Source organism: Apteryx mantelli, chromosome 1, assembly GCF_036417845.1.
Source record: "Apteryx mantelli isolate bAptMan1 chromosome 1, bAptMan1.hap1, whole genome shotgun sequence".
NCBI classification, from domain to species: Eukaryota; Metazoa; Chordata; class Aves; order Apterygiformes; family Apterygidae; genus Apteryx; species Apteryx mantelli.
In genome coordinates this window covers 32,069,343-32,141,431 of record NC_089978.1, presented here as the reverse complement: position 1 = coordinate 32,141,431, position 72,089 = coordinate 32,069,343, and positions in this window count along the sequence as shown.

Here is a 72,089-nt window from a genome sequence, read left to right as displayed (position 1 = left end):
TGACTCTCTGTAGATCTCGGAGACAATGGGCTAACGAACAATAGAAAATTAGCTCTTAATAGTGAGGAACATAAGCTCCTTTCAGTCAGGACTTTATCTTCTTATGTATTTGCAAATCATTCTTCATCCCCATGTTATTAGGCCCCTGAATTTGCAGCCTTCCTCACAGTGTGCAAGATTTGCTCATAGAAATAGATCTGTTGACTTTAAGAGGGCTGCATATCCTGAAGTGGTAAAATTTGTTGTAAAATAGGTATGAATGTTATTTACTGCGACTGCTAAACACGTACAAATAAATTATGTATTTTAACTGCAATAAATAAATAAGTACTAGAATTCCTTCCATTTTCTTAAATAGTATGTTGCGCTGATGCATAATAAATAATAAACAGTAAACCTGATATTTATTGCTACTACTTATTACTATGAGTTTTATGTTTGGTTCTGTTATTAGTAAGTATTTTGTTTTCAGTGAAAATTCTTCAAATGTAAAAACATGACTAAAATGCAGTAAGCTGCAAGCAAAACAACCGCATTTGAAAGAATGCAAAAAGTACTTTGGCAAATTGTTATCTTTATAGTGGTATCTTTGCTCTATATATTTACACAAATACACAGAAAGATATTACATATTAATTACACAGGAAAATCTTACTCATCTCTGTAGAAAAACAGTATAGAGATTTTACATGTGGCTCAGCTCTAGGATGAGGTGATATTTGTGTGTCTGTGTTGTTTTCAAGATGCAGTTTATCTAACACTGGAAAAGGGTATGGTTTGGCTGACTAAACTCTGGAGTGATGCTGAATGATAAAAGTGCTAAGGGGAATTTTTGGGTCGCCTGAAAGACAACGTAAAAGACTCTGTAGGTGTAAAAAAACCCAAAAAGACTCTTTTTGGTAGTTGTATAAAAGCTTACTGACATTTTATGACACAGAGCAGTCCCTCCCTCCCCCAATACCTTTGACTCCCCTTGCACAATGTAGCTGCCTTAAAAATGTAAGCTTGCTCACACACAGGTGTTACTTTGGCACTGGGGCTCATCTTGCCTCTCTTTGAGAGTTTTGTTGGACATTTTGTGGCCTGAACTCCAGCAGGCTGTAGCACACAGGGGCACAAATGGTGAGAAGGGCAGGCTCACAAAACCGGCAGCTAATCTGGGATGTGCACCACTAGTTATCTGCAAAACGCTAGGCGCAGCAGACATCGGAGAGCTGAGGCAAACTCTGCCCCAGTTTCAAATCCTCGGGAGCGAGAGCTCTGCCCAGCTCCCCATGAGGTGACCCCTGCCTTGCCACGCAGGCACTGCCCCAGGCCAAAGGCCGGCTCCTGTGGCTGCAGGAACGTGCTGAGTCTGGCAGTGTCTGGGAAAAGACCTGCCAAAGACGGACAGCCTGAATCAAGAAAGCCCCAGTAGACAGCAGCGTGGCGTGGTAAAAAGGATCAGTGGGCTGATGGGGATGCTTGTGAGAGCAGCTCTCTGCAAGACAGATTTGCATCAGGAGGAGCGCATTTGTCACAATGGTGGTGGATGGGTCTGGATGGTGATGGACAGTCTTCTCCATTCCTTGCTCCTCCAAGAGGGCTGGCTCTTCTCAGCAGGCTCATTTGAAAGAGAGAAGTGGAACTGTGGAGTATGTTGACACAGTCATTAATGCAGAAGTTTGAGCTCACTCTCAGGCCTGGGAATGCCTTTCAGCCCACCCGACCCCAGCTGTCCTCCAGAGGTCTCCAAGAAGTGTGGCCAGGCTTTGGCTTCCCTCCTCGTTCTGCCTGGGTGCACCTGGAGATGCTGCAGCTCAGGCTTTGTAGCAAACAAGGGTCACACACAGAAGCATGCTCTGGGCAGGATTCATCCCATCCAACCTGTGGGCCCAGTTGGTGGGGAGAAGGACATGTTCTTGAAAGTAGGTCTGGATCTTCAACAGGCTAAGCTATCCTCTGCAAGAGCCTTTTGCTTTTGCCTGGAGAAGGAACCTGGCATGAGTAGAGCTCTCTAATCTTACTTCCCCAAAGTCACCTGGGAGGAAATGCCTGCTTTGACCCAACTACAACCCCCCTGCACGAAAGGTGGTAGGTCTTGGTGGGTCATGTACGTGAATCCTTGGGTCTGTTCCTCCTCTTGCACGTGGCCTCAGCTCACGGGACTTCAGCCCTTTCCCATCTCTAGCTACCACTGTTTAGGGCCTTGCTTCTGGGGTAATGGATTAATCTTTGTGCCCACCAGGCTGGGGAGTGCAAAGGGACCTTTACCTCTTTGGTGCAAGGCCTGGGTTTCCTGCCCTCTGATGCTGGATCTTCCTGTCAGTTAAGACATTACTGTTGCTGCTCTTTGTGGAGTCCCAGGTCTGTCTTGATGATTATCCCAAGAAAGCTTGGCTGCTTTCCCTGCAGTCCCAGCCCTGTCTACATGGCAATCCCAGCCCTAAATACTGTTGGAAAAGTAGCTGGGCTCTAGCACAGTCTTCTGATCTGAAAAGCCTGAAAAGTCAGCAGTCCTCTTTCCACCCTCCCAGGCTCTTAGAAAGCACTGCAGAAACCAAACAAGAGCATGATTATTATTGAGTCTCAGGATTTCTTTAGCAAAGCTTATAATTTAGGGGACCTGATCTGTGAATTCTGAAAGACTGGGAATGGCATTATTATAAGTTCAAGGCAAATTGTATGCATCACAAAGTCAGAGAAGGAGGTCTTAAGCAGGGGCCAAAATTAAGAGTTTTTAGACAGGAGTAGACAGCAAGGGAGAATTCCTGGGGCTGAATTTTGGTTTCCTAACACTGCAGCCCCACCTGCTAATCTAGCTCAAAATTTGTCCTGAAGTCAAACAAACCATCCTGGATGCAGCAGGCTTAATATTTTTTCTTCTTACTTTTAAATCCTGTTGAACCAGGGAGGCTGCCTGCCAGGGATGGGTGGCAAAACTCTCAGATATTGATTTTCAGTCTGCCAGTCTTTAAAGTAAAAACATTTCTTTCTTGTCATCAAGCACTATATCGCTGCCCACAGTGGCTTATAAGGTATTTTTGCACATCATCACAGTGAAGACAATGAAACATCCTGTGAAGTAACTGCGTTAGCAAAACACCACAAGACACAATTGTGAAAAACACAGTTCTCTGTTCCTTTTTTACACAGACATTTGGTTAGAAGTGCAGACACACTGGATCTGAAATCACTTTCTCATGTGATTTGGCTTCTTTTTAAGCCTCGAACCATTTAAAGCTCCAGTCCTCTCCCTCAAACTCTGTTGAAGCTTGATGTGGGAGAACGTAGGCTTTCTCCTACTGCTTTCAGTCACTATCTGACATATTCTGAATGTGCCTTGACGTGTCCGTTGCTTTTAGTATTGCTGGCTAACATGAAGCACTTGATTTCTTCCTTCCTACTGGCACACATAATTCACATTTCAGTAGAGAAATATTGATGTATTTATCAGGGAGATTACATGGGAGATCACTGTGGCAACCTCCAGAGACCAGGATGAGGTTCCCAGCTCTCTCATTAAGTCACTGTTTGTTACTGGCTTAGTCATTCAGTTTTCCTATAGCTTTATACTGCTATAGATTCCCTAATCTTGAATACTAAAGATTATATTAATACACCTTTACACTGCGAGCAGAAGGCTTGCTCCTGCAGTTGCTACTTTGAAATCCACGGAAATTTTACTTATTTTCCTAACTTCTTTAGTGCCTGTCTTCAGTGTGCTTTGGGACATGGCACTGTTGGAGGTGTAACCTTAGGAACAGGACTTGGAATTGGGATCCTGTGGCCTGGAGAAACGAGATGTCATTTTTTGCAAATGCAGAACGTGAGATGCATCGTGCCTATCCTGGGTTGGGAAAAGACTTTCCACCAATGTACAAATCCCCCCTGGGCTTTCAGGCACACGTAGCATTCTTTGTTATTCTCTGTCCTAAGTCCATGTCTAGCCTTGCTATATTTAAAGTTTATTGCATCTCCCTAAAACCTGGCTGAACTCTGTTGGTGGGTGAAATGATTCCTTTAATGTTTCCTAAGTTTATGGCTGCAACAACATTGCTTTAATATCTTTTGGGATGGTTAATGCTCTATGAAGAGAACGATCTCCCAGCAGTTCAGAGTAGGTATTGACCAGACACGTTGCTCACTCATGTAGGCCTTTGCTGGGGTATCAGTATGAAAACAGGAAACGACGTGGGAAATGTTAATAAAACTTGACAACAACAGCTCAAAAGGTGTTTGATCCACCATTTAAGTGTACATGACTATTACAGGATGAGGAAACAGGAAATATGCTGAGGGGGAGGAGATGAGAACAGAGAACTGTAAAAAGAATGAGAAGACTGAACTTGAAAAATTCCAAGTCACCCTTTCTGAAGTCAGTTGGCATGCACCAGGCATTATTCACAGCACGCAGTTCCTCACTTAGGTGTTAACGCATGTAAACCGCAAGGAGCTGGAATTGAGATCCATCAGTAATAAATTCCATCTTGGCACTAAATATGAGACCAAGTTAATGCCAAAAAGAAAAACCCCAAATGAAAAAAAAAAGTTATTTCCAGGCAAGGGTTTTAAAATTTTCAAAACCAGATCAGCTCTCTGTGGTTCACAGTTCTTCCAAATCTGCATTTGCCCAGAGCCAAGAATAAGTGAAATGCCATAGTGCTACCTCTTCTATTCAGAAAGAATATTATCATTTCATGATCACTTTCTATCTTTGTTTCTTCTCAGATCTGCCACACCCCACCCCACATTCTTTCATAACTGAGTCAGAAAAAAAATCCCCTCTTTTTCCTGATGTATTTTAATGCAATGGGTTCTTTGCATTCTTATCATTTTGGTTTGCATAATTAGTTTGCTAGTAACCCATTCTGAATAAAGTCTAACAAATTTGTTAATTTTAAAGAACTATTCAGAGGAAAAAAAAAGATGTTGATTTGGAAATAATAACAGCAAAACACTTCCCCTATGTCACCTTTTATTAATAGCAATCAAAGCATTTTAAACACTTGAAGTCATGATTTACAGTTTATAGACAAGGAAACTGGGCTGCAAAGTTGGGAATGTTCAATAAAGATCACATAGTAAACTAACTGTGGAGTTCAAATCTGCTGGTCTCCAGCCTCATTCCCTCTCCGCTGAATGATACCTTTTACCATGACAAATATACTGGAATAAGCCATTTTCTAATATGCAGGACACTCATTATCTTCCTTATAATATCCTTTGGACCTTTAAAAATGGGGAGCAGTAGGTCAACACTTCCTTCTAGCCATCGGTCTACATGAACCACTAAAGCTTAGGGTCTCTGAGGGAGGGGGCAGAAAGGAGAAGCCTGTGTGTTGGGAGGGCACAGAAAGAGGGACCGTCCTGAGAGCCAGGAATGACTACCAAAAGCAAAGGCTGTCTTGGCCTTCTTCAAGTCATGGGAAGCAAGGGAGGTGGCTAAGTGTCTTCTAGTATTCAGAGGCTTGGGTAGGATTCATCTACCCTAGCTTCAGTGTTCATCTCACTGATGAATACACAGCTAAGACAAGTCAGCTATATCACTCTGGAGTGATATATCAGTTTCTCAACATCGACTACAAAGGGTAGCAACCTCAGATTTTGACATCTAGCTTCTGAATTTCCTCTTCCTCACCATTATCAGTTTAAAATAATTCTTTGCCTATTGCTAGTTTGGTGGGCACACAGGAGGGCTCTGGCACAAGCTGGCTGTCTTTAATCTTCAACATGGATGGCTGTTACTTCAGAAAAGTAAGTAGGAGGATGTGGTGGTCTTTGGATGGAAGATTGCAGTGGTGACATGGTAGGGCCAAGATGCCTGAAGAGTGGGACTCGCTCCTCCAGTACCTGTGTGGCCTTGTTTTTCCCCTTCCTACAGATATGTGACGGGCATCGTTCACCCAGAGCTTCCTGGCTGCTGACTCCTGGTGGGGAGAAGGTTTGGCTTCTTCTGGTGCTTTTCCTCAGTTGTTGCCACTTGGGAGCTCAGACAAGACTTGTGACCATTCGGCTTGGACAGGACTGCCTGCATGTTTCCTTCCACATGATTTTCATCTTTTGGCTCTATGGGAAGTGAATGATACATGGCCTCGTTCAAGCAGGTGACCCCACAAATAGCATGTGCTGTGCTGTGTTGTTTCGTGAATCCAACTGCTTCTGGTGGCAGCATGCTGCTTATCGATGCAGCTGTGACAGCTGATAAATAAAAATTTAACCAAGCCATACACTGAACTGCAAAACTTCCTAAATACTATGAGGTGCTTGTTTGCTGCTTTTTAAAATAATTTCAGAGGAGGCTGAGAGAAATGCAGTGTAATAACCCTTGATAGCTACATTATGCTAAGCACAAGTTTGTTCCATCAAGTGAGTGTGTGAAGTGTGTATATCCATATCCATATACATGTGATTGTACCTGTTCTTAATCTGATGTTAAAGACTTGCCCTATTTAAAGTGAAGCAAAAGCCTATTGTTTTCAGTATTTAAATGCAAGGAGCTAAACCTGTCCGTCTCCTAAGTCTATGATATCATTGCCTGGTGTCCCAAGAACTTCCTCCAAAATACTTTCATGTCCTCCTATGTTAGACAAAATTACAAATTGCCAAGTTTATTCATAACTGGAGTGAAATATCACCTGAACATTGGCCTGTCATGCTAGGGACAGCTGGTGACAAGTTCCCTTTTCTTCTTTACTCAAAGGCAGGAAAGATAACACACAGACAGCTAGGGAACAGGCTTTTTATAAAGGGTGATTTGTCTATGGTGCAGTCTTACTGTGTGTGTTTAACTCTTCTTTGGGTAATGATATTGAGAGCAAAGTAATCAATCTCATGGCTGGCATAATACCATGATGCTTTTCTGCAAGACTGACTATAAGCATGAGAGCACTTCAATTACACTTTCTTTTGGGAGGCAAAAAAAGTGAAGTCTAGTTTCACTAGAGAGTCATCTTTTACCCCCATGGTCCAGTTTGTTAGCTTCCAATTTGCTCCACCATTTTAGGTTCTTTTGCTGACCAAAGATTTCTTTCATTCGCTTTGAACCTGGGTAGCTAAAGGCTGGTATTTGCGATGATTGCCTTGGGGAAAACAGTGGGAGTGGAGAAATGTGCCTAACACTATGTGTCCTCATGGGCTTTTAGTGTGAAGTCTTGTTTGTTGAGGCCAGAAAAGAAAAGGTTAAGTCTGAGGTGGGTTACATGTCAGTGGTGTGGCCGAAGCAGTTGTCTGGTGCTGGTAGCAGGAGGAAAAAGTTGATATGGAGAGCATAAAAAGGGACGAAGCGTGGAGAAGAAAAAGCTGAGGAAGTTTAAAGCATCAGGCATTACTGGCAGGTTGACCTGGGGCCACCATTTGGGAATGAGCTTTCTGAAGACAGCAAAATGTTTCAGTGCATCTGGTTTTGTGTGTGATGACTCCTGACAAGACTTAACAGGGGTGAGCTCCTGAGGAGCGCTGCATATCCCTGTCTCTCTCTAAATGTGGTGGCCTCCGGGAGGGCTCCTCACTTTATGGAGAGCATAACCCTCTCCTGTGCAGGGGCATAACATGAGGTGATCACCCCCTCACACCCTCAGGGCCTTCTTCTGGCTCTGGTCCTGCAATAAATCTAACACAAGCCAAGGAGCTCAGGGCAAGGGCTGCACCAGAGCCCTTTGTGTTTAAGCACTCGTATGGGCTGGCAACCCCCCCCACTCTCTTGCCCTCTCCAGGGACCTTCACATGAGGGTATAAAGGACCAAGAGAACTAGGGGCTGTGCTGTGAGGTGGTTTCTTGGTGTTATTTGAGCCTCTCTAACAAACAAGAGGAGTTCTGGATCTGGTGAACACCAAGGGGCAATGGTGGCAAGGCAGATCCAGGGGAGCAGGAGTCAATGCCTCAGGCACAAACTCCTCCCTGGCCACCATGGCAGGTGCCGTCTGTGCCCCCTGTCTGATGGTGATTGTGTCACTTGTGCTTCACATTCCAGATTTGTTTATTTCCCCCCCCCTTTCAGTGCTGCCTCTGCATTGCTGTAATTAAGTGGAGTAGGGAAATGCCACAATGACCCAAGAACATGACACATGCGGCATCCAGGGTGAAGTAATTTTTTCCAGTTGTCCCTTGTCCTCCTTTTTTGTCTTGGTGCTTTCCCAGCAGTATTCTCCTCTTTGAAACTCTTTGTCTCCTATTTTCAGATACAAAACTATTGTGGAGGGCAGCAGTCTCAGGAGTGTCGTGTGCTGCTTTCCTTGTGGACAGAGGGCCTGACTATCTTAGATTAATGATTAAAAAACAAACGAAACCAAACCCCACCAAACAAAACCCTGAAAAACTCTTAATTTTAACGGGATTTTTCTGAATGGGAGCAATAATGAATGTTTATCTAGAGGAACCTTGTCTGAACGCTTTCCTCTTTCTGTTCATCTGTTTACTAGAAAATGAGATTTGCGGTGGACATGAAGGAAGCCCAGACTATTCTGGTTGAGTTAAAGGCAGGGGGTACAAAATGGTTCAGTAGATGAGCAGTTGGCAGAGACAGCCCAAAAAGTCTGGAGCACCTGAACAACCTGCAAGGCCTTGCTTCAAGGAACAAAGACTAGGAGTGCAAAAGGCATCTCGTGCATACAACCAGGCTCAGTAAAAGAGATGGCAGTGGAATATAATTTTAAAAAGTGTGGCAAGGCCTTACAGGCAAAAAAAATCGCATGGCATAATAAAATGTGCGACCCACTGACTAATAGAAGGCTTGACCTTGGCAATTGCCTTTCATGCCAAAAAGACCAGAGTGCACAAGTCCTTTTGCAATGGGTGCTTGGCTGTGCTGGCTTGGTGCAAACTGACAGGGATGAGGAGTGGAGCTGGTGAGGTGCCACAGGGAGCAGAGATCCTATGTTAAGCCAATGCGCCCCCTGTGCTTCCTTGCTGATGTTCAAATGTAGAGTTCAAAAAGGGGCAAGCTGAGGATAGACCTGGAAAAAACCCAGTTTAAGAGTGACATTCTTCAAGTTAGAGATACCAACCAGTGCAATTTTCTCAAAGGCTTTACTCCTGCAAGCTGCTGGTCACCACCATCTCTTCAGGTCCCTATGTCTGCATCTACTGAAAAGATGATTTTTTCCTTCCTTTCAGAGCTGCTATCCCCTGGGGTGGCAGCATGTCACCTTGTTGGAGTGATAGAGCTGGTGGCCCAGTGTTAAACAACAGCTCTTTGTGCCTTATAGGAATGAGCCCATGGAGCCTCTTAACAGCTACATCTCCTTTAGGCAGACCTGGTGCCTCCTGAGCTTATATATTGACCTTTCTCTGTGACACCAACAGACGGGCAAATAGGGGAATAAAACCTGCTGGCTTCAGTCATTTAAAGTGCTGACAAAGTCCCTTGTAAGGAAGCTTTGTGGCTATAGGGGTGAGAAGTTGCTCAGAGACAGATGTCCACCTAGCAAAATAAATAGGCACTCAATGGCCCAGCAGAAGATGGGGCTCAAGGAGTGCACCGGTTCTGTGTAGGGCACTGCTTGGGGAGAACTGCCTGGGAAAAAGAAGGAAATATTTGTGAGATGGAGTTTCACTACTAAACCTTCTCAGGAGCTCCAGGAGATTCCTCTGTTGCCACATGTCCTTCTGAACCATGTGTTTTAACCAGAGGAGCCATAAATGAACCACACAGTGGCCCTAGGCTTTATAATCAAACCCAAATGCTATGAGCCATTTCTGGTAACTGGGTTCCAGGAACTTGAGCAGCCTGAGACCACAGAGAATACTTGGTAAACAGGAGGCGAAGACAAGGCCCTGGGAGATGCAACCATCCTGACTAAGATCCAAGATCTCCATCTCCAAGATGCTCTGAGAGGCCCCGTAGGTCCTGCCGCCAGCTGCCGTGCGGAGATAGGAAAGAAAACCCTGGTGACAGTCCTCTGAAGGCTTTATGTTACAGACAAACACAGAAATGCCACCGAGGTGAGTATTAGACCTCATTCCACTCAGCAAAAAATTCCAGCTGTTGACACTTCTGGAAAATGACAAACGAATATTACAGGCAACAGAGAATGTTCTGGAATAACAGTGAAGACAGTGTCATTGTAGGGACATAATAAAGGAATTTCCTGGGTGTTTATTCAGACAAACTACTAACATTGCTAGCTAAGAATTGCAGATGCCTTTTACAAAGTCGCCTTTGAGTATTAAATACAGTTCAGGAGCGTTGTTTGTACAGTGTAAAAATTGGTGAAGAAGATTTGTTTTAAGGAGTTATTTCTCTGCAACTATATTAACCTCTCAAAAAAAATGCAAGAGGTAAATACTTCCACTATCTACTACTAGAATAAAGGCACTTAAAAATGTTTGGTTTGATGCTTATAAACAAAGCAAGTTTTGATGCAAGTTTTACATTGGCAATTGAATTGTGAAATATTCTTACGAGATAGAAAGCGCTAATGGGATCAAGAATTGTACATTTTGTCCTTTTCTAAAACAAAACAATGTTTCCTTTTGTTTCCTGGAGTAAAGCACTATTTTAAACTGTTACGGGGGTTTGGTTGTTTCTGTATGAGAAGTAATTTGCATCTCTGAATAAGGAGTACAGGTCTTGGGGGCAAGTTGCTGAAATGTCATCAATGTCTGTGTAAAAACTTGTAGATTGGCAAAGCTGGCAATTGACTGATAAAATTCCTTGAACTGGTGTCATGCCTGAGGACACTGCCAACATGTGGCATAAATTCTGCTGAAAACTAAGCAATCCTGTGAGACTGTGGCATTTTCGAACGCTTTCCAGAGAATATACATTCAGTTTGCCTGACTGAGGTGGTGTCAGGCCCTTCCCAGACACTGCATCTCTCCCAAACGAGGGACAGGACCTGGTTATTAAAGTTCAGTAATTTTTCCACTGAGGTGTGATATAAGAACCCATCCGATACATCCTGGTCTGCTCCTGACCATTTTTTCTGAAGCTGTGGTTTTCTCATGCTATTAAGTACAAATCAATGTAAAAAGCATTTTTTACCAGATACACTGTGCCAGTGTATCTTGCAAACATGCATGCACACACAAACATGCACATAGTCAATGGTGTAAGGACACATAAAACCAGTAGTAGATTCACCCGTTTGGTGTTTTGGGCATTCAACTCTACAAGGAAACTCTAGGGAGATTAGCCCACTAATTTTAGTATGCAAGTTAGGCTTTCAAAGTGGGAACAAAACCTCCATTTTTCTGTAACCAGTTCAGGACCAGGAAAGCTTCGAGCACCTGGACCCACCGCAGCATAACTCAGCCAGCCAGCAATCTTCTCTAATGCTTGCAGGTGTCTGTTGCAGGATATCTGTACAATGTTAGCTTCACGGTTTATTAGCTTGGGAATATGTAGTTTGTCCTGATATGCTCTATTTTATCTGTAGTTTTATCGTTCAGGTTCCTGTGCAACACCCTCGGCAGCAATTCTGGAAGAAAAAGCAGTGTTGAAATAGTAAATGAAAACGTGGGAAACTTGCCTTTTTTGATGTGTATGGGAAATGGGTGAAGTCAGTATTGAATGGTAAAGTGGATAAACTATACTTACTCCGTGTATACTGTACCACTGAACATGGTGTCACAGCGTGAGTGGAAGTGATGAAGGGACTGGATCTCCGGGGGGAATGAAGACTGGAAAAAACTTGGGGCCAGACGCCAAGTCTGCCCCAGCACCAGCACATCTTTGTGTAGTTCACAAAACAGTGTGAATAACATCTGCCACAGAGTTTAATCTCACACCCTCTCCCCAAGGGGAGAAGTGTGTGCAGTGGAGTGTGCTGTTTTGCTGGGGGAGGAGGGTAGTTGTTAATGGTGGATGTGGTACGTGTATTTGTCTTAGAAAGAGCCAAGAAATGGGCTTTGCCTGTGCAGATGGGGGTGATGTGACTAGTGACAGTGCCCAGATCCTGGGAAAACACCGCCAGTGTGGTGGGAAAGTTGGGACTCATTCACACGCAGCCTTCATCCTTGTCCTAGAGACTGACACACTGTTGGAATGCAGCTGCAAACCCTGCTCTTCATCCCAGAGCTTTTGGTGCCTCTTCAGAAAAGAGAGCCCAGGCTATGGATAACACAGTCAGGACTGAAACCCATAAGTTGCTTCTGTGTTCTGCCGACATTTCCTAAATGCTGACATTTTCATTTCCAGGTGTATAGCATTGTTGGGAGGCAATGAAGGCAAAACACCCCACATTGGGTTATCTGTAGCTAGGAAGTGACAAAACGGAAATGGTAGGAAGTATTGTTTATAGAGGCTGCTAAGTAAGTGATAACCTTCAGTGTGGACTCCAAGACAGCACGTAACACAAGGCTTGAATTTGATCAATTGTACAGATGTGCCTTTACCTAACAGGGACTCTTCTATGGCTGCGAACTCTTCCAGATGCTTTCCTTTGCTCTCACATATGTTTTTTCTTCTTGCTTGTTCCCACCAGGCCAGCTGTTCTTCACCCAGGAACTGTTCTTGCTCCAACCCTGGGCCATCTTGGTAGACACAGGCTAGTGAAATGTGCCTTGTGCTCCTCAGAATGTGCCCCTTCTCCTCAACCAATGGTCAGGCCCCTACTGCAGCCTCCAATGTTGCTGAGGCCATTGTCTGCCTGAGACATTGTCTGCCCAAGGCCATTGTCTGCCTGAGGCAGTCCCTCTGATGACGATTTGATGCTATTCCCAGCACTGAACTGTCCCTGTGGAGAAGGTGCAACTCGCTTAGTTCAAGGCATGTCCCCAGTATAGAACTTCTTACGTGGTCTGAGAAGTGGGACATGGACAGATATATTCCACTCAGATCTGTACAAAAATTGGTGAATCCCACCACATCCTCCCTGCCTTATCTGTATGCAACTTCTCTGCTCCTAGATCCTTGATAGAATATTTTACCTTTTCTCCTTGTAAAAAGGTAAAATAAAGTCATTTTTTTGGGCTCATATGACTTAAATGCAGTTATTTTTCAAGTTTTCTGCTTGTAATCAAAGGGGAATTTTGCTGTGTAACCATCTCCTATGAAATAGTGGCTGGGCATTTGGTTGTCATATGGCTGTGCTGTATAATTATAGAACATGTTATGGTTTGATGGATGAAGTCATTAAGAGCATAGTAATTAGTACCAGCCTGCTACTTTGAACTGCTGCGTGGTGTCACATATTCCTTACAGTGAATTACATCTGTGCGCACACTGAATACAGCTTTCTAACCATCTGATGCCTCGGGCTTACATATTGTTATGCTGTATCCATCCAGAACATTTTTCATTCATTTTTAAAAATACACACACATCAAAACAGACAGCAGTCTGTAGCTTCCTACCTCCTAGAAACTGCACTTTTTTTGGGTGGGAGGAAAAGGAAAAATTTAAAAGGAGATTTTTAGAGGCCTGACATGACATTTGACATAGGCTTGGCATGGGAAAGGGAGTCTTGCGGCAGAAAGGTAAAACGCTCAGCTGCCCTGGGTAGGATCCCAAGCTGGATGTAATCCTGGTCTTGTGCCTGTTGACTCTACAGGGTGTGTTTGCAGAGCGATGAACTGCCTGCAGCCTCTTACCCTTGAGTTGAGCAGCGTGCTGGGACCTCAGTGATGGTCTATATGGAAATCCCAACTGAGTGACGGAGGTTTTCACTGGGAGTGCTGGATGAGCACAGGAATATGGAGAGGAAGGGAAAAGCAGTCTTGCAATAGGGGGAAGGCTGATGGCCCTCCTGGGTTGTTCCCTGGTGGCCATGTCTTCACTGTGTGGAGGGTCCCCTTGCAGCCTGTCCCAAACAGCCACCCATTTCCTACCCCAGCCCCCTAGAGGTCATCCGGGAACGTCTTCCCTGGGAACAAATCTGATTCCCTCCATCCTCTGCCCTCCCAGAGACGACCTTAGAAACAGAAGCCTGTGCTGCCAGACACTGCATCTTGAAGAGCTCCACTATTGCACTGCATTACACAGGGCAGATGTGTCCATGGATGCAGCTCCAAAAGGGTTGTTTTTTTTTTTCCCTTCTCCACCTGTACCTTATTCCCCTCTAGAGAACATCGGCAGGTGTGAAAAATCAAAATGTGAGTATTTTCAGCTGCAAAGGACAAATCTGGTTTCCAGAAAAGCATATTGGTGCCTCATGTGAGTTATGGTACTGCTGAAAATATCGTGCTGGGGCTATGACACCTCTGTTCTCCACCAGGAGTAGGACACCCACCCCTGCTACACCACAGCTCCTGGGGTGCCTCAGCATCTTCCTGCATAGGGAACCACCCTACACCAGGGAAGAGGTAGTCTGAAAGAGGGTAGCCCTGCTCAAAGAGGACAGTACTCAAACCACACTGAGTTTGAGTTGGGTTTGGACCAAAATCATTAAAATGCTTTGTGTTCAAGGAATTTCTTTTTTTTTTAATGAAAAGTTGAAATTTTGTCTGGAAAAAAAAATCCCATTTAGAGGAAAAATAGAACTGAACAACCACAATTAAAATTTCCATTTCCTGCTGAAAAAACATCCTGCAAAGTTGCACTTAATCCTGCATATAATAAGTCTTTCCTGCTAGGAAAAAAAGGATAAATGAAAGGAAAAGATGGCTTGCACAAAATGCACTGGGGAGTCAGTCCTAGACTTTCATCCTCTGATTCATCTTTGCAAGGGGCAAAGCTGCTTGCTTTAAAAATTGCTGCTATTGCTTGAGTCAGTTTTAAAGCTCATTTGTGGGGGTGGCAGGAGAAGAAATGGCCTTTGTAAAGTGGCAGTTGTTTTGCCTGTCGCCCCTTTTCTCAGTTCAGCGAGCTATTTCTTCTGCTTCTTCATTCCTTTTGAATGTGGTATCGCTCCGCAGACAGCACTGAACTGTGCTGTACATATAACAGTGCCCTTGAGTCCTATCTGCCCTGTGCTCATTTCGTTATCTTCTGCCAAACTATCTGGTTGCTAGTTGCCATAGGAAGCTTTTAGAGGATAAATAACCTGCTAATACACACTGTTCCCCCACATGCAAACACTCGCAAACAGAAAGTCTCCGATTTTCTCCTTTTCAAACTTTCTTCCCAAACACGCCAGGATATCTGATGAAATTTGTTCTCATCTCCACTACTGCTCCTGAGCTGGGGAGGCCCTGCAGAGGTTCTTGCCTGAGCTGAGTGGACCTAGTGCTCCTGGTAGATCGAGGTGAATTTTTGGAGAGGCTTTTTCAAGTCTGATTCAGTTTTGTGGGCTGAGGGATAAGGCAGCATTGTGGGTCTGTTTTGTAATATGGCGTGGGATGATAAAGAGATACCTTGTGCATGAGATAGGCCCGTGCAACTGGAACTTTTCCATGTCACAGGACAAGAGCTTCAGAGCAGTGCTCAGCTGCTCTCAGATGTGGGATTCATCTTGAGCAGATGCAGTGTCTAGATCTGAGCTCCCTTTACAGCCTGCAGGGTGAAACTGGTGCTTCCAGGTCACAGCACATCTCATCCTGCAGTAGGTTTCTAAGGTGGGATTTTAATAGTGTCTCAGCTCCTTGTCTTGGGCAAAAAAAATGCTTTCTCCTTAGGAGCAAGTGACTTCCCATGACTAAAGGTTGTCATCCCCAGAGTCTCCTTTCACCACCAAGCTGGAGGATTGGCATATTAAAAGTAATGAACCAAGGCGCCTGGTTTAAGAGTAAGTGAATTCACATGCTTTCCTCTGGGTGCAGGTTAAGATGTGACAACATACACCGTTTTTCTGAGGTGATTGGTTGCACCACCCTGGCAATCTCCACTTCAGATATTTTTGCTACAGTCTGCCTTCATTCCTGCTTCAGTTTCTACTGAGTATTTTCCACCCATCTGCAATGCAATGCAGTGCTCATGCTAGGTATTAAACACTAGATATTGTCTGCCCTAGCAGAGCCATGTAAGAAGCGAGCTGGAGCATTTCCTACATGTCTCCCAGTGGTGTGAGCTAGGATAGCAGGCTGCTTTGAAGCCCTTGCACAGAAGATCATCATTTGCTTTTTGAAATATGGTTGTAGCCCATTACAGTCTGTCCCACTCTGTCCATTATTAGATACAGAATGAGAGGGGAGTATTAAGGAGAAGTTATACATATTAAGGAGAAGTTATACACTAGCTTTTCTTTTTATCTGCTTGTGTTGCTGTTTTAGAGATTGCTGAAGTGGTCTTAAGAAGAACCTGAACAGGGCAGGAGCGTGTGCATGATTTCCTGATCCAGATTCAACATCTTGGTCTACTCAATATGAATCCTCAAAGTGGAACAGTATATAGGTTTGAGTGACGTTTGTTTTCTTTTTCCAAACTGTGGCCAGTGAACTGATGCCATCGCAGATATCGGCTTTAGGATGTTGTCTGTGGATCAGCAAAGATGATCTGTGGCAGGTGTGGAAAAGGCAGAGCTGCCTCTAGGATGGCTCTGGCTTTTTTAGTGCTTAGTGGAGGGCTCCTAGCCTGCGTCCTTGCTCCACACCTGACACCCACCAGTACTCCCTTTGTGGAGCTTCTGGCCCTACACACCTACTCTGCTGGATCTGTTATCAGACACAACTTTATGGCTGTGACTTATATAGCTTGTGGCTTAAACCATATGGTCATTCTTTTATGTAGTATTTCTGCTTGCTTATTTTTCATTTTCCCACACCCACTCCATTTATTGTTGGCTGCTTTCCCAGCACCTTTCCTCCAGAGAAGGAGTTACATAAATAGATCTCTGTAGGCTTTAGAAGGCAGATGCTGATGGATAGATCTTCCCAGATAGACTGCAGAGCACGTAAAAAGCACGTCACCTGCATACCTTCATACATGCAAGTCTTTAACCACAAGCCCAGGCAGCTAAGGAGCTTGACCTAGAAGACAGCGCTGTTGTGCTGACAGTGACAACGTGGGGCCAGTGACAAACTCCGTGTTTCAGCTGCTGCATCTTATTAAATGGTGTCCTGCTTTGAGTGATTAGTCTGTCTGCAATCACTGAGAATGAATGTAAGGCTCAGGGGGAATTAGGAATAATTGAGGAAATTAAAATCTGCATAATGTTTGCATTTTCCTCTTCATATGCCTTTTATAATGATTTAATATTTATGTACCCAGTATCTGAAAACATGTGGTTGATTTGTTTTCTTCACTTAATTTGCTACTGAAACATTTAATTACATTTAAGACTGAACACATTAATATTTTTGCTTTGTATGGTTCAGTAAAACTTAGTAGTTGCACTGAAGTGGTCCTGTCTTGTTTCCTCACAGACCCAGCACTCCCCTTGGTTTTAAGACAACCTGTGCTAGGAACTGTTACTCTACCACTATTTCCGCAGAGTTAGCAGTTTGTCTTTAGTGAGGCTTATTTATACTTAAATGTGTTTTAATCAGAGTTAATAAAACTAAAATCAAGGTAAGGGTCCCTCTAGAGGAAAACTGTGAAAAAATTATCTCTGCAATTGAACTCCTGGGGAAATAGGCACATTATCTAAGATGGGGAATGTCACCAGTAGTTTGAGGGAGAATTTGGGGCTCAGGCTGTGGGGTATGCAGAGACAAGTAGGAAGAGGAAGAAATGAAAAATTGGGTCATTGCATTAGAAGTTGGAGGGCTGCACAAGTTATGGCTCGGTATCTCTGCCTGTGCAGTGCCAGCCAACCTGGGGGGGAACGGCGAGAGCTGCCTGCCACCAAGCAGCTCCACATCAGGAAGGGAGGACTGAGCAGTGTAAAAGGAGGGTGTAGCAGCTATGGGGCTTGTGTAAATAGGCAAGATAAGCTAATATGGCTGGTGGGTAATGGTTTTGGCTTGTACATGCTGAAGGTTCCTGATGAGGCTGCTGATGGCCCCAGGTGCGATCAGGATCCACTGGATCTTGGTGGGACGGCACTGCACCAGCAGCAGCAGAATCTGCCCACCTTGGCCTCCAGACCCATGCAGAGACCACCGCTGAGCCAGTCTGCCGACTGGTGAGCTGTGCCCTCGGCCCTGCAGCTTGGAGGAGGGAGCCAGCTTATCTCCGAGCAAATATCAGTACAGCTGTGGAAGGCTAATAACAAGAAATGACCCTTAATCAGATCCCAGACGTGGATGTTTCCAAATTGGAAGAGGTCTGTGTCTGGCCTGGGCCTGAACTATCTAGCTCAAGCTGCTTTCTGCAAAACGCAGGGCACTGGCTTCGCTGGTATGACTGCAAGGACACATGGGAAAGAGCCGTGAGCAACTGGAGTCTGGTAACCACCACTGACCTCCCAAAGGCATGGGGGGCAGACAGAAAGTTCAGATGTCTCAGGAGAGTGGAGAAAGCTACCCCAAGCTAGACCAAAGCGTTGTACCCCTCTCCACTTCCCCTTCCCTGAGTCCAGTGAATTAAGCACTGTATTTCTGGTACTGCTAGTCAAAGTGTCATTAACACCTCCCACAATGGGACCAGAGCTGAGGGTCTGGTGATAACAGGATGATGCTGTTGAGGGTGAAACAGAACCCCAGACTTCAGCTATAAATTGCCCTAGTTCACCTTTGAACTGCTGAATATTGAACAAAAAAAAGAGTCCGAAGTGTCTATACAATGTGCTCATCAAGGAAGTGGAATATTTCACCTCCTTGGGAGGAAAGCTGCATCAGCATAAAGCTTCTCTCTTTGCTTCAAAGTAGATTTTTGAGTATGCAAGGAGCCAGGTGTGCATCCTTCCTGCCTGCCTTCATGGTGCAGTTTGGAGATGTTCCATATTCATTAGCTTTTGGCTGAGGGAATGGCTCCATGTGTGAAGAGGAAAATTCCCCAAGGAATCTACTGTGTAAACCACTGTCTGGGAGATAAGACTGGACCTCAAAGAAGAAATTGATCTTCTCAGACCATATTATGTCTACATGTCTGAGAGCGAGCGAGCACTGAGACCAGAAAAAACAGCGTGCAGGAGGTTTTCATCAAACGGAGAATCCCGTGGACAGATAGAGCGAGTTGGCTAACAAGATAAAGGCGCAGGAATACAAGGAACTGGAGAAACACAGTAACAGAGGATGGAAGGCATGAAGCTTGAGTAGGGTGCTGAGATTGAGGGGATTTCTGGTACATGCTGGATCCACAGTGCTAGACTTCCTGAGAGAATACTCCCAGACAACACCCACTGAGTGGAAAAAATGTGGGTTGGGTGCTGGCATTCCACACACGAAAATGTGTTATGTGCCAGAAAAATGTACGCTTGAAGGGACTGATTAGAACTTTAATGGGACCTCTCACATGCACAGATTTTTCTAAAATTGCTAAAATTACTCTAACAGGTTGTAGACGTCTTCTACTTTGAAGTCTGTTCCTTTTGAATGTTAAAGTGGTATAAATTTCAATGTAGGGAAGACGAAGCTTGTGTACCACTAGTCTTTAAACAGTTAATCTTGGAAAGTGTTTTATTGTGACTTACTAAACTGTTTCTCTTTAGGGTTCATCTTTCCAATACTTTCTATGTATTAAAATTGCTTTGCTTCATCCACTGTGGGATCACATCTTTTGTTTCTCAAAACCTATCTGTTGTGCTGAGTTATAAAAGCACTCACCCTTCTCAATAACTCACTTCTCACAAACAAATCCACCTTTCAAAATCAGTGGTCCATGAAACTCACCCCGAAATTGTAAAAGTTAGATTGTAGCATTTTTTTCTCCCTTCTTTTAAGCTGGCTACTGTATTAAAATATATTGGTTTTATACTGGCAGAACTGTGCTGCTTCCAGGCTGTGACCTCAGCGACACTTGTATAAAGCCATTGACTTTGCTAGGGTTTCATTAGCTTGTCTGAATTTGCTTCAGTCTCTTATTGGTTTTGGCTCTATAGGACGAAGGATGTAAAGAAGTGTGTCACCTTCCATTAGTAGCCTAAAGAGGCTCCAAGGACACTCACGGAGAAGATCTGCTGGCTAAGAAGGTGCTACATTGCTGAGAAGAATCTCAACTTAATTTATTATCTCTTGACCTGCTCTGTTTTCTAACTGCAGAAAATGGTTGTTTCAAAGCCCGACATGTAGCACACACTTTTTGGTTAGGAGAGAAACCTGGACCTACGTCAGAGAAAGGGAAAAGTGTGGGTGGAAAGAAAAATCTTTGTATTATATTCAGAAAGATAATCTATTTTCTTACTGTGTCTCTTTTTCTCCTGCGGTCTTGTCACCACAAGTCATCAGGAAGCTGCTCTCAGGATTTGAATTTTGCCACTGGCCAAAAAACAGTGACACAAGGGGGAGAGGAAACAGCTCTTTTTTCCTTCTCCATAACTCACCTGATGTTCAGAGAGGAACAAACCAGGAATGAGCTCAGTTTTCATGGAGCTGGACATAACTCCACGTCAGTGGAAAGAACTGCGCTATCTTATAGCAGAAGAGCCCCTGGGAGCCCTCACGGTAATGGGGGCCTGGAAGGAAAGCTTGAGTCACTCGGTCCTGTCTCCTTCTGCTGTCGTCGCCATGTCATGCAGACCTTTCACACACCGATCACGTTCCGTCGTAAAAGCAGATAGTGTTTTTGCCCCTGTTACTTGTATTATATGGCTGTTCGAAAGCTTCAGCTCTGACCGTAGTGAGAGCTATGTTCCACTATGTTAATACTGGAGAGGGCTTTTTTAAAAGGAAAATTCCCATATGGTGAGGCTCTCTTAACTAGATGGCAACAATCATAGGATTTATGACCTATTGGGCAACACCGCACATATAAGCAGGGCAGGTGATGTGTGCACACCACAACGTCCAAGGCAATCAGGAAAGCAGGGTTAAGTTACATTTTATGGATGGCGTGGATGGGATTGTGCCCTTCAAACTAGTTTCAGGCTTGAAGATGTGGAATTTTGAGCTAAGTTACTGAGGCATGACTAAGTTTTGGTCACAGTAGAAATGTTCCACTGTTTTGTGACCACATCAGAGGAAAACGGAGCTCTGAAGTCCCTGGTGGATTGGATTCCAAATGTGAATGCAACCACCTAACAGAGATTGAATGCTCTGATTTAAAGTACTTTTTTAATGCTATCCCAAGCATCAGTGTGAATGAGACCCTAATTGCAACACTCTGGTTCCAGACATATTTTGTTGTTCCTGAAGGCTCTATTTTTATACAAATATGTGAGTGAAGATTGGAAAATGAACTGCTCTGCTTTGTTCTACTGATGTGTTTGTAGTTTGACAGGTATGACACGTGATGTGTACCTTGTTTCTGTCTTTGTTCTAGGGGCTAAAAAGCACAATTAAATCTGTCCAAATTATTGTATTTAAGGCACGTTAATTTGATGAGAAGTTAATTGCTGTAGGAAATTTTGCAATGTAATGAAGAGCATAGAGCTGAACATGAAAAATAAGGTGGTGTCCCAAAAGGACCTGGAAAGGTGATGTGCTGAGATGGTTCCCTCCAGTATAAATGCTGCGTTACCACTGTTAAAGGGAACTGCTGTGGCATACTGTACACTGAAACAAAACTGTTTACTTAGATATAGGTTGCACTGGAATCAGTATTAAAACTGAGTGCTGGAAAGGGATAGGATAGACTGAGATAACAGTAGTAACATAATTTCCTGCACTGGCAGCAAGTGAACCAAAAACTTAAGATTTGTTCTGAGTAACATTCACTATTAACTTACCCCAGAAATAACAAGAGAATTCCTTCATCACCAGAGAATAGGCACAGTGCATCATTAACCATGATGTCAGCCAAAAACCCCAGCTCAGTTATATAGCCTGATATTTAAAACAAATGGGTAACAGACTGAAACTCCCTGTTTTCCTTGTCAAAAAGAGCAAATTATTTACTCCTTAGGTAGTTTTAAACTGTAAGCAGATATGCCACAATGCAAGAAGGATTTACAAAGAAAACAGAGTGCACTGTATTTAGATCAGTGGCTGTACTAACCACTGGTATAAAAACTGGTGTCGCACCCACTTGCCAGAGAGGATGCCTCAGAATTACATCTTGGAAACATATCCTGTTTAAGGATCTCAGTGTGCTTGCTTGTTCTTGACTTTTTCCTCATTTAGCTTTTGTTACTCTTCCTCTTGGTGTGTGCTACTCCCCTGATGATGGTAATGAGGCAAGGCGGAGGTCATGCTTCTACCAGGAGTATGTGTGATGTTAGGAAACAGAGCTAGCTTGTGGGTTTATTTTCCACTGCATGGTGATATATGGATATTCAGTGCACTAGACAAGGGCCGCCTGCAGCCTGATCCTTAGGGGAACAAAGTCTAATCTCCTTAGTGATGGAGGAAGGCTTTAGGGTAATGAGGAGTCCCTTCTATTTCTTGCCCTTGCAAGAATAATGTTTTACTGAACAACTTGTGGTCTCTTTTGCTCTTCCTCTGGTATACAGGCCCAGAGACACATAAACGCACAATGCAACCCCACATTAGTGGCATCCTTTTCAGGTGCCTCAAGTTCTCCCTCTCCAACCTGTGAGAGACTGAGCTGCTAGGGTTGTGTGCCCGCCCTCTGTGTTAAGACACAGTGTGGCCCCAGGACACAGAGCACCTTGCGTGGCATGGGCGCACTGCAGTGCTACTGCCCGGGCTCTCCCCTGCCCTGTGTCCTGTGTGCCAGGGGCTATCAGGCTCTGATTAGCATACGGGGCTGGGAAGAGAAAGGTATGTGGCACTGCCCGGAGGTCCATGTGATATATAGTCTGTGTGGGGAGTTGGGGGGGAAATCCATGGAGTCTGCTTTATGGGCAGCTAGGGGGCCTGGACAGATGAGTCCATGGTGAGCTCTTCTTTGTAGACCTCAGCTTTGGTGTCTTTCTCCCTTTCCCATAGGTCTCCTGCTGCTCCACCTGTTCACTTCATGACCAAGGAGTCGGGAGGGTGCTACTGGCAGCATCCTTACTGCTCTATAAAAAACCTCAATCACATATCAACTTCAGCTAAATTCTTCTCTCACAGTAATAATATCCTGTTTTTATTCGTACTGGTGGTCCACTTATACCAGTGCCTGTGCCCTGAAGTTGGCCACCCTTGCTCTTTGTTTGCTGTGGTCAGGGTAAAGAGCCGGGTGGTTTCTGCTGCCTGAGCCAAGCTGAGGGGCTGGAGTGGGGCAGCAGAGGCCGGTGGCCAAAAGGGCATCACTGTCTCAGGGCCTGAACGCACTCGTGATCACACACGTCTGCTGCTGCTCTGAGGGCTCCAGTTCGCCCAGGTCTGGGGCCTGCTGGGACTGGTGAGCACTGCTGTCTTTGCAGGAGCACAATGCTGGAGGAGGTCAGTCCTCCCGAAATGGCCTGTAGGGACCTTGGAAGAGAGGTACCTGAAAAAGCCAGCAAAGGGGCTGACTGGAGGCCTCAAAGTTAGCACCACAGGCTCACACCCATCTAGGGCATGGAGACAAACACTTAAATTTGCACACGGGCAACCAAGCAGCCTAGTGAGAAAGAGGCTACATTTGCCTGGTGCAACAGGTTGCTTACAAGGAATTATTTTCTTGCTCTTGCTTCACCAGGGCACCCATGGAAGCAGTTCCTGCTGAACAGGGTAGAGGCACACACACACACACTGCTCATTGAACAGTAAAATGTGCATTTTTTCTGTTTCTCTTTCTTTTTTTCCAGACGATTATTCTAGTTCTCTCCCCTGTCTGCATCTTCTCTGCTTTGCTCTCCACATCTCCTCTGAACCACCTCCACCTTTCACCATCCTTAATGGTTGGAAAAGGATGAGATGATTTTTGGGCTTCCCACCTCCCTGGGGCTTCGACAGGTCCTCGCCGGTGCATGGGGCAGTCATGGTGCCTGTCATCTGTGACTGCAGAGATGTGCCTCTCAGATTTTTTTCTCTTTCCTGAAAGGGCAGGATACTGGGTGATGGACTTTCATTTTCCCAGTACGTGAGCGATGATACACAAGGCAGAGAGTAGGCTATTTCACAGGAGATTGCTTCATGTCTATCTTTGAACTCTATAACACACACACACAAAAATCCTTTAAAAAAGGAATAAGGAATGATTTACTGTAGGGAGATAGCAGGAGTGGGTGAACATTTTTCTGGTGTTGAAAAATGTATAGACAGAGACTTTTGAATGGGATGAGTTAGTGATGTAAGGACTTACTGAACCTGAGAGCCCAGCATGATACACTTTTTGAAAAAAAGAGAATTTTCAGCCTTTCTGAAAGTCAGGCCTTTTAAAACGCTTCACATTTTGACATGGAAAATTGAGTAATTCGGAAACACTAGTTGCAACAGATTGTGTTGGTTATTGTCCCCCCACCCTCCAGTTCTGCAGAATTTCTATTTTAGAAAATCAGTTGATACATATATATTTATTATTTCCTAATTTGCAAGTAATTGCCACAGTTTTCCCCATGCCAAGTTTATTGATACATTTTCTGGAGTGGAACAGACACCCTCCTGTGTTGATCCCTGGTTCTAGGTCCAGACCCTCTGTTAAGCCTCTATTTGTGTAAGTCAATAAAAGGAGAATATGGCAAAGGCAAGTATCTTTGCTTTCCTCAAAGCTTCAGTGTGGTTATGGTTTTGACCCTTGCAGCCTCCTCTCTTAAACCTTTCCTGTGTACCTATTTTTCTTTGTAGGACCAGCCAAAAAACACCTGCAGAAATGAGTCCATTGATATCATCACATCCATCTGCTTCAGAAACTCTTCTTCATTACCCTTATTTTCCAGCACATCTCATTCAACCCTTTCCTCCATGCTTTGAAAATGACACAGCTCTCACCTGCCCTGCCTAGATAACCATGTTTATGTTATGTTACCATCTCTGCATCCCAACCCATTGGAGACTGCCAGTAACAGCAATCTCAGAGACACACTGACATTTCTCCTGTGAGGATTTCTCTGCCCTAGCTTATCTGGAGTGGAATATAAGCCTTCTCGTTGTTTCTTAACCAGCTCCCCATTCTGCAGTGCCATCCCCTTGGCTTAGCTCCCTTCACACTGAGAATCCCATGATGCCTGAGATAAATGAATCCATTGTATCTTCTTTCTTTCCCTTGTTTTGTTTTTATTTCTCTCTTTCATTTTATTTTGTTAACAGAGACAGGATGAGGTAGAGGGAAAGGAGTCACCCAGGAGACGAACTAAGTATCCACCTGATAACATGGATCTCTCATGCTGTCTTTCTTGTTACTAAGAGTGTGTGACTTGTCACCTGCTACCAACATTTGGTGTCTTGTCAGCAGTGAATAAAGGCCTGTGCCTGAATCAACTGGAGCATTCATTTGCAATCCTGAAAATGGCCATTAAGCAGAACCTGTTGTGAGAATGAATGTTTGCAAGAACAGAATGATCTTCCATCTCCCCAACCAAAAAGAGAATGCCAGATGCAGCAGTGCACCTAGTATCTTGCTTAATAAACAGGTACATGTCTAATTTTTGGCTCTGTTTGTTCAGGTCATTTTTGTCCCAACTGTGAAGGCTAAAAAATTTACTGTCTGGCCACGTTTGTCTTGCAATATCTCTGCATTTGAAAGAGATTTTATTTTAATTTGAGAAATTGTAATTATTAAATTTTTCAATCTCCTCTAAGAGTTCAGATTTTTTTTTGGTTGTTTCATTAATATGCTATAATGATTGCTAAAAATCATACATCAACATTCTTCATATACCTTAGTACTCTCGGCTATATGTGAAGAACCCAGTTGCTTTGAAGTGGGTTTGGTTTGAGAAGATTATCCCTTTTATTGTGGTTTCCTTTAATGTAGTCCCATTGTACATTATAATGATGCGGAACAATAAGCATGACGTTTCAAGCTGTCACTACAGAACAGAGCAATGGAAAGACATTGTACCCAGATGTCCACTCCATAGAAAGCAATGAGTGACTTAAATTTTTTAACATAATGGACCTGTTGATTATTTTAAAGCATAGAGTCAAAGAGCAGCAAGAGATAAAATAAGAACCTTGTGTCTCTTTCTTTGAAAGAGCTTGATGCATCCAGCAGCCAGGCTGGAAGCAGAGCTGAGTCAAGAGAGTTGAACCAGTGTGGGCAGGAGTGCTGACTCTGCTTTGAAAAGGTGGAGGAGTTGCTGTTTTGAGCATGTGTGGAGGTCTGAGACGTTCTTGTTGTTTTGGCTCAGTTAGCCAGAATTGTTCCATGTCCACCCCCCCTCACCTCAGGAAGCATCAATGCCTCTGCATGGTGCCACGTGAAGGGAGGTGCTTTACAGCCTCGGTCAGGCGTCTTGCCCTCTCTCCTCCTGTGCTTGTGTATTTTTGGAGGGAGAAGGGTTTTGTTGACAGACGTGATCTAATGCGAGGGAGGACTTTGCTGCCAACATTTTAGTGTCACCAGAAGAAGAATTCCTTGCTGATGAGCGGCACAGGAGTGCCCTGGGCCTCCTACTCTGAGCCTCGTGTGATGGCATCTGGAGGTAAGCTGTGATGGAAAGTTGCTGCTTGGGGCTGGCACTGTTTTTTCCTTTACAGCTCAGTCAAACGTGGATGAAAACAGCCAGAACACAAGCCTTGGAAAAGAAAAGGGGAAGGAAAGATGAGGACATGAATGCAACCTGCTCTGGAGATGGAAGTTCACGTGGCACGTGGGGTCACCAGAAAAATGAATTTGTCAATCTTCTGATACTTCTTACTGGATCTTTATTCATCAGAGGGATCCACACCATTTGTCATATAACTGTTCATCAGGGGCCCAAGAGTGAAACAACAAGGGTATCACACATCAGGTTTGAGAGGTGCTGGCAGAAGTGTAAAAGCTTGCAAAGTGATTACCTGTAATTTGACTGGCTTTCTCCCATGCTCAAAAGTCTCTAAGTTTCAGAAGTAGTAAAACTGATCAAATTAAAAAACAAAGCAAAAAAAAGTTAAAAGAGTTTTTAATGGAAAGACTGGCAAAGCCAGGGCTGAAATATTTTCACCGGGAGACTATTTGAGCTTTTCAATCATCTTCTCTGCCAAAGTTTGTTAAACTATTTTGCTTATTAACTCTTTTGTAATCCCTGCCTTAACTGTGCCTGCAATTTTAATGTTAAACCACTAAATCCATTTTACAACCAGAGATTATAATGTCAAAGAGGAAGGATTTGTGAGTTTAAGCACTGACCCTTGAAAGACGAGACATGAAACATATTTGCTTCCTTTGAGATTGTACCCTTGTCCTATGAGAGTTAATGGGGGCAGGACTGAGCCTATGTTCAAAAGTGCAAAGTCCATCAAAGTGCAAAGGTACTGCAAGTTATAGTGATTTGCCATGTCTGATCTGAAAGTCCATACTCAGCTGGTTACTCTGCAGCTGCAGCTGTGAACATTACACTATGATGTTCCTAAAATTCCATTTTTAGTAGTGTAAAGGAGGCTCTTTAAAAGAGGTAACAGCAGGTAAAATATTAAGGCACTAAATATGACTTCTGTGTATTTAAGGTATTCTTGTAAGGATCTGCTTTAAGACTGAGACCACAATCCAAGAGAAAACTGTAACACCCTTGCAAGCACAATTTAAAGCTGGAAGAGGAGATACTAAGTTGTATTCAGAACGGACAGTTTCTTAGGGACAGTTATCAACGTGTGGCTGGCAATGAAGAACGAACTAGTTAGAGCAAGCATGGGCTACAGAGAAAATTAAAGCAATCACCATTAGTCATTTAGGAGTACAGAAGAGAACTGGAGGCATCTTGTGGGAAGCAGGCTACAGCTGCTACATAGGCTAGGTGGTTTGATTCATTTATCATCTTTCAGTTTCTACTAAAAATGAGTAATTCCAGTAATTGACAAGCATTACACCATATCATTAGCATGACTTCTGAATAGAAATCAAGTTAATTTTAATCCTAACTGTTTACTTCTACTTTGTGCATTGCTAAATGTAGAAGCTGCTGGCACCACCTCTTCCTCGCTCCCTAGAACAGAGAAAGTGAGAAATGGAGGAAGATTTAAGTATTGCAAGCAATGATTCATTCTCAAGCTGCACAACCTGCCAAATGATCTCTAGAGTGGCACTGCTGTTTGCACTGGAAACAGCTTTTCTCCCTCCCTGTCCCCCAAGTTAGAAGGAAGGAAACTGATACTCATGGCAGGCAACCAGGATGGCTAGAATGAATATTGGAGAAGTTAAGGAAACTAAATATGGGACCCTGAGTCTGGAAAACATGCCAGGACAAAAAAGGATAAAAGTACAGTAATAACAAAGGGAAGGAAATAAAAAATAACCAAAAGAGATTCCATTACCAAAAATCAATCCCTGGGATGAAGTACTCATTAAAGGCCTAATCTTATCCACTCCATGCAGAGGCTAGTTTTACAAGGGATTGCTTGAGGCTGAATAGCCTTTCTTACAATAGAAATCAAAAGAAGGGTTTTGGAGTGTTTTTCTGAATAAAGATTTCCAACATTTGGCCTCAAATCTCAAGGAGCTGTAGGAAAAGGATGAAGTCCTAGACTAGGCTGACCTGGCTGTGGAAATTAATGGTTAAAACTCCCCCTCGTTTTCAGGAGTCAGGGAAGCGTGTCATCCTAACCCCACTTCAAACTCAGCAAGAATCCATTTCAAACTGTCCTGAGGATCATATTAGCAATTACACCCTGTTAACTTATGCGATTCATTAAAGCCCTAGGGCCAAATCGTGCAGCTGATAGTTCTCAGTGGGATGTCAAGTACTTGCTGCTGCACTGAGGTGCTGAAGAGGAGCTACACCCTTTGGACGTTCTCCTAGAAGTGTGAGTAGATACCAGGGCTGTCATTTTGACAGCGTCTTCCTAAATACTAATACCAGCTCTTACTTCAGCCTTAACACAGAAACTATGCTAGTTGCACTTGCGTTGCATTTTCCTTTTATTAATCATTTGAACAGCTGGGAAGATGTAAGATTTGCATCTTCTTTCTTTTCTGTACTGACTGTCCTTGTAGTGTTTCAGTGATGATAAGGCAATGTCACTTTGAGGAACACTGTCCACACAGACTTCACACAGAGCTCCAGTTCTCACTGATGTGGGACTTTAAGAAGCTGCTCTTTCTGGGTGTCCAGAGTTGTGTTTTCAATATTTAATATTCTTTTCAAATCTGAGCTTTTATGTATGTCTTCCTGCTTCTGGTTATGGCAGAAAAGTTTTGACATTGTTACTGCATGCCCAAGTAAATCAGACTTGCCTCAGCGTGTCATGGTGTTGTTTGGTCTTAATCCATTGGTGGCTTTGTTGACTGAGATAAGGGCCTTGATTAGGCACTGGCAAAGATCTGAGAGCTGTGGAGGCCCTGGAGCATTAGTGCAAGCCACTCTCAAAGACTGAATCACTTGGGAATCTAACCACCTTTTTCCATGCTAGCATGAGCTATTACAGCTGGTAGACAACTGTTGCCATGTTGATTAAATGCTGGGCCCTGATGAATAACAGTCCCTCCTACATGAGTGCTACGTGAATACCCCTTCTCACAGCTAGAAGTTGATTTTCCTATGGCTGGGTAAATCAAGGGAAGAATGGAGGTAATGAAATAAAAGGAGCTCAATTTCAATCTTTAGTAAGAGGATTTTCAGTTTCACATAGCTGATATTTGGTGCAAATACAAGGATCATGAGAGCGACTGAATTTTCCTTACAAAACAGAGTTCAACTTCTACAGCTTACTGAAGAGACAGAAACACTCAGTCGATGGACTCAAATACACAGAGGTCACAGTGTATTAAAAGCACATTAAAAGATCTTTACAGCTCTTGCAAAATCAATCACTCCCATTAGGAAATGCTGGAGTTAAGTTCACTGTGCGTGCTGACCCTCCTCAGTTCAGATTACGTGCTGTTCCCATCGGCTGTCTTCCTTGGAGAACAGCAGCTATTGTGCCATTTGTTTCACCCACGCTAGCCAAGGTGTGACCCCATGCCTTGACTGTACACTCTGCTCTGAAAACAGACTTTTTTCTGTGCTTTTCCATGGGACCTGTGCCCCTAAAATATTAAAAAGAACTAATTAATCTTCACAGGGGAAAAGTTGAAGCCTTCCTGATACCTTCTATTTTACACACAGGGAACTGAAAAAGGAAAAATTTAAGATCAAGCCCATCCACTAATTTATCATGTTGCTTTGAAGCTTGTAGGGAAGAATTCAGCTTGCTTAGCGATAGAAGAACATCTACCAGTGCCCCTGTCTCCACCTGAGTTACTTGTCTAGGACTTCTGGGCTGCTGTTCCTGTCTGCAGCGCTCTCATTTATGCCAAGGAATTTTGCCCTTATATTGTCTTTCTTCCCTCACTGATTATAAGTGAAACATAGACATAGGTCTTAGGTGAGACGAATCCTTGCTGTGCTCAGCATTACGTAGTGCTTATATATTCAGGCATGTCTCCACTGGCTTCATTTGCATTTGTGAGTGCTTAACATTTCGGACCTCTGATTATCAAGCTGAGCATGCAGAAAAAAAAAGGCTCAAGTGATTAGTGAACTCGAGTGACAAGTTAGGTTTCATTAATTTGACATCGCATGGAAAACCTGCAGCAGCAGCAGGGGTAGATCCAGTTTGTTAGGGCAGCATTCAACAGCCTGAACTGTGAGACCATCTTCTCTCTTCCTGCCACCAGAAGTTGAACAGGGATTAACCTAAATTTCATGGAAAGATGGGGCCAGTTACTGAAGCTGTACTCCAGTCTGTTTCTGATTTTGCTGCCCATACCATTAAATAAAATATCTAAATACATGTATGAATGCAGGGCTGCATCTTGAGGTGCTGAGGGCTGTCTCTATAGAGGTGAGACATGCAGCTTTGTATGTGTGACATGCATGACTCACAGCATTAACTTTGATTTAGTGCAAGCAGAATTTGCCTCAGTAAGAACTCAGTAAAAATTAAGCAAGGACTTAGCGATCTGGCTAACAAATTAGACAGCGTTTTGGAAATATTCCATACCTTCAGCAGTGTAAGTGTAAGAACGGCTTGTGTGATTCTTGTCTTTTCCTTTGATCTTTGGGTGCATTCAGATAGCTCATAATGCAAAAAGCGTTGAGGGAGCTCCAGGTGAACTACTGCCCATGCTGAACAGATTTACTCAGGCTAGTTCCCCGCCTTGCAAGGCCATTCTGGAGTTGGTCAGTCAAGCTAAGCAAATTCCTTCTTACCCATCAACACAAGCAGTTCCCAAACAGCAGTCCACCAATGTAATAATTATATGCCTCAACTGCACCTTAACATATAATATGTCTCATTTGAGCCATATTACAGATACTGATGGACAAATAAGAAAAGTCCATTTTTCATATTCCACTTTACTTTATAGGATCATGAGGTATAAAACCCCTCTTTTACTTCCCAGCTGAGCAGTTTAGCTCCAGAAGTCAGTGTAACAGCAAAGATGGACCATTATAATAGGTTTTCACATAGTTGCATTTCACTGTGGTACTCCATTTTAAATATTTCATTTGAATATAGCAGCAGAACAGATACAAATCGGAATACATATTCTCCACTACATACATCTTTTATGTGTATGAGAGGTATATATAAGATACCCAGAAAACATAATGAAATCTTAATGTAATTATTATCAATGGGAACCAAAATGTGTCAATGAACAGAGAGACAAAACAAGATAACTATGAGAAAAGACAGAATCCATTACAACATAAGTTCGCAGGGAATATATTTTACTGTACAAAGAGAAAGCAGAAATGAGAGGAACAGAACCATTACCTATGTGACTTTAGGAGATAAATCATCAGTAAATATTTTTTTAAGCAACACCACAGTTAATGCAGAACAATTTCACATTTGTAGATAATTTACAACTCAGCAACATTCTGTCAACATTTCCTCATATGCATGGTTTGATTCAACTTAGTGAAAGACACCTCCCATCAGAGCTGAAATGTCTCTGAAGTTTTAATGATTTTCCACATGGAAAGGGCACACTTAGTAGCTAATGTGTTCTGTTTTTCCAGTATGCCCAAATTAAGTAACTCATGAATATGGTGTCAACGAATATAATTGCTTTAAGGCAAGAATGCAGATCTGAAAGGAAAACAAAATCCAGTGATGCCTTGTTTCTTCAACAGACAGATTTTTAGACACCCTTAGAGCAGACAGCATATACGAGAACAAAATGTTAGACTCTTGTTTTTGTTGGCTGTGAATAAATTCATCATGGGATACATGGTTTAAATATGACCTGATGTAATTCCCATTCTCCTACTACTAGCTGCTATCTGCTGAGCCAATTTCAACTTCAGCTCAGTTTCTTCTGAGCAAAGATTGCAGACAGACTCTTGTCTTCATTTGTTCTGTCCAATTCAGGATGCATAGCTCTCCCGGACACAGAATATAGGGTGTTTTTTGTTTTTGTAGTGTGTGACTCAGTTGCAATATATGAGACTATTCTCTGCTCATGCATTATGTTAGGATTGGCTCATCCATAGCAAAGGTGCAAAGCCCTTGAGCACTTTATCAATTGCTTTAAATTTTAGAAAATGCATATTATTCCCTATTGCTTTGCTTAAATTTGTATTTGAGATTTTTTTTTTGCTCATTAATAAATCATACACATACAACTGGACCTTGCAGTTTAGACATAAATAAGTCACTGGAAAAAAATACAGCAGCTTTCAAAGTTCAGCAGCAAAGGAAATCCTTGGTCTTAGTCTGTGTGTTACCCGCAATTTAAACCTGCGGGTAATTATAAAACATTCAACAATTACACAGCATTAAGGGTCAGATATTTCTAAAGGACTCAGAACCCACAATCAGTTGCAGGTTTTCAGAAGTGCCCAGCTCCTGTTAAAGCACCAAAACGAGTAGGTGAATCCACATGCTGACTTCTGAATTCCTCTTAATGCTTGCATACCTGTTTTCTTTACCCCTACCTGGGCAGTGTGCCCTGAAAACTTGGCATGTGCTCTAGAGAGAAGACAAAATTAAGACAGAATCCGGGATAAGCTTCATGTTCGTGACTTGTCTATGCATGGTCCTGTAAAGGAGGTCTTATTTCCAAGTCTGAGAGATATCCAAGTGGAGATACAAATCCCTGGGATTTCCAGTTGGTTTTCTCCTTTTAACATGATAACCTGTCTGAAGTGGTTCACATAAATCAAAATTTTTCCTTTTGGGGGGAATGTGAGGTTAAAGTCTGGCCCCCTCACTGGCTATCTGGCATCCTTGAGACCAGCCCTCTCCCATTTTCATCTGTGAAGGTCCCACGTCAATCTTCCTAGGCAGCCCCTCCTTGCAAGACATCTGCTCCGAAACAGATGAAGCTTTGGGGTAAGACCAAGCAGAGCTCTCTGGCAGATTGATAGTGCATTTGTGTTTCAGAAACAGCTTGATAGCCTTTGCACTGGGGTGGAAGGCTGAACTTTTATTACAGGATTGTTAAGATAATGGCAACTTTGAATATATACTGTAGATGTGTTAGGAAACAGATGGAATCAAAACTCCGCCTGTCTGCTTGGCTACCTGGATCTCGGTGGTGGCCAAGCGTGGGAAGCTTTTGCACAGCCAGTTTGTTGCTTCCTGTGACTCCTGTTTTGAGGCAGTAGAAATGCACTCAGCTTTGCTGCAGCTTTATTATCTAAGGAATATATACACTACTTAACCCCAATTAAAGAAGAAGAAAAAAAAAAGCAACTGCACTGTGTGAACTCTGCAGGGAGCATCAGCATTCCAGGACTGGGGCCATCAGGCTTGTGAGGTGCACAGAAAACTTTGTTTTTATAGCAAGCTGTAGCATAAATAAAGGAAAAAGTTGTCTGAAACTGTCTGAGCTTTTTCTTGGATGATTTGAAGTTGCTGGACTTAAGATACTAGGTGAGAGTCCCTTAACTGGTGTGATGACAGCTCTAAAAGAAAAAATACTGGATGTGGCTTCTGCCTGCCTTGTATGCCTAATAATTGTCCTTTTTCGTCAATCTAAAGGAACAGCTGCCTTCTCAGAAAATAAACTCTTCTTTAGGTAAAAGGCTGAACAGAAGAGTGGATAGACAATGTTTTTCCTGTGTGTGGAAGCCAGATGCTATAAAACACCCCCTGAAACTGATATTCAGAAGCCTTTTTTTTCCCCCCATAAATGACTAGAACAGGACAAAATACGATAACAATACACACTGGAATGTTTATTTTAAAGCAGATAACCACTCTGGAAAACCCTTGCCTAGTTCAGCATACAGGCGCATCCCTGCGGCTTACCCTGCTGTCAGTGTGAGTCTGAGCAGGGTGAGGAATGTTTCTTGCCTTTCCCAGGTGAACTCTGCTGAGGAAATTTAGAGGGCCCAGCTTGTTCAAACTCCTTTTTTTTCTCTTTAGACTTACTAATTATTTCAGGTTGATGCATGAGCTTAGGACTGGGCCAAATTCTTTCCTGGACATCTGCCTTAAATGAGTGCTGTACATCTCGCAGCTCCCAACAGAGCAGGTATCCCAGGATGTCCCCCTCATGTCCTGTATGCCCCCAAATCGCTTCCTATAACAGCTATTTCTATCCTATGGAAAACACAGAAATTTGGAACTGCAAAGCTGAAAGCAAGACTAAAAAGGCAAAAGTTGCAGTATATACTTTGCCCTGCCTCCCTTACTTGGGTTTTAATCAGCCAAAACCCCTACCGAGTCAGCAAGATTTTCACTTCCAAAAAGACTGTGTAAAAACTGAGGGAGGACTTTGGGCAGATCCAGAACAATAGCAGAAAAACAACAAGACGAAGTAAAAAGAAGGAAGATAAGTAGAAAACATGGCTTAAGAAAAATGTTTTCCCTAGGCAGAGTGTCCAATATCAACCTGCTCCTCCGAAGAGGGAGGGTAATGGATAATACTGTTAGTGTGACGTGGCATAAGGTATCCAAAAAAAATATCCTAGAGTTTCCTCTTTATTTTTGAGGGACAGGAGGAGAATTTGAATTACAGGTAAGGAATGGCAGGTGTTAATGCCAGTCTTCCATTAACTTACTTCTGGAATTAAAGTCCACGCTATCTGCTTTCTTTATCTGCCTAGGACAGTAGTCACACTTTTTACAAAACACTTTTGTTAGTATCCCAGGTTTTGTTTGTGCACAATACTGTCACTAATATCAAAATATGTCTAGATAAAAGCCCTATTAAATAGACTGGCTTGGGGGTTTTAGAAGTTTATCTCAGAAGATAATACTCCAATAGATTTTTCTAGTGGCTCTCATTCATTAGCTGGCTCTGTCTTATCTAATCAGACTCCAAAGCCAATCAATACAGAAACTTGCCAGTCAGTGCTGAAGTATTTCATGTCATTATATTCCTGAAGCTCACAGGAAAAAAAAAAAAAAGGAGAAAGGAACTTAAAAATACTTTTTGCTTTGTTTTGCTTAAATACCATTCTGAACAAATGGTTACTGGATCAGCTACTAGGAGCTGATCCCTGCTAGTTTTTCTGGCACCACTTGATGCATTAAGCTGTAAATGCCTTCATTTCTCCTAAAGTGGCGCTCTTTTCTACTTTTCAGATGAGCCCTCCGTACTTTGTAGGAATGTATTTACTTAGCCTACCTGGCTGGACTTGCCACACACAGTTCTTCTCCCTGAAAGTCCTTGAGTAGTGGTGCATATTGAGAGATAAATTGCTTTACAGCAAGTCCTTGCTTTTTTCAATAGCATACTTCAACAGCAAGCATTTGAAGTGAAATGGGTTTAAAACAGCAGGCTATACACGTATCTATCTGAGTGAAAGGAGCTTCTTTCCTTAGCGCTGGGGAGGCATGCACAACTTCTTTGGGTACTCTTGTGGGTGCCCATCTCAGTCGGCTTTCCCTGTGCTCCCTCCTAAACAGGGGGCTGCCTCCGGAGAAGCTATCCCTTGGCTGCTTTCCATTTCTGGCCTTCGGCCCTGGTTCGCAGTGTTGGCTCTAGGAGCTGCCCAGAGATAAGATAAAGAGCATTCAAAGCAAAAAATGTTGCCATTGTTTCTTAACAAACCTAAAATGAGTACTAGGAGATGGTGGTAGTTCATCTTGAGCCACTCTTGCTTTTGCTTAAAGCCCCATAAAACACCACAGCAATGTGTGTATATAGAAAACATCTCAGGCTATCACACAGCTATAATACAGTAACTCAATGGCTGCCTTTCCGTCACAGGTGCTTACTTGTCATTGTTTGGTTTCCATCGGAATATTAGGCTTGGAGACTAACATCTGCCAAGAGCTGTGGCTTTAGGAGAGTTAGACTGATACAGGCCCTGGCAGATCATCCCAAGGGTGTTTAATCATGGAAGAAGTGTCCAGGATCTGATATTTTTGTTATATTCTCTGAGCCTGTCATAAATGAGGTTGGCTCTTCCAAGGATGCTGACTCATGTCTGATCCTGCAAAGTGCTGAATGTCATCCAACGAAACCACTCTTCACCCATACCCTTCCTGGGACCCGAGACCATGAAGACACTGGTGTAAAGTGCTGATATGGGTCCTGGAGTCCCGGGTTACAATGTAATGCTGTGCTAGCAAGGTACCCTGCATTTTTCTTCTCTGTTTGTCTGGCATGCTTCTAGATTTCAGAAATTCCAGCATTGTGAAATGAAAAAAATGGAGTGAAACCCATCACTCTCACTTCTTGGAGCACACCTGTCTTTCCATAAATGCAAGCAAAGGCCGTCTGTGTCTTCTGGTGCCACAGGTGCCCACAGCTATATTACAATTTTGATGTGACTTTTTTTCACTGTGAAAGCTAAAGGAGGAGTGTAAAATGTTCCTGATATAGTTTCTGTGATAAACCCAAGCGGTATTTCAAGCATTTTCAAGCAGAGTGAATAAGAAGAAAGTAAAACATATGGGGTGTATGAGATTACTCAACTCTTTCTGCCCCTCTATCAGCTGGGGTGGGACAGTGACAGCAGATTCTGGAGGAAGGTGCAAATTAACACCAAGGTGACGTAACTCTGTTCAGGGCCATGACTGAGGTATACAACAAAACCTGTGTTACTCCTAGGGTCACACGAGTTGCAGTAGGCATGACTCTGACTGTATCAGTTAATTGATGAATTTATCCACAGCGAAAATGCATAGGGAAAAGATAGGTCTAAGGCTAAGTTTAGGATATCATTGGTAGTAGTGTCTGAATGCACCCGGGAGTCCCTTTGGCAAGGGAACCATTTGATGCATGGTAGAGCACAGCCCAGATGTACATCAGCATTAGGTTGCGAGGACAACCGGGGGATTAGGGTTTGGGCGTGAAATTGAGAGTTTGCCAAGAATACAAATATAACCACTGAGTAGTGTTCAGAAAAGAAGATCCTGCAGGAGAGCATGTCGGTGGGAAGAGTAGCTGCAAAAGGTGCTATGAAAAGAAAATTCAGACACTAGTAGCAGCTAGAGGATTCTTTTAGATCTCTGAGGCTCACCCCAAAAGAAAGAAACAGATAAACTAGAAAGCACAAAAGAGTCCTTGGCAAACATGCAAGATCAACAATACATGGTTTAACCATATTGGCTCTGATTCTGTTTTCTCTTTCACTTAAACAAATGACATACGAATGCCAGTGATCAATTCTGGAATAAAACCTGTGCAACTAAGAATCTGGCCTGTTTTATGGCTAAACACTTAAGCCACAGTCTTACTGGATGTGTGCTGGGTCTGAAGTCCTAAATAGAAATGGTTACTGTATTTGCTTTCCTGTTTTATTACAGCCGCAAGAGCGAGGCATGCATGATTTTTATAGTACATGATAGTATTTGTCAGCTACAGGACAGAATGAACTCACATGATAAAAACTGGCTCAGTCTCAAAGTGATAAACATGTCAAGATAATGGCAATCATTTTTTTATCTAAATATGAGATGACAATGCAATTTTAAACAGTTTTTTTTCTTCATTTTAATATTCCTATAATCAATCACTGACTATAACTGTTTTATTATGATTACAGACATAAAGGATCAAAATTTTATAGATTGGTCTTAGTTTTTCCATTTGTAATCTACCAGTGCAAATAATTGCACAGTTTAGGTCATTTGAGTTCCTGATTATACCCCCACCAGTCGGGTAATTAGACATCTACAGGATCTACACTGCATGCTGACATAAGTGAGAGGATAAACTAATTCATACAACTTGGCATGCTAAAAGATGGAAGTCACATTTCAGGCTAGAGTGAAAATGTCACTTTGTTTATTATTATGACATCCCCAGGAACTACAAGAAGAGAAAAAAGTTGAAAACATTTGTTTTAAATGCACCTAATATACCCACAGTTTCTTTCATGACTCTATCTAGAGACGCTAATGCAAAAGTTAGGACTTGTCCACAAGCGGTGGATAAAGGTTATCTGGTTGATACAGTGGATTGGATTTTCCAAAATCTTTCTCTGTGGTTCCACCTCAAAATTTTCAGAGAAAACTAGTTGTTATAGAATAGGAGGGGAGATCCAATTTAATGCTTGATTAAAAGATAGAAAAAAAAGACAAGGAAGATGTTATTAATTTACACAACAGGGAAAGGTTACCTGAGGGTATCCAAAGGCACCTGTGTGGTTGAGCATATTCATAATGATCTAGTAAAGGGGATAGTAGGCAATGTTTATGGGTAATGAAAAATGATTTAGGATAGTAAAACTAAGGTGAACTGAGCGGAGTTACATGAAGACCTTATAATACAGAGTGCGTGGGCCATAAAAAAGAAGCCAAGTTTGCAAGAGAGCAGACACGCAGCGACACGGCATTCACGGTCAGTATGTGCAAGGTGCGACACAAAAAAAAAGTTACACCAGTGACGTACTTACATCAAAACAGGCTCTCACCTAACTTTTACCTCTCAGGAAAGAGTTAACATTTACTCACTGCTTATCAGTGGTCAAAAAGACTAACTGAGTGTTAGGCATGATTACGAAAGGAGTCCAGAATAAAAGAGAAAAACATCACCGTCTCACTGTATAAATCCCAGATGCTCCCATGTCTTGGCTCTTGGAAGCAGACCTGGTTGCTCCAACATAAGAGAGGGCACTAAGAAAGCTGGGGGCAAAGCCCGCCCAGGGGCAGCCCCTGCACTTACCAGGGCAGGGCTGCGGGGTCCCCCCGGGCAGGAGCAGGGTCCCACGGCAAGGCGCAGGCATCGCCGTCTTCCCTGTTTCCCACGCAGCCTGTCTTGCTGCCGCACGCTCCCGCAGCTCTCACCATCCACCGAAACCCCACACAAGGAGGCCTCTGGCCCCCTGGCTGCCCTGCCCCGGGGCTGCCAGGACCCCTGTGCTCACGCATGCTGGCAAAAAACACTTATTTTCTTATGTATTTGCTTATTTTATGCTTCATACTTTATTTTAAAGGCTTTCTGCAAAATTATCATGGAAATACTCTGGCCAAGGTGCAGAACTAGCTGCCTGTCCTTTCCTATGATAATGAAAATACTAATGATATTTTCAATTAAAAAAACAGTACCCTTGGGAGGTTAAGATTTTGCCAGGCTGTTTTAAAACTTTCCTTCATGCCCAGCAATATGTACGTGACTCAGCTACTAAAGAGGCATCTAAATAAAGAGGCTTCTCTTGTGCTTTATATTCACAAAACTCTCATTCCAGTGAGCAAAGAAACACTCCACAGCTTTTCTACATGTTCTTTCTTTGATCTGCAGAGTGCTAACAATAAAACATGTTTGTGTGAATCAGAAATGGGGAATGATTTTAGAGTCTGATTTATTTCGGAATCCTGGTCATACTTTAATATGACATGAGCATATCATTGAATTATAATGGTATGTAGTTCTCTACATTATTTTCTTTCATTTATTCCTTTAAAAATGCTTGGCAGAAATGCAACAGTCTTGAGACATTTTCATTTTAAAGGAACTCAAAAGACCTAATATTATTGTGTAATATGGGAAAGAGTTTTAAATTTGCTGTGTCTAATACTAATGTATGCTGCCATGCAGAGCCTTCCCAAAGGTATTTCAGTCCATTTTTTGAGTGGTAGATGCTTTGAAAAAATGCTTGCAAGTCATTCCCAAAGTGCAGTGTATCCTGACACAGTAGGACTTGGAGATTACGTGGAACATTTTTATACATGTTCTCTTTCTGTACCTGTGCAGTGCTGGCATTACAGGGTCCTAGTACATTGCCGAGGCTCTTAAAAATCATCAAAGTACAAATAATTAATAAGAACAATGCAAAACAGAAATCATATGAAGAGATGTAAGCCTATTGTACAAACATGTTGCATCAGACAAGGCCCACTCTGAGTACTGCCAAAGTTAATATGAAAGTTAACTTTTTCCAAAATTCACAAGATTATTGCAGTATTCACTACAACACATTTTTAGTAGAGCTGGCTGAATGGTTTGCAATGAGTAAATTATTTTAACATAGCCCTTTTGTCTGCTTGGAAATAGGTTGGAAGTTCGCTCTAATTTTCAGTAGAGCAAATGTCTGCCCAATGTTTTGGATACAGTTTTTGGTGCATGCAGTGTTCATTTTATTCTATGTGGCATTTTAATGATCTTTATTTATATGGTGCAGATGTCCGCTGGGTTTACATGACATTACTTCTGTCCTCTGATTTGGTAAATCAAAATTTTAAACAAACAAAGAAAGCGGTCTGAAAACCAGTGAGTTATGAATAGCAAACACTGCTGGCTGGGGCAGGTGTGAGCACTAGTATAAATAATCACCACTCCTATTCATCCCATGTAGATGAAGACATTTGCGCGAATGGTGCTGAGAAGCAAATAGGTAAGGCAACATCTGCAATGAGAACAGCTCCTCTAGCAATGAATGCTTCTGGGCACAATTTATGCAATGTCCCACCAACTCCAGGGCTCAGTTTAGGAAAGCATTTAAGCACATCATCAGCTTGGAACTTATACATCTTCCAAAGGAATTCTTTCTTCAATCAAAGCCCCAGTTCCTTGGAAGAGCAGGCATGATGGAACAGTATAGGGAATGATTTTGAAATGAGATTAGATCTACAGATTTGAACTGAGAAATTTGCCAGCTCCCAATGGTGTCCCATCCTGTAAACTATCTTCCATTAAGTGTAGATTGGATTGCTTCTTCTATTTTCTTTGAAATTTTCCTTTTCTAACAGAAATGGGATATGCCACACTGCATTTCAAAGAGATCAGTATTATTCTTGAGTAACTCCATTTATCCTTTGGCCTCATGCCTTTTGAAATATCCATACACCCAAATAGCCAGATCCTTTAACACTTGCAGTACTGTAAATCAGGAGTAACCGTATTATAGCAAGCTAATTTAGCATCAGCATAAAAACAATGGGAAGATATCCAGGCCCAACCCTGAAAGTCACAACGTACATAATAACACATCTGTTGTATCTTAAAGGTGAACACTTCTTCAGACAGTATCTCTGTAGAAGTTTTGGACTTATAGAAAAAAAGGAAAGTAAGTCATGAATATCAGAAGAGAACATCCTGGAGTACTGCACCTGCTTATTGGTTTCTCCAAAGACAATGGCATGCTAATTTTTCCACCAGCTGTTAGATCAGCATTTGTCTTTATATCTTTAGCATACAGAATTACCTGTTCCCTAATCACCATAACTTTAGAGATTCTCAGGAGAGTTCACAGATCTGTCTCTAGCTCAGTGGCGAACATCTTCCTGAAGTTCTGCCCAGCCTTGATTTCCAGTTTGATGGGAACATAACCTTCCTCAGGCTTCAGGAGATCAGTTTTGCAGTGGTCTCATGAAAGTGGCTTCTTAGGCTGTGGATCAAGGTCTGAATCTCATTCACTCCATGAACTAGTTTATACTTAAATGTTTGCCATGAGAACTCTCTCAGCTGTGATCTGACCTGTTTTACTAAAATATTTCTACTAGTAAAATACCAAATGTAAACTCAAGTTACACCAGAAATAATTTATACTTCTGTGAATGCTTGTAATGCAGAGTAACTTCATTCACACAAAGAGATGGTTTATATAGCAACCACTGAGCATCTTTTCCATTGCTTTAGTAAGTTCTTTTTACATGTGCTTTAAAGATTTTAGCCACAGAATTGAACCCAGTCTTTCTATAGCATTTGTTGACTGTGTCTGCATTGCAGTAGCGCAGGTCAATAGGAGCAGGTTTGTAAAGCAAAATTGTTGATGCTAAGGACCTGACATCCACACTGCGCATGCTTCAGGGGGTTTACTTTGGACCAGCTGTAGTCTGGTCCGTGGACGGCATGCCCAGTAGCTGCTGGAACAGGCTGGCTCCATGAGCACACCTCCTGCAAGGGTTTCTTTCGGAAGGAATCCAGTGCTCTGAGTCCACTCTGTGATGTGACCCACACAGAGAGTGGAGACAACCGGGAGTGTCACTCCGAAGGGTGCTCCTAATCCAAACTAAAATACTAAAGTAGATGCACCCATTCAGGCAGAAGAGTTAGGAAATTGCATCCATCCGGATCCATAAAAATGGAAGAATTTTCTGCATGGCGCTTTGATGCATGGGCTAGGAATATTGAAAGGGAATGAATCTTGTGAAGCAGCTGTTACCCTACCCACTGAAAAAGGATCTGAAATACACGTTTCCAAAAGGAGGGCAAATATTTAAATGCTGAAAGATGTGACAGAGAAAGGCGCAACAGACAGGAGTCTACAGCGCTACATGTCAATAGAAAAAAGATCAGCATTATTTGGAAGTGCCTACAGAAAAACAAGATGCCATTGAACTCTGGTGAAACCCCACCTGGAGCACTGGATTTGGTCCCTGCTGCTTAACACTTCCATCCCCAGACAAGCTCAAGTGATGCAAAACCATTCTAAGGAGTTCAGCATTACAGTACACCCCAGAAGAGGCTGATTTGTGAGGAAAGACTTAATCTTGATTTACATGATTGGTGTCTTCACTAATTTTGGAAAATGTCAGCCAGATTAAATTGGTGCTTATGGAGCCATATACAACCCCTTGTGCCACCTGTTAGTTCTTAATTTCCTCTTTGACTCATTTAACACTCACATAGATGGTTCTCTTCAATGGTTCAGTGGTGATTTCTTGATTTGAAACCCACTCATTGTCAGACTCTGAAACAGCTGAAGCAGCCAGAGTGCTTCTTTAATTTTGCTGTCTAGAATTGTCTGTGCAGTGAGAGAGAGAATGGAAAATCCACAGAATTCCCCCAAATTATAAGAGAAGGTTTTGGGTTGGGAGAATGAATAAGAATCCCTGAACAGAAAAGCTGTGCTCTCTGTCACATTTCAGAAGACCACAGTTTCTTCCTTAGCTAAAATATTTTTCTTGGTTAAGCAGTGATAATAACAGTTGTATGAAAAGAATAGACATCTTTGATATTATCAGCCCCTGTAGACTATGTAATAAGGAGAGCATCCTGCGCAGATAATGTAGCCATTGCCTACAACAGAGGCAGCTAGAAAGTTGGCAATTCTTCCTTCAAGGTGTCAGACTACATTTTCTACTGTAAAAATTCTTAGCTTATTCCTCTCGAGACATATACTGTTTCTTTATTCTTGTGGTCACTTAGCTAAAGAAAAAGGAGAAAGAGGCAGTCACATTGCCTGCAACTCTCCAGCAAACATGGTGGCTCCAGAAAATGGCATTTTGGTGTTAATGTTCATTTTGTCATTGTGATGAGCACACTGAGGAAATGTGAGTGTAAAAACAGGAATTGGGACAGATTCAAGCATGGCTATGGTGACCGCAGTGGGGAAATGCAATGGTTTGAAGAGCAGATCTGGATCAGAGGAAGAGGTGGTATAAAATAATAAAGATATAGCCAAATCTTCAAGCTACTGAGTCTTATCACAGAAAGAACTCAGCAGTCCCTTGCTCTCATTCCTTGTTTCTGTCCTGCTATTTCTCCTGCTCCCAATCTGCCTCTTCTGATGAGCTTCATCACCCCAGCTGGTTAGCAGAAAACCTACCTCAGCTGCAAGCTGTTGGTTGGCAGCCACATGAGAGTTTATGATGGTCCTAGTGCCTCTGGAAGAAGTCCAGGTGGCATTATCTTCATGGCCATGAATTCATTTAATACATCTACAGGTTGAGGGTTTTCTCAGGCCTTAAAAGCACTTTCCTGGTTGACTGCTGAGGACACTGCGAACAGGCTTGAAAATGTGACTATGACATATTTCTTTCCACTGTAGATTTAAAAGAAAATATTTTCAAGGATCCTTCTTGCAGTGAAGAGGCATAGAAACGCACTTAAAAAAAAGGAGTAGAATATACTAGTGTTGACACTAAAGACGAGCTAATTCCACCTACATTTAGACATCTAATCCAAGCTAATTTGTGGGACCCTTCTAGAGTCCATGCAGAAAGAGGCACATCAGGGTGTGATGCACTTGATCTAAGTGAGGACCCTAAGATGGAGTGGATGAGTCCCTCTCTGGAGGAGCAGTGACTAGAGGTGGCCTACAGCTTTGGCTCAGTGAGGTGAATTTCCACCTCATGATATGACTGTGTAATCAGTTTGGGCATCCACAAGCCATCTCTACACAAGCCACATTGCCCACGTAATATTGGCTGGAAAGGGGGACGTTGGCTTTTTTCTTGCCTCCTCCTGAAGCGGAAGCAGTTTAAGGAAGTGGATTTAGAGAACAGGAACTCAGCGTTCTGTGTAATGGACTGTCTGAAAGAAAGCAGATGTCTTTCCATTCGTTCTCAGGTGGTAAGACATCTGGCACAATTACTGTTGCAAAGTACGGGACTGACAGGAACGTTTCAGTTCTGGTTTTGAGTGTCTGGGCTACCTCTCATCTGGGAGATGCCTTTTGCAAAGTATCTTTTCTGCCTGTCTTTAACAGAACCTGGAAAGTGAGCATTTCATTCCACTATAAATTTATAAATCAGAGTCAAATTACTCTTCTGTATCTTTATAGACGATATAAAATGTCTGTAACGTTAATGTTTGCTGGTGTGATTTCTGTAAAACAGCAAGGTGACACCCTGACTGAGCGTATTGAGAAGTCACTCATTGTCATGGAGTACTCCATTATTTTTAAAGAAAAGCAGGGCAGATTTTATTGCTTAAATAAATCTGCTTTTGAGGGCAGTGGTGGTAGGAAACAACAAATTTCATTTTGCTCTACCACTCGTGTCAAAACATCTGCATCAAACATTCAGTGCATAGTGACATAGCAAAACTAATGTAGAGCAGACATTACAGATGGATGGCTTGTTGACAGATTAGCAGATGAGTTTCCCTTATGCTTTTGAAAAACATAGCTCCCTAGACATAATGTACAAAGGGGAAAGCTGGGATTAAAGATCGGATAACAGAAAGCAAGGTTTTCTTTTCTGGCTTTACTATTCAAATTCCCTAGTATCACAAAAGATATTAAGAGCAAGTAAAGTAAAATATGCTGCATCCAACATAAAGAAATGAAACATGGACATCTTTCAGGATTAAAGCTGCAACTAGAGCTGGGTGAAATGTTTTGGTCTTTCATTTTATGTGCAGAAAAAAATGCAGATTTGGGTTTACTGAAGCTGCTGACAAAATTTGTGTTGAGTTCATCAGATTACTTTGGCTGAAAAAGAGCTGATTCCTTTTAAAAATATTAAATGTTGTTTTCTAAATAAAATGCATTTTTATTTCCAAAATGAAAATTTGTTTATAAATGTAAGTAACTTTAAATACAGAAATTAAAGACCACTCTAAAATAAATCATGTATGACTGAAAATAAAATGATTTGTTCTTTTTTTGTTTGCATCGCAAGGAACTGAAGAATGGCTTATTTGCACTGATCTAGACACAATATGAATCGTGGTTCATTTTTAAGTAGCTCTGTTAATCCTGGCATGTCTTAATAAAACAATTAGAATTTTTCATCCTGAGTCAGAGAGTAGATATGCAGCCTGGCTAAGTGTTCAGTCCTTTGCAGTGCTCAAAAATCTTACCAGTGAATAAAGTAGCTCTGCTGAGATCTTTGCTTAACTATTTCGGTGCTGCCTCCTCTAGCAGATATGCTAGCAATTTTACTTGTCGTGTGAAAGCTGGATCCTGCATGATGCTGAAGCCTCAGGTGAGGTGATAGCAATGGGAAGCACAAGATGTGCCTGGCACTGCATGGTGTGCTCCGCTCTTCACCCCTTTGGACTTGTCAGAGACCAGCACCGCTGAATATGAGCTTGGGTCATGCAGTGGGATTTTTGCTCGGGAGGACCATACAGTGTCACAGTATGTCAGATAATTTGGTGTGGTCGATAACAAGCTCTTAGAAGGACACTGCCAAGGAGTTTAGGATATTTAGGACATTTATGGTTCTGCTCTGTCATGTGTACTTTGTGGTGGTGAGCAACACCCAGCAGCAATTTCCTGGCGTTTCTCTGGCTAACCTCATCACGACAACATGGGGAAAGCCTTGTGACAAATGCCTTGGAAGAAGACGCAACATAAGCTTCTCCTGCAAGTCACCCCAGCTCTGGGTATATAGGGTGGGCAAAGTCTCAGGCCAATCCATTACAGTATCTGAGTGCAACTGGTACCAGGAAATCCCCAGTCCTCCCTGGTAGCATACAAATGAAATTAATGGCCAGCCCTTGCATAGCTCTGTGAGGGACTGAAGACCTTTTCCTTTTCATTCAGTTACCCATACATGGGCAGCCCCAATCTAGCTGGTGGGTTTTACAAAACCTAATATGAATGGAATTATTTTCATGTATTGCTTTGATTTTTTTAAAAAAACTTGCCTTTTATTACATGCCGACAGAAAAATCCAATATATAATCCACTGACAGCCTGTGAGCGCCAGAGCCCTAGAAGTTATGTTACAAAGAAGGATATGCAATTTTGTATTTCCATCAAGCGTGCTAAAATAATAAGTCAGCTGCCACAAGCCTTGGAGAACTGGTGAGGATTGGATCTCTTACAACAAATTATAACCAAGATTGTAGAAACTTCCCTTTTCAGGACTGGATTTGCAGGACGTAGGGTCTCAAAATTTTTTATAAGTTTTAAATTTAGGCCAGTGTGTAAGGCACCCTAGGATAACGAGAGGGGTGGAATTACCTCCTCTCTTACCTTCAACAGCAGGTAGATGGTCCCGCCAGAATCTTGTATTCAAAGCAGAGGTTCAAAGTGTTTCCTCAGGAGCTGTGCACTACAGCCTATGTCCAAGTCTGACAGATCAAAGCATGTGCTAGATGCCTTCTGGGTGCAGGAAGCGCCAGCCACCCTCCACTGAAATGCAGATGCTCACCTGAGGCCCCTCTCTTAGGCATCTGGTCCACTTGGGTTCCTTTACGACTGGTGGAGGGAGGTAGATGCCTTCAGAGGTGCCTGTGACCCGAATTGAGCCCTGAAGGAGCTCCTCTGCCTTCATTAACTATAAAGGGAGTTTGGGTCACTGCGCTGCTATTCGAGGCCTCCCACATGGGCCTCTAAAGTCAGAGGAATCTGGGCCCAGGATCCAACTCAGGTGCTGCAGAATTCAGAGGCTCTTTTTTCGTTTAACTTTATGGCACTTGGATGAAGCCCCTAAATAGGAACTTGTAGAAGAAACGTCCAACTTTGCCAGTTCAATAGGTCCTACAGAATCTCCTCTCTTAAAATGGGGGTCAGGATGGATTTGGGGTAAGGGCATGGAAGTTTCTGCTCCTTGGAAACCGTTCTTAGCTCTGCCACAGATCTGTTGTTTTACTGTAATCAAGTTATGTAGCTCAAAAGGTGCCTCTTGGCTAAGTGTTTCAGAAGAAGCTGAGCATTTTGTGTTCCCTTGAATGCTAAAAGAAATGATAGATTCTCTGCCCTGGGAAGAAGCCAGAACATGATGTCTAAATAGGATATACAGAAATTGAGTTATCCCCAGATCCATGGACTCTTAATTTCTTCAAAATAGGTAGGAGTACCTGCATGAAAGGCATCTTTTAGTCAGGCACAAGTTATTGTGGTCAGTACTGAGTAATCAGCTCATACTCTGTCAATCCATAATCATCACGGACTGCTTGTTTTTAAAGTAAGCTCCTTGGAAAGAAAATACGGTGGAAAAATGAGGAAGGAAGGATAATATGTTTGCTTGCAGTATACTTTTCAGCCACTGGATATTTCTATGTGCTATGGTGTACTCCTGTGAAACAAAAAGTATAAAGCTGGCCCTAAAATAATGAAGTCATCTGCAATTGTAACTTTTTTTTCAATAAGTGCTTCTTGTTCAAGGAGAATATGCTGTTAAACATATGGCAATTTGAAATTAAGGCATAGATCTTTTGAATGTGGGTGACTTCATTTTGATGGCCAGAAGGGCTGTGTTGTAGCAGTGGGATCCCCTTGTGCCAGTGAGCTGCAGCGATGTGGCCCCGGGAGCAGCAGGCAGGGCTGCTCTGCTGGTCTGTCAGGAGCCGGCAGCAGTCCCACAACCCTGGGGACACGCCAGGTCTGAGCGCTGGGCAGGCAAGGAGACATTTGGCTGTGCTTTGTGTCCAAATAGCCATCCTTTCTCTCTGCTGTGGAAAAGATGACGGGCTAACCTATTTAGCAACATCTGGCCTGTGGGCTACCAGCTGGGCTGTGTTGGAAAGGTCGTAACGTAAGCTCTTTTAGGATAGATATGTCCTTGTTGGCTGGACTTGTGCATCTCAACATTTATAATTCAGTCTGTGTACTGGTAGAGGAGCTTTCAACGTTTAACCTTCAGCATTTCAACCCATAGACTTGTTTTATGGGAGAATGCAGAAATGACTGGCCTAGTTTTTCTGTTTCAAGCTTTACCAAATCAATGAATTGCAAGAGCGTGGAGGAGTAAGACAAGGCTAAATTAAATATTTGGCTTTAAAACATGAAAAACATTTAAAGAGAAAGGGCCAAGTTGTAATCTTATGTGCACCAGAGCAGGAATAAACTGACTTCCGCAGACCTGGAGTCCACCTGGGTGCTGAGACCGCATGTGAAATTCCAGCACATTAACATGCAGCCTGGGGGCTCTTTTAAATGCCCTAAGTGTCAGACAAGCTATCCAGGGTGCCATGTGAATTGTGTTCAGTGCAAACATCCACTTCAGGAGCGAGTGCAGCGCGCACTGCAGTTTTACTCTCAAGCTCAGCTGTGTACCCTGTAGACAAATCCTTCCTGCACGCTCCTGTCTGGAGGTGTAATCCCTGTGCAAGAAGCCAGTGAAGTCTGTAGTGCCTGGGATCAGGTCTACCTCTTAGATTTACAGTTCTTTTAAATATTTTTTGCTTTGCATGAGCTATTAACCAGTGCCAGGGAGTGGCATCACTAACACCATTCACAGAATAATCTGCGAAGCGGGTTTGTCACACCTCAATGCTAACACGCTGAAAATAGCACAAGCTCACACCACTCCCACACAAGCATGCATTACACAGTCAAACAAAAATATCTGTACTTTCCGGGATGACTCTGATGATTTTTAATGCCACTGACTCTAAATCATATGCTTTTCTGTTGCTTCGGGAAGACACACAACTTGTGTTGAGCTGGCATCATTACCTGGTGCGACTTGTCATACCACATGCAGTTATGGGTGGCTTGGTTGGCTTATTATGTCTGAAAAAAAGTTTGCTGTAGTCACCATGGGCCAGATCTCTTTTCTACTCCTTTGTCTCTAATTAATATAAAGCTGGGTCCAAATCTCCTTGCAGAATCCCACTGTGTTGGGTGACCTAAGTGAGTAAGGACTACTCCCATGAGTTAGTATTACAGCAACTTGACAATACATCATACAATTATCCCTGCAGCTTACTGCCAGTTTTCTCTGACTTGAAGTCCAACTTGAATTCAGACATATGGCTTTAAACTCTCCGAACAGAGATCACAAGCAGCAGTGTAGGAAGGAGATTTCATTCTCTGTCCGTGTTAGTCAACCGTGAGCTTTCCTGTGCTAAAACTTACTCAGGAAATGCTGCAAACAAAAGAAGTAAATAGTTCTCAGCATTCCTCATTGCTTGGAAAGAGTTAAGTTCTGCACAACGGCCAATCGAGTTCTTCTGGCATTATCCCATTAGCTTAAGTCATTGCTGATGACTTCACCCTTGTGGTGACATCAGCCTCTAATCTCGTGAAGGTGAATTCATGTGAGATTGTTTCAAAACAATTACTCCCTGAATTGCAGGCCATTTCAATTGATATATGGATGCCTCATTCACTTTTGCAGATTGTAACCTCTCTTGCACAGTGCATATATACTTTCCATATTGTATTTCAGCCTGTGTGTTATGTCACAAACTGACACTGCCTGAGATCAGCAGTGTAATGTGCTTGTTTTAAAAGCAAAAGCAAAAAAGCACCCCAATATTACTATTTCATGTGTATGGTTAAGCCATCTCTATGGTCTTATATGCGGTTTGTCTGATTTCCTCTGGATGCTCCCTCCCCTCTCTTTTTCTCCTGGAATATTCCTTCTGCTTTGGCTGGGCTGTATCTTTGTTTAGGAGTACTCTGGTCATTTCAGATTCTCTTGCCTTTTCCCATACATGGGGAAAAATGTGGACAGATAAACATCCAAGATGGTTATTTTATAAATCACAATTTTTAATAATAGATGATATCTTTTTTTCCCCCCCAAACCAGATTAAAGATAGGCAAAAGCACATAAAGATGATGGATTGAGTCTTAAAATATTTTCTCTTTCTCTCTTTCCTCTGAGGGAGTGACTCAGAAGAACACGTAGACACAGTTGGCACTTGTAAGAAGCGGTTTTAATAAGATGAGGAGACAAGTCATCGTCCCAGCTGTGCAATCCTTGCTGAAGTCAAAGGGGCAGAAAAGAAAGGCACCATTTGTCCTGAAGTGCAGCACACACATGTATACCAAAGGAGGATAGCTATGTATTTAGACTAGAAGCTCCCCAGACCTAGACTAGACATTCCTCTGTTTGCTTAACTTCATTGTTCTTCCCTTCTCTCATCACTTGTCCTCAGCTGACTGCAGCCGTCCCCGTGGAGAGCTGCTGAACACAGGACACAACCTTCACCTTAAGACTAGGGGATAGAAAATTCCCCCTTCCCCAAAACCCCTTGTCCTCCCACCCCCTGGTAGAAAACCTCTCTTAATTCCCCTGGTCTCAACTGGGGAGGGGAATAGGGTGCAGAACGGCACTGGAAGCAGGACGATTCAAATGCTCTCTTCTCTATCCGCTGTATTGTGAATAGACTTAATGTGACTAATAGCTCTTGGCATTGAACTGTAGCTCCTGAAGTGCAGAGCTGGCATGTCCATGCGCTAATGTTTAAAGTAATGTGTCAGAAAAGTTTTATGGTAGTAGCACAGTATTGTTGGGGGAGAAGAAGCCTGTTTAAATAAAGCCAATAAAATTCTACTATCATCACTTTTCTCTCTTTATTGTTGAGAGGGTGGAAATGACTAAAGTTTTTATTTGGTGTTAGCAGTGTAATGCTAAAATTTTTCCACATTTGGAAGTGGCAAGGTAGTGATAAAAATCATTAAAAAGTGAACAAGTTGTCCTCAGCTCCTGGATGCTCCAAAGGGGATCAGCCAAAGAGACAGCAAACCTACTGTAGGCACTCAGAAAGGGATTTTTTTTTCTCCTTACAAAATAAACCCTGTTGTGCTATTCCTTTAGGAAGGAAATTGAGTCTCTGGATGACTCGCAAATGTTTTGCTCATTGTAGTGGCCTGTACGTCTCCTGAATATCCAGATCTGATTTAGATTAGGGCTTTATTTTGGGGGAGGGAGGGAAGGATTGGCCAAATCAGAGGAAATTTGTATAGTTTTAGTCCAAGGTCCAAGCACTGTTACCAATTACATGGTGTAAACTATAAGAGCGAGACTGCATCTGCCTTAGCTATAGTTAGAAGTCCAGTGCTTTGTCCTCTTCCTCTGCCCTTTCTTCCCCTTTTACAGGGAAAGGAAGCAAGTAAAACAAAGAAAAGTGGTGCCCTAAAATGTTCTCTGTGAATGAAACCAATATCTGGGTTAGGTAAAGTGCCTAGAGTTTAATTCAAGTAAAAGAAAAGGCAGAAAAAGACACATCAGTAAACATTGCTTAAAGTACAGTTATTGCGACTGACCTTCACGTGGGTATAGGGGGTTGGAAAAGCAGAAACAGGCTTTCCTGTGTAGAACTCCACTAGAAATGGCAGCCTCCCCACCGGGCCAAATCCTGGGTACCTTCTCCCAGAATGCCTGACACCTCAAACTCTTTCCCTGTAAACCCATCAAGGTGAGCCGTCTCTCTGCAAGCTCAATATCAGGCTGAAATATTGAAGGCTTGGTCTGGGCCAAACCATGTCAGTGCCACATTTTTAGTGTGAGGAGCTGAAGAGCAGCCTGGGGTTGTCTCATGGAGTGCGTGACGGTGGCAGCAGTGGCTCGCAGCTCTGTGTGCTGGGCATCGCCAGGCCATGGTCTCCTGTGTGGATGTGGTGGTTTTGCTGCACAGCTGAAGACTGGTGGAGCTGCCAGAGGGGTCCAGCTGCTCTCACCCACTATATACTGATAATACTTCCTTTCTTCTGGCTGGGATAGCACCTCACACCCATTTTGCACTCTCTTCATGCCACTTCAGAGGGCTAAGGAGAGGCAAGGGAGTAAAGAACACCGCTCTTGTAGTGTGGCCACCAATTTTCAAGAGAGTAGCATGTGTGATTTTCTTTTGTGTTGTCCATGTGGCCACCAGCTAGTGTTCCTGTTTTCTTCCTACAGAAGAAAACTCCATTGTTTTTGCTTACCCCCCCTCCCCCCCAAAAAAAAAACAGTTGGAGTGCAAAAGACCAGCTCTGTAAAGCAGGCTGTGGTTTATTCTTAATGTCTTTGTTAGCTGGGCAAAAATCATTTGCCTTCCAAGATCCACCTCTTTTTGCCACTGGAAAGGTCTATATAAACCATTTTCTATTGGGAATGCTGAGGTTCTGCATTGATACGGGAACTTTGGAAGATTCAAAGATGTGTTCAGAAGAAACAGTAACACTCTCCAAAATGACAAAGAGGTCAACTGAGCCTTATATATTTCTGCTGTAGCAATAGCTGTTCCACCACAGCATCCTCACTAAATGTAAGATCAGATAGATCTTCAGGAAATACACAGTGTTGCTTCATATATGGGCCAGGAGCCACCACAGAAAAATGTAGCCTAGAAGCACTAATGTCATCCTTAAGGGAGCTTTGATAGACAAATTTCTGAGTCTGGGATTGCCAGTGTCACAAAAGGATATAATTTAAAGTTTTGATTTTAAATTTGTGCCTACTTGTTGAACTGCATTCCTGTTTTTCAAAGGACACTATTTCTGCAAACACTTTCTGCCCATCCCAATGTCTCCAAAGGGAACTTGCACCCCAAGTTAGCACCCTTGAGTATTCCCAGCTTCCAGAGATGCTGGTGAACTCCTCAGAAGTCTGACTCCCTTGGAAAAGACCACTGAGGTCTCACCGGGACACCAGGTTTTGATGTTTTAACTGCTTTTTTTCACCTCCACACAAAACACCATTCTTACCGAGACGCAAAGAGCTGATAAAGCCTGATCAGTCACAAGAAGCTGTTTATGTGTTTCTGTGAGGTGCCATACTTATGAATAGAAAAGGAATTTCAAGGGAAGTTTGTTACTTGCATCTCTCTGTCCATGTGGTGGCATGGCTGAGAGTGAAGGCTTAGGAGGAGCCCGTTCTGTGCAAGCAGGGGTATAGGAGTGTGCTGTATCAGGGTCTAGGCAGCCAGAGCACACTCATGGAAGCAGGGGAAGGTTTTGTAGTCCCTGTTTGCTTCTGTTCCCTGCCTTTCTCTTCTTGGGTGCAATGTATATATTCCAAGTATATAACAGGGAGCAGCTACACCAGTCAGTCCCGTCTCACATTGCTGCTGGATCTCACCCTGATTTGTCAAGGTACCAGCAGCAGGTCCTCAAGAGTAAGTAGGACTTTCCCAGGGTTTTGTAGGGCTGGTGGAGCTCCCTATATTTTGCAGAGAACTTCCTTCACCTACTTTTCATATCAGCTCTGAACAAGGCTTTGCCTGAGACCTAAAAGCTTGGGAGGGCACTGAGTTTGTATTTGGAATGAGATGTTGGCAGTTGCTGTCTGTGGGGAGACACGTGTGTGTTTGGAGAGTAAAACTGGCAAGTACAGCAGGAGGGGGTTTTCTGTTTCTAACTGTGGCTCCTGCTTTCAGTTAATAATGGAAATTCATGCAGCTGAGTAGCTATATGCTAGCTAAGATATCTAAGATATCTAATAAGATATCTAGAGTCTAATCCAAAGGCAGTCAAAATCTGACTCTTAAAGGGTTTTAGAGCAGGCTGCTAAAGTGCAGAATAGATAAAATATAGATAAAATACAACACATATATGTTTTTGAAGAGGTGTGGTTTTGACACTGTGCATGAGCTCACTATTGACTGAGGGACTATATGGAAAAACAATTAATTTCCTTTCCTTCTCTAAGACAAAAATACTTTGCAAACAATGTCTTCTGCTTGTCTGCTACAATGTTCAGTGGAGCTGGGGACTGTATTCATGTGCTAGAGGAACACAGCCAAGAAAATGTATTATCTTATTTTGTAGAACCCACTTTCTCCAGGAAGAAATAAATTGAGCAGGACAGCTGCACTGGTAAAAATGAGACATAGCAGTTAGCATTTTTCATACGAGGATTTCGAAATGCTTTCTAAAAGACAATACCTCTCAGCTCCATTTTACAAATAAGGTAACTTAGATACAGAAGATTTTAAGAAATTGCAAAACTCCATATACCAAATCCACTGCAGATGCAGGAATAAGCCCCGCAATTTTTTTTTTTTTTTTTTGGCTTTGTTCATTTGGGTGGGCATCCCTATGATTCAAAACGTAGTGATGATGGAGAGGTCCCAATGGGCTCAGCTGTTCTCCATTTTCTTTCCCTTTCTCCCCACCTCCCCTTCCATGCAATGGGCAGCTCTGGTGTGCTCATCCTCCTTCCCACCTGCATTCATTCCCTGGGTGAGATGAAGATAAAACAGGGGGAAAAGTGACAGCAGAACAGAGGCAACAGCAGAATGGTTGAGTGGTCTGACAACAGTGCAGGACCCTTCCCTGCCCAAGCTATTTCTGTTTTAGCATTACCATTGTTTATGGTGCGATATGCAAAGCCATAGTGAAATGTTTCTGTTTTCTGGGCAAGATGCCACTCAGGTGCCCACAGTCTGCTACATGAGGACCTGATACTCTTCCCTGCTGCCTGTGAGTCAGGGCTGGTTTTAGACCTCCTTGCAATAGCTTTTGTTCTGGATGAGATGCTCTGGCTGTTGCTTTCCTAAGAACCCCATTTCATGCCCCTCACAAGTTGCCATGGCAATAGCCCTGGAAATTCAGATCCTTCGTGTCTCCACCTAGCACAGAGAACACACTGACTGGCTGGAGCTTTCTTAATTTCTGCCTTAAGTTGGCTTGAGCTTCATCAGGGAATAAGAACTGAAGAAATATTACAGAGAGATCATCCTAGAGATTATCGGGATAATACAATGGTCTGCCACTTACCAAAAAAATAGTCCTAGTGATGGGAAAGGATTTACAAGGTGGATTTCACTCTTCTGTCGGAATGACAGTAGGAACTCCCAATCTCATTATCATAAAGACCGCAGATAAGATATTAAATGGTACTTTTCCATCCTTTATGAGTTATCTGGGTAGGAGGAAAGGGAAGGAAGGTGATTAATGGAGGCCCTGAAAGTGGAAGGCTGGCTGGGAGCCCCAGCTGTGTCCCAAACCCCCTGCAACCCAATGCAGGGGAAATCTGGAAAGGACTGTCAGGCTGTTAAGAAACAGCCTTCCCACAGAGCAGAAGAGACAGAGAGGGAGCAGGGTTTGAATATGTTACCAAATCTGTCCAAGTATTGAAACAAGCTCGGACATTCAGTTGCACCTTTTACATTCAACCCACAATGACTAATGTAAACCAAACTCTGATTTATATAGAGGAAGAAAATCAGTCTGGAGAAATCAAGCTTGACATTATTTAGGGCTGAAACATTTTCCTTATTTCTTTATAAGGTTTGATTCATTATTTTTCATTGTGGAATATCAACGAATGTTAAACTTATGCTCACTACACCACCATATATGTCACTGAAAGAACAAAGAACAGAATACATTTTTATATACTTCACACATATCAGATGGCTTCTCCAAAGTTTTACTGAACTCTGCAAAATCTTTTCCATACTTAGACCTTCTATACTATTTCTATGAAATAGCTGCAGAGAGAGAAAGAGCGTTAAGATGTCCTTTAATGACCTTGATCTTGTATCTCACTAAATAACTGCTTTAGGCATTCACACGTAAAACATTTGCTAAAACACATGGCGACTCAATTCAGGCATCCATGGCCTTTTCCAGGAGTGCGAAATACCTGTAGATCCCATTGACTTCATTGGAAGCTTGGAGTGCTCAAAACTTGTAAAAATTATGCCATTATCAATATCTGTATCTATCTCAGGAGGGACTGTATTGGTTGTGTTTGACTATTAGAAACTAGAGAATTGAAGGGTCATGTGTAAACTGAAAATGCAGCTTTATTAATCCAAGGGGAGAACAAGAACTGCAACTAATTATGAGGCTGAACTAGGGCACAATATAAAAAAAGAAAAGAAAAGAGAAAGTTGAGTTGGACCCAAATTAAGGTTACAAAATTCCATGACCAACATGCTTCACTGTAGAGATATCATTACTGCCGTGCTGTTCTCTCTCTGGGGATGGCAGTAATTCACAATCACGTTATCACCTACACCACAGATATGGTATGAAGCAGCATTTGTCCTTCACTTCTTCTCTGGGAAGGATTCAAACTAATGACCCAGGAACATGAGACTAGGAAAACTGTAAAGGGTGAATCAGGGGAAAAAACAACTCAACTTTTAATTTAAACCAGTGAAAACACACAGCAAACTTTAGCTTCCTTAGCCTACAGTCTCATACCTTTTAAAGAGCAAACCCAAACTTCCCCATCCCACTGTCCCTTTGCTAATTTGTGTAAGTGATCCTTTCTAACTGATGTCATCGAAGAACGAGTGTGGTAGGAATCAGTTGTCACATTCATTTACCCTGCTAATTGTATTAGCTATTGGTGACTGAAAAGGCAGTAACCAAACTCTCCAGTGAACAAACAAACGCATTCGGACTCTGAAGCCAAGTCACACTTCCTAGATTTCACAGAGATTACACCTGATCTCCTGTTCATCATCATCAGCTTCTACTCGGTTCCCAGGGGGAAAAATATTCTAGTTGTCAAAAAATGAGTGCTGTTGGTGGAGAGCAGGGAGCTGCTTATGCCACAGTGATTGCATGTATTGAGGTGATACATGCGAGTGAATTGCCCTGCGAAAAGCAGAGAAAACAAACCTCTCCCAGGCTAACTAGGGGAAAATTCATTTTCAGCCTCAAAGCTGGCGATCCCAAGCATGTGAACGTACCTGATATGTGCAGGTAAAGCTTAGAGTGTCCAATTTAATTGGTTGTTATCCTAATGTGGAGCAGGTATCATGAACATGCTCAGGGCCCAGAAATGACGAGAGTGAGAAAAAGGCTTAGATCTGCAAGAGGCCACCACAGTCATCACAATATCTGTACATACAGACTGAGGAGTTTTTCTGTAAAACGGGAGCAAAACATACCTGCACGTCTTCTAAAAACAGTGTCCAGTCTCACTTTAAAGACTCTAAGCCACGCTGAGTCCTTGACCTTTGAGGATTATGTTACAGTATCTGTTGCATTAAAACTTTCAGCATTGAATTATTAAACTAGGATGATGCTTTTTAAGATACCTACTGAAATATTTGCTAATTTCTGTAACACATGTAAGAGTATTTAGAAAAACAGAAGTTAGCATCCCATTCTGGAGGCAAAGATGCAAAAGGAAATCTTGAAAGAGAAGCCCATGGTTCCTAGTAAAGGAATAAAAGGTGTATTAATTCTGTGGAACACAAGTTTGTTATTCTGAAATGTTGTAAAGTGGACAAGATGTTCTAGTATCAAGTCCTTTATTGACAAGATGTCTACAAAGGGAAGGCTTGGCAGGGCTGTGGTTGCGATGACACTATGATATAGAAATGATGTAATGTAAAATTGCACACCAGAAATGGGGATTTCAAGGCTGTGACAAAGCATATGTAGATTATGTGATCTTAGACACTAAGAAGAAAAGAAACAGTTAAAGAAGAAGCTCTTTTTGCAAGAGATGAGTTTTTGATAGCTGTCATTTGATTCTTGCAAAGTTGCTGAGTTTTTGAGTACGCTAACATGCTGGAATTTCAATGCTTTCCTGATTTTACTAATAAAGCATGTTAAACGCATATCCTGTTGTTCCTACTGTGTAAGCATATGTTGTTTCCTATGGTGATTTTGTTAACTTTCATGCGGCTGTTTTGAAGGTTTCATTGCATTAAAGATCAAAATATTTAATGGGGCTGTTGTTATCTAACACTCATCACCCTCTCTAACAAACCACGGTGATATTGTGCCCTGATTTCTAGCAAGTTCTCAGAATTTTGGTATAATGAGGTAAATTTAAGACTTGAAAAATATCTCAAAATGGAGGACTGTTTTCAAGGAACACTGTTCAGACAGTAGCATTTGCCGATAGCTCCTTAACAACTTATCAGAGGTGCTTATTTGAGGAAGAAATAGGTGTATCCCAGGTTCTGCTGTCTGGTCTGTATGAGCTGCGCCCAGCATCTGCCTGAAGGGAAGCTCTTTATGGTATGGATGTTGCAGACAGCCCAAGTGGTTTGTTAGAACTTTGGCCTGGATTTCTCTTTTATGTCCTCAGCTGGAACTGCTAAAAATGCAAAAATCAAAATCAAAATCCTTACGGGGCTGGGTGTGTGTGTCAACATTTCACAATGGCGACCATTGCCAGAAGTTTGGAATTTCAACTAAATCATTCCTTTAAAATATCAGTTTTCTATGTGTTCTTTCTAGTTACTATTTTCTTTCTATTTGTTATTAGAAGGTCAAAATACATTGGCCAGGACTGAAATTATTTCAGGTAAAAAATGCTGCTGTAGTACTTTGTGTTAGCTTTATTCCAGTTTCTTCAGACCATTTTTCTTTATAGGCTGGGTTAGTCTAGCAAGGACAGATAAAAACAGTAGGAAGAATTATATCCTCTATGATACATCATAGCTGGGGGATTCCTTTTCCTATCTGCAGCTGCAAACACTATGGTTCATGGGAAATGTGGCATAACAAGGGAATTTGGATTGCAGAAAGGAAAAGGATCATTGGAAACCTGCATGATGGCTTCCACAAAACACTACAGCAACACTTCTGAATACAGTTTTTCCAGGTTTTATTTAACCTTTTTTTGGCATTTACATTTTCAGAATTAGACTTGTACTGTTATTGCTATAAATATTGGCTTTTAGATTTGACCAAGAGGTTGGATCCCTCCTGATTTAAAAGCCAACAAATATGTGAGCTGCATGAATTTTTCCCCAGAATATTTTAAAATTTGTCTGCGTTATTCTACCTTTTAGAACAGGAGTATCACAAAGACAGGATGAAAGCATAGCTCCATTGTGGTCAATGGTGTTAGAACATCACAAGGGAATTTTTGCCCAAGATCTTCTCAGAAAGCTGAGGCAAAGATACTGAAGAGACATTTCTTCATAATTTCTATCTCACTTCCCCAAGGGCTGACACCCTCCTTCCTATATATTCCAGTTTTTCCACCTGGAGGGGGGACTAAGATTTGGGATGCCCCTCTACTTCTCTACTCTTTATCCCTGAGTATTTTCACATACTGCTTTAAGTATGACTACTTAATATGCCTATGGTTCTGACTGTTAAATGACATCACTTTTATTACAAGGATATGCTGCCTGCTTTATTTAAATACTGGATGTAAAGCTCTTCTCCATCCATTCCCTATGACTCTTCAGCTCTGCTGCTAGTGCCAGTCTTGCTGGTCTCTTCATTACCCGCTTTGTGTTCTGTATATGCCTCTTTCTAGGTTGTCCCTTAGGAATGGAGTAATTTCCAGCTCTCCTTTATTAATTTTTTTTTGCAAAAAGACTGTGAACTTATTGAACTGCATGCTAAAAACCCACTACTTATGCCAGACCCATGCAATACTCAAGAGCATAGATGGTTGGTTGCCCTTTTTTCTGTCTGTCTTTTAGGGGAGGAAGACGGAAAGGAAGAACGTTTCTTCAGGTTGGGCTTTGGCACAGCAGTGGGTACGCTGTCAAAGCTGACAAACAGAGACAGGGTAGGGTATTAAGATGGTATTCAGTAAATCTCATTTCAATCCTTGGCCCCATTTCCTGTACAACAGGTATGAAATTTTCCTTCCTCACTAAGGTGTTGTGAGAGTAAAAACACATTAATAATTGTGAACTGCTGGCAGCTGTTGTGGTGAGGGGCAGACAGAAGGGGCTCAAGTGGTTTTTCAGTGCTGTGCTTAAAAACTTCAACAGAACTGAGCAGGAGGTTGGGTTTTGGATCTGCCCTGCAAGGAGTGGATGAGCAAAGCAGCTCACAGCTGTGATTAGCCATTTGGTTTAGTGCTTGTGTGAACATGTTGAGACACCTCAGTGATGTAAGAACGTGCAAAGAACAGAAATGCAGACAGCAAGCTTAGCTCTCCTGCTGTCAGTCCACTTCTAAACTTGAGTTTCCGCAAGAATTTGCATCCACAAGCAAGATGGAAATCTGAAGAACATTTTGGTTTTGTGTTACAATATCCATATTCTTTTAGAAAGTTCAAAGAAAAGGCTAATTAATTTTTGTTAGGAGGAAAAAATCCCTTATTAAATTCTAATTGCAATGTTTAAGATTTTTCTGCATTTTATAAACTGTGTTAGAAATAGAGAAAAAAACATGATAAATAGCAACAGATGTAGCTCTGTAGACTTCAGACCATTCCAAAGCCTTTGACAGGACAAACAACACTAACATACTTTCCAGTCTCAACCATCAAATGAAGTGTTTACAAATTAGAACATAATGGCTATAGCTTTTCTTTTTATAATAAAGCAGAAAAAAAAGGGCTTCAAATTACGGAATCTGTTATTGAACCTTAATTAGCCCTGGCTCTTGGACACTTTGAAATCTACATCAAGATAAATAAGATTTATGGGTTTTTTTGTATGCAACAAATCGTTGTTTACAAAACGCAATGTAGTATGAAATCCTCTATTCTCTCAGGACCCAGACCATGTAGTGACCTAGGTTTCAGTCTCGGTTGGCGATTCCAGTTGAATAACTGGAACAGAGCGTGGGTAATCATCGTGTAAGCACGACCAGCCACAAATGACAAAATGCTTAGCAATGTCTCAGATTTGCACTGTCTCCATGGTTCTTTTCAGGCCAATGGCTCTTAATGCCACCGTGCGAGCTTTTGCATGGTAATACTGCTGTGCTAAATACACAGACGGAGTCACAAATTAGAAATGGGAGAACTGGACTCTATTTTGGGCTTTGTGAAGCACTGGGGAACTTCCAAGGTTATCTCTGCATGGAAAAAGATATCTTTTTTCCAAAGTGAAATACTTTGTCAGAATTAATGCCATATCAAATGAAATGAATGCATGATCAGGATAAATGAATGCTGGAGCACTTTCAGTGTACCAGATTCTGCCGCTGCTTTGTATTAATTTGCATCTTGACCCAAAAGAAATACAAATAGGCAGGATCTGGTCTTCAGATTGTGTTTAGTACCTCTGACTTTCCTAGAAGAGTGTCCGTGTACAGATGGAATCAATCCTGATCATGTCAGGATTTCGTTTGCAAATGAAATATATCCCAAACATTTGACTTTGCTGTTTCAATAGATCTTAATCAAATCAATTGACATTTAATCATTAGTGTCCATCCTTTCTTGACTGTCTGGTTTTTCTTCTCTCAGTGTTTTCTTGACCAATATCACTCTACTTCCCCTTTGTTTAAGCCTTACAGTGCTTGTCTCTTTTTCTCCAAGTAGGAAATTAAACAAAATTCCTTGCTACAGAAAGAGGGCTCTGTCTCCATCCTTCCCATTTGAGGGTGCCATATGCCCAATTAAACCCTTCTTTTCACCTTGATGATTATTTTTTGTTAAAGATGCAGACATCCAGAGTGTGCAGACTGAGCTAAAGAATTGAGATTGGACCCGGACCAGCAGAAGAGTCATTGTTTGAGTCGTGTTGGTACAGCTTGAGCAAACACTCAAAGCAGCTGGTCAACTCCAGATGGATTTCATCTCCAGTCAACCGTTACATGCAACCTTGCTTCCAATGCCTTACCTCTTTCTGCCCAGGCCCTCTGTCTATTATGTTTTTTTTTTCCCCAGCAATTCTCTTTCTCACCTCCCATCTTCTTTTGAGTAGTTAGTTGGATTTTGTGGCTGTTTCTTCTTTGGCAGTAGCTATGTTTTATTTTTCCCTACCATCTTCTGAAAAGAATAAAAACAAGTGAGGGCAGAACCCAAAGAGCTCCCCTTCTTTTCGCTCTGATTACCTGCTACCTTTTTTCCAGCAGAGAAAGGCAAAGAAGGGAGAAAAAGGAGAAAGGGAAAGCAGAACTGCACTTTAATCTGAAAATGAAATAAAAATAAAAATATAATTCCTTTTGAAATCAAGCTAAAAATAATTTTACCTTTTCCTGTGTAAAATTCATCCAGCAGTATTTCAACGATGTGATATTTCTTTTCTCAGTGATGCCCTCTTTTTAGCTTTGGAAAGCGTTTGGTTTATTTTTATTTTTTTTCCCATCAAGTACTAAGCAGGTCTGCTCTTTTTTATATCTTCTGACAGCTCTAAGCCAGTTTTTTCTTGTGGGAGTTGAGGCTGTGTGTGTGTTAGTAGACTAAATGTGCCTGGGCCTATTCTCTGAGACTGATGCCAGCCGACGCCGAACGGGCGGTGTCTAAGCTAGTAAAGAGCCTCAGCATACAGAGCAGGGAGGCCATGTGCAAACTGCCTGCTGGCCACGTTCCCAAAATGCTCCGACTCCCAAAACATCCCTGGGAATTGCTGGGGACACACTAGCTGGCATGGGCTGAAATGGTGCCAGAATTGGACCGTTCTGAGAGTTTAACAATAGAGATGGTCCCTCTTTCCAGTATCAAGACCATTTCTAGGCACTATTGATTTAGTAGTGTAAACACAAACTAAGAGTATTCATGCTTTTCTATATGTCCACTAATTGCTTGGGACATGGTAGTGGACTTCTTTAACTGTTAAAGTTATAAGGAATTACTTAATAGCTAGTTTTCAGAGGCAAAGCAGCCTCTTTTCTGTTAGAGCTTGTACAAATATCAACTGAGGCTCAAAAGAATGAGATAAGGGGTCACAGTCTCTGTGTGAGGACCATACAACAGCAGAAGTTCATGCAGGAAACATCTCTGTGCAGCAGCCTTTGTGCTTTGTGGGAAGAGTCACGGGCATAAAGCTACAGACAAGCCCAAGCAATGTAGGCCTGGGCTGAGGATGTCTCTTCCAAACCAGGCATCAGTGAGAGATCACACAGATTATTTAGAAGGATCCGCATTAGAAGAGCCCAACGTAGGATGCGTAGTTTGTGTCCCGACCTCACTATCATGTCCTGCAGAGCTCAGAACTGACTGACTTGCTGAATTAAGCCTGTATTTATGTAAGTGATGCTTACATATCAACCAAGAAATCAATGTTCTCCTTGCTGATTATACATCACGTGGTTGCATTGGCACCTGTGTGTGTTGGACCAGAGCACAGCAGGAAGCTAGCATCCAGATACTCCAGCGCCAACCAGTCTCAACATCAAATTACTGTTATTTCCAGAGGAGAGCAAACACAGGTGATATTCCCCACAATCACATGCAAAGAGCAAACAAAGGTCTGTTTTCACTAGGCAGCAACCCTGAACACTCATCTAAATACCTGCAGGAGTCACTAACCATTAAAGTTTCTAGTCTCCGACATGGGCCAGAGCCAGTTGTGAATAAATTCTTCTCAAATTACAAGTTAGTTAAAGCCACAGGATTAACAGCATGGTTTCACTAGGCAATTGTGCTGGCCAGGTTAACTATTAACCTCTCATCAGATGATGTCAAACCTTGGTACACAAAAGACAATTGCCATAATTGTCACTGGGTTTTTTTCCGAGCTGATTTTATTGATTATGCACTAAAAAGATAAGCATGGCAGGATTAGATTGCATTTGATGCCCACTGAGGAAATAACTCATATTTCTGTTTTTATTCAGATCCTTCAGATCCTTCATCTCTGTGAAGTTATTTTATTTGTATTTATACTAGAAAATAATATATTCCATCCTATTGTGACAAGGCCCACATACTGTTCCTTCACGTAATCTTTGTTCTTTCTCGCAGTCTTCTTACTCTGTTGATAACATTTTCTTAAACAAGTTTTGAAATAAGATTTTACCTCCTTCTGGCGAGGACAGCACCTTCTTATTCATTCTGTAAAGTGGCAGGCAGAGTTTTTCATAGTTGTAAATAGCTCATTCAAAATATTCCCCTTTCTGATGTAGAACATTGTATTCCTTACATTATCCCTGGTTAATACCGAGGGAAAGGGAATAGATTATAAAGTCAGGTTCTTATGGTTGCTTCTACCACCAAACTCTTCCATAATATTAGACCTGCCGCTATTTGTGGCTTTCTTCTGTCACTGGGACTTTTTGCAACACAGTGGTGTAAAATAAGAACACTGTCACTTCCTTTGTTTGCACTGATGACCTTTGAGGTGACTTTTTTAAAATTACAAGGCAGGGTGGTCTGAATGTCATCATTAATTCAGGTTAGCCAAGAACTGTCGCTTCTTATACCCGGCGTGGCCACAATATTCTGAGACTGCCGGAGTCCTGGAATCCCAGGGCTTGTGTGGACAAGTAGTAACCAGTTTTAGTGGTGTCTCCACCACCAGTATTAGCAGGTTGTTTACCAAGTTATTTTGAGAAACTGATGGGAATTTAAGGCGCTGAGAGGGATCTTCAGAATAGTTGTTTGTCACGTAGCATCTGCAGAATTTATTCTCTGCCAGTTGCCAGGGCTAGGTCTGTGAGCGATGCTGGCAACATCAGACTTATTGATGGAGAGATTAAATACTAGTTTTGTAATTAGTGGGAGTATTTCTTTGTTTTTATTGCAGTAGTGCGTAGAGTTTCCAGCAGAGACTGAGTGCCTCTCTGTGATAAGCATTAGATTTATGTATAATAATAATTAAAGTTCTTGCCTCATACTCATATGAAGGTCATCTGAAGGATGCTGAGAGATTTCAAAACAAATAAAGCAGTTATGAAATGGATCCACCTTGAGCTGTTCAGCTCCCAAAGTTGCAAGATCAAGTCAGGACCACACACAGAGCTCCCCCTCTCCATGTTGTTTATGAATGGTTTACAAGGGGCTGTTCCCAGGGGGTCACTACCACAGGCACTCCAATATTATACCTACCTCTAAAAGAGCCTCCCCAGGATCTTTATTATTAACATTTTTTCAGAAGTTACAAAATAACGGCTTCACAGTGAGTTAACTACTCTCTGATTTAGTTGAATAGGGAATGATATAATTTATGTGCTCTGAGCTTTCTCATGGATTAAATTTATCATTTGGTCAGTGGAAGTGTCCTGTTTGACAGATGTAGGCCATTATTGAACAATTTGTCCTTCAAAACAGTGACTACATTCTGAAAAGCACCTTTGGCATAACCAACCTCAGTTTTAGCAATCCATAATATAATGTAATGCCTTGGGAGATCTTCCTTACATTGATGAAGACATCTTGGATTAGACTACTCCTGAGAATATTTTAATAAATCAGATAGTGAGGGCATTTGTCAGTAGAAGAAACTGCCAAGTCAGACTCTTCAAATATTCTCCTCTTACTGTGGTGGGCACCTGTTCTGTTGAGCCCTCCTGAAGATAATTCCATATATCTGTTCAAAACCTTATAAATAATCAGCTTCATGTCATAACAGAGTAGAAGGTGAAGTGCGATAGGATTGGTGCCAGAAGGCTTCGTCTAGGGTGAGGGAGTGCTTGAGTGTGCCCTTTTGGGCAAAAGTGAGTGTGTGTGGGATCTGCACACAAGCCACCTCTCAAGATGACTTATTAGCAACATGTCAATTTTAAGATGGTGTGGCAATACGGAAGGCATGAAAAGTACATGCATGCTTGTATGTGAAATAGGGACTAGTAAGGATGGGCCAGGCAGAGATGGAATGGAACAAGTCGCTGCAAATGGGGACATAGGACAATCTGATGATATAGGAACAAATGACTTCAGACACAACCCTGCCCTTGCAGGAGACATGCTTGCTGAGTCTGTAGCCAAGGTCAGTCTTGGTTTGACCAAAAGCACTCCAGCGTGCCTCATCCCGAACTGGAAGGGCTTTGTCCTTCTTTGTGCAGTCTGTGGAGGGTGAAACACTTGGTGATCCTGACAGCATCCTCCCTGCTAGCTTTGTGCCACTTGGACAAGCAATGCTGCTAGCTTTGAGCATCCAGAGATACACTTGATGGACAGCTGGAAAGAACTGAAGACATAGCTGAGCTTGCCCTGAGCACCACAGTTATCAGAGTAAGGCCATATATTCTATGACAACTGGAGTGAAACATTATCACCCATGTCACTGAGCAAGAAAAGGATACCAGCCTTGTCCAGAAGGAAGGAGTTGAGGTTCAAAAACATGTAAGGCATCATGCTAGCACATCTGATACTGGTGTATTTGGCCGATGACTGAATGATACCCTTAAGGGTTAAGGGATAAACAGAGGACATTGTGTACCTGTAGTTCTCAATGGCCTGTGCACTATTGGAAGCATCTTTCCCCCAGAAAGTGTTGATGACATTTGAGTGGCAATTAACAGGGAGTGAAATGGCTGCCATACAGTCTTATTTCCAGGATATCAGTGGCCATGATGGACTGTTGTGGACAGCCACAAATATGAGTCTAGCATAGCATCTTATGGAGCTAGAAATCTATTTACTTCTGCAGCAGTAGAGTAGCTGGGGTGCATTGCCGGTCTAGAGTTAATGGTTGCTTGTGACACCAGGCTGTGAAGCTGTCCCTTCCTGTCCTGAAAGGAGTAGCCTGTGGTTATCATCCCATGGCTGGAGCATGACCTGGTGTCATCAGTGGATGCTGAAGGTGCAAGGCCACAGGTGGTGTGAGGTAACTTCTCCATCTCATAGCCCTTCCACAACCCTCATGAGCAGCAGCAATGTCCTGGCATGGCAGATGGGCTGGAGCCCAGGAGCAGAGTCTGGTGGGGCACTGTGTGCTGGGGCCCCACATGTGTGTGCAGTGAGACTAGGGCAAAGCAACTCTGGCTGTGTTTGAGGATATCTTGGCCAGCGTGCAGTGTGATCACCAGGAAAGTTCACTGACAGAGGCCACTGAACCTGGGGTGGTCCTTGAAAGGCCGGTGTGAATGCAACTTCAATGTTTCCTCTTTTGGAGGGGACCTTAACAGTCAGATGTAAACACTCTCTCCCTCCCCCCCCCCATCTCTAGGTCTCAACAACAAATAAGCAGCTTTTAACGCAAACATTTTGCTATTCAGCTCCAAGTTTAGGTGCAGATTGGCTCCAAATATTCCTAACATGGTGAGGTTCATGCACACATTCAGATGTCTTCATACTTCCCAGACTCTGTCCTTCCTTTTTTTGCCTGTGTAGCACAAGACCAAAGAATTTCTGGCGACCTTGATCAGAATAAAGGACTAAACTTATTTTACATTGAAGTAATCTTCTCTGATGAGTATTGGCTAACATGCAGTTGCCGCTGGGACAGAGCACAGCAGCCATTTTGTATGCAGCAGATCTTACCGACAATTTTTAAGGAGTGGAGAAGTGGCAAATAACTTCCTTAACTGCAAATTATGTGGGAATTTCACAGTGTGCAGAATATAATTAACCACACTGGAATCTGGCCAGAGAACCAAGGTTAGCACTGCTGTACTTGCAGAAGTGCCACTGGTAAAGCAACACCTCCTGAAAACTTTAGAACCTAATCCTTTCCTATAAAATAAATAAAAGGCATGTCTTTGAAAGGTGGTGTAGAGCTTTTATTTATATTTGGCCATGCCTTCATCACTTACAACTGAAACAATCAATCACTGCTATACACTAAAATCAGAAGTATATACAGCTCTTAATGACATATATTTTTTTCAGTGAATCAAAGTTGAGTTAGTATATTGCATTATGCCAAATCTTTCTAAAATTGAGCCAAAGTCATCTTATGTATGCAACACATTTTATCAAATGTGCAAGAAATATCTGGAAGAGAAATATTGTTTATATAGAGGGAAGGGGGAAAAAAGTAAAGTTGGCAGCATATCATGCAAAAATTAGTTCAGTAAAAGGGGAAAAAAAATCAAGCTCTGTGCCAGAGTTTCAGTCACAGTCAGATGAGCTTTTCTGAGTTTGCAAGTACTGCACAAATGTGAAAAACATGCACTTGGTGAAAGAGGAAGTGAAGAAGGAAATAGCTGATGGAGAAGTCAGGGCTGTTTATGCCAATGGTGACGCTGCAAGTCAGCTAGGAGAAAAGAAGCAAGAAATGAACTCAGGCTTCAGATAGAGATTTATGTCCCGAGTTGCTGGATTGTTGCAGATTTCCTAGGCCAAAACACGGGGCAGCTATGGGTCTTGCTGCACAAATAATGCTGTTTCTTTTCCATGGGGGCTTGATTCGCATCATGGTTACAACTTAATAAACCAACAATACTCTGCTGAAGCCAGGGGTTATATTCCCTTTGTGCAAAACCCAGATGGTGCAGGTAGGATTGGACCTGATATGAAGGTCCCTATGAACTTGTGCTTGTGGGTGCAGTGAGAGTTTAAATTTTCAACCCGCTGGCCTTGGGACTGATGGTGTTGCAAGGAGAAGAAGACCTGTGCCTAAGCTCTTGATTATGATGGTGATGTCTTAGAAAGTGAAATAAGGGGAAATGCCCAAAATATGGAGGTCTGGTGCAGGCGTCTTTTCAGCTGAAGAGATACGGCAGTGTTAAAGCAGTGCTCTGAGAAGAGCCTCTGAAGCACTGAGGATAATGTGACTGAGAAGAGGCAAATAAACTATCTCCTGCTGCTTGAGTCCTAGTTTGCTTGGTGAAATAAGATTCTGTTTATATTCTTTTAAATGCAATTGTATTGCATCAAAGAAATATCTGGAACTATCATTAATTTCTCAGCCCTTTGGGAAGAATAAGACCCTGAATATTGACCAACTGCTTTGGTCAAAAGGTAACAGTAGATGGCTTTATGGTTTGCTGTGAGAGTGTTTGCTATTTTGCATTTTGTGTTCAGTTGCCAAATGCTTTGAATTTCTCTGGTGGAGACTTTATACTGTCTCTGCCTTTTTTGTCAGCATTATAAGGCTTTTGTGCTGCCGATGGAAACTTCTACCCTTGTGGATGAGCAGTGGCAAGGGGAATGCCCCCGCCCATGCCAAGTACTAGAGAGAAGTCCCCCACACCCTGTTAAATAAAAAAACCCCCAGCCCACAGGCAAAAAATGCAGCATTTCCCTGCAACTTTTCCTCTGTGGGGAACATTGCCTTAGCGGGAGCTGCAGGGCTGCTGCAGGAGATGGAGGGCGTGAAGGAGGGGATTTCTATGCGTCCCAGAGCGCACAAACCTGGAGCTGTTGCTCAGGTGAAGCCCGTATTGACTGGCCGCTTAATGCAATTTTGCTGTGGCTTTGAACACAATTTTTACACAGCATCCTTCTCCTTGACAAATCCAAACCCTTTCATCAGTGATGACTGGCACCAGCCCCCTGTGGCTTCTCTTGGACCGGATTCAAGAAGTATAGGTTTTTTTGGTTTTAAATCATTCTACCCTGCTCTACTACCCCCTCTCCCACCTTGACCTTTTAAATTTCTTATTGATTTAATATCCCCCTCCTCCCCAGGCTATCAAACCGCTTTTCCCCGAGTGCTGGTTGCTCCAGCAAAATGGGCTCAGGAGAAAAATGGTTCCATGCTGAAAACTTGAAGTGGTTACACATGAGCACTGTATATGGATTGAAAAGCTCTGAGTTGTTATAGCAGCTGTCCCAGCTGAAAAAATGTCAGGGAGTAGGATCATTTTCTGTGTATTTTATGGACAGGGAATAGGCCAGGTTCCCTGTTATTTGAGTTGCTCTGGGGTTGCTCAGCCAACCCCTACACTTTGCAGGATAGTAATTGGATCCCCAGTGCCCTTGAAGTATGCTTGCACTCAATGTAGAAAGCAATAGCTCTATGCTAAGCACTAAATGAACTTTTAAGTACGTAAGACTTTTTTGTTCTTGTAAAATCTAGGTTCAATTCCATAAAAACACTTGCACACCTTTTTTTCTGGGGAGTTTGGCACAATTTTTCTCCTGTTTAAAATGGAGTGAGCTATCGTCAGTGACTAAATCCCTCTCCCTTTTTTTTCTGTTTGCGATTAAGAAAGGATTTGGTTATTACTAATTATTCAAAATCGGTCAACCACACTTGGAGCAATATATTGCAATCACTGGGTCATTTTCATTTGCTTTGCTGTGGCAGACATCTTTCACAGAACCTAAGGCCAGCGGGGACAATCAGAGCCGCCAGCCCGACCCTCTGCCTATCACAAGCCATTAAACGTCACCCATTTGGCCCCCTACTAAGCCCAATAATGTCTGAGCTTGGCTAAATCACAGAACCCAGAAACATATCCAGCCTGGATTTGAAGATGTCCAGGGATGCAAACTCTGACACTCCCTTGGTAGTTTGTTCCAGTGGTTAAAAATTGTGTCTTATTTCCTATTTGAATTTGGCTGGAAGCTGAATCCAGACCTTGGTTCTCATTATGCCTTTCTCTGCCAGGTGACAGAGCCCTTTAGTATATGGTATTTTCTCTCCGTGAAGGTACTTATGCACTGGAACAAAATTACATCCCAGTTCTTTTTCTAGCTTTTTTAAAAATAATGTAAACAGATTGTGCTATGTAATTTTCTCCCAATAAGGCAATTTATGTTTCCTTTTAAAACATTTTGAAGCTCTTTTGGTATCCTCTCTGATATTTGACTATCCTCTTAGACAGACAAAGAACAGAACTGCAGGCATTGTAGTTCCTGTCTTGCCAAAATATAGGTAAAAATTCCTAATTCTAGGTAAATTTTAAAAGTCATTTTAAGTAACCACTAAGGTTTTGTGGTTGTTTCACTGAGTGCAGAAAAAAAGCAGGAGAAAGACTAATCCACCTTTACCACCAGACTGCTGGCCTGATGGAAGATGGGGCACATTTCAAGGAGAGCGAGGGAAGAAGTTTCAAGTTCCTGTCCCTAGTCACAAATTGTGGGGCGGAAATCTGGGCCGAGGCCTGCCATGAGCATTGTCTCAGCACCCACTCGTAGGTGACGCTTAGGCACATGCGGTTCTCTCCTCTTAGCCAGCTATCTTGTCCTCTACAAGGGGACAGAGTGATGGGACTCCTGACAAAACCTTTGCTCCACTGGGCACAAAAACTTTAGTCAAAACTTTTGTTCTGCTCTCATCTGTGAGAGATTTAAAAGTGTTTCTGATTGCGTAGTCAAAGAGAGCAGCTCAGGCATGGAAAGCTAATCGTGGTCCTCTCCTCGAGCATGAGCAGAGAGGGCCAAGCCAAGGACCTGAATCACAGTCCCTGCTACCTGAACAAGGTGCTCTTGGCTGTTCTCCCATGCATTTCTCTACCGTTATAACTCTCCTGTTAACTGTGGTACTAATATATCAGCCACGAAGAGCTAGCTGATAGCTCTCATATGACAGCTAAAGACCATAATGATCATGCTTTCGAGTCAGAGTGTCCTTTTGGGACTCTTCTGCTTGACCTAATCATCATGTAATTATGGGTTAAAGCCACTTGATGAGAAGAGTCTGTGGGACCCTCCTGCTGTCAGGTTGCTCCATATTCTGTGCAGTGAGGTGCACAGTGCAGCATCTGGCTGCATGAGAAGTACTGTGTTGCTCTCAAATCACTGACGAAAAGTGAGGTGAACAGTATCTAGCCTAACCTCGATCAGTGCAGAATTCAGATGCGCTTGTACAGATAACTCTCCTACTGATAACTACTTTCAGAGACGTCTTTTAGCCAGTGTTTGGCCCCGTTATGGCAGCCCTTACTGACTGTGTATGATGCTAATTTAGGGAGCTGAACACACTCTAGAAGTGCCACGTATATAATTCAGCTGGACACTTAACAACTTAATAAACACCAATCCAACTTCATTCTTAGGATGACAAGACCTTTCCCTTGTGAAACTGCACCGATTACCAATAATTACACCCTTGCCTTTCAGGTCTTGGTTGACATAATCCCTCATTGCTGTCTTGTAAATATAGCCCAGGATTAATATCCAGTTACCCGGTCTCCAGATACCTGTGCCATGCGGCCTGCCTGTTCTGTATTTTGGCACTTTGCTGTAGGCTTTGAGCCTTTGGAAAGGTTCCAGCATTCAAAGAGGCATCAGAAATGACTATGAGTAGGCCAGTGCCTGTGGTAAGCAGTTCTTTAAGGACTCTTAGGCGTGTGTTATA